General features: G+C 37.3%; 3 protein-coding genes across 4 annotated transcripts; 2 read left to right on the top strand and 1 right to left on the bottom strand.

The window, feature by feature from the left end:
• The first annotated feature begins 24,615 nt into the window (after window positions 1-24,615).
• On the top strand, window positions 24,616-25,956 carry LOC126721864 (aspartic proteinase CDR1-like). The gene has a single exon (XM_050424939.1). The coding sequence runs from the start codon at window positions 24,616-24,618 to the stop codon at window positions 25,954-25,956; it is 1,341 nt and encodes a 446-aa protein (XP_050280896.1).
• A 10,312-nt stretch (window positions 25,957-36,268) lies between these two features.
• Window positions 36,269-52,411, bottom strand: LOC126721729 (AUGMIN subunit 7). 2 transcript variants are annotated; one of them, XM_050424792.1, is made up of 10 exons: window positions 52,064-52,411; window positions 51,282-51,517; window positions 51,040-51,125; window positions 49,931-49,992; window positions 47,131-47,222; window positions 46,834-46,959; window positions 45,516-45,606; window positions 43,001-43,108; window positions 42,570-42,668; window positions 36,269-36,746 (listed from the first exon to the last, which is right to left on the bottom strand). In XM_050424792.1, exons 2-10 carry the CDS (start codon window positions 51,413-51,415, stop codon window positions 36,546-36,548), a joined length of 999 nt encoding a protein of 332 aa, XP_050280749.1. In that variant the 5' UTR covers window positions 51,416-51,517; window positions 52,064-52,411; the 3' UTR covers window positions 36,269-36,545. The 2 variants fall into 2 exon arrangements, with proteins under 2 accessions (XP_050280749.1, XP_050280750.1); XM_050424793.1 differs by lacking the exon at window positions 51,282-51,517.
• Window positions 52,412-69,315: 16,904 nt separating this feature from the next.
• On the top strand, window positions 69,316-70,878 carry LOC126721723 (xylulose 5-phosphate/phosphate translocator, chloroplastic). The gene has a single exon (XM_050424786.1). It carries the CDS (start codon window positions 69,446-69,448, stop codon window positions 70,742-70,744), a length of 1,299 nt encoding a protein of 432 aa, XP_050280743.1. The 5' UTR covers window positions 69,316-69,445; the 3' UTR covers window positions 70,745-70,878.
• Window positions 70,879-72,089: the final 1,211 nt, after the last annotated feature.

Genomic DNA, 72,089 nt, shown 5'->3' with positions numbered 1-72,089 from the left:
ATGTTGGGTTACTTTAAAGAAAAGAAAGAAAAAATGTCAAAAAAAATATTCTCATATCAAAATCATGGTTTTTTTAAATCTTAAACAAAAATAATTAAATTTAAAACAAAATGATAAACATCAATTAGTTATAGATAAACTTCTCAAATTCAAATCTTCTACAATTCCTAAGGTACTCTACTAATAGATTTCTTTAAATCCTAACGAAATTTTATCATAATCTCACACTAATTTGCCTTTTTCTTTTTCTTTTTTACTTTCAACAACAGAAATCTTTAAATTTAGGTTTCTTTTTTCAGCTTCTTTTCACATTCTATTTCATTTTAAATATATATATATATATATATATATATATTCACAGTTTGATTCATCCAGTAAGGATGAGGTTTTTTTTGTTTTGCTATTTATTTTCACGTATGTAAGGATGATTTTTTTTTTTTTAATTTCTATAGAATTATTGATGTAGGTTACCGTCGGATAAGGATAGAGGTCACACCAATTCTCCACATTGATCTTTTTAATTTCCCTAAAATTTAGCTTTTTTATTTTCTTTCAAAAACTGATATCCTAAAAATTAGATTTTTTTTTTTTTTTTGGTTATATTTCTTTTCACATTCATTTGTATTCTCTACATACGGATGAGTTTTGTTTTGGATAGAATTATTGATGTAGGTTACCGTGGGATAAGGATAGGTTTTTTTTTTTTAATTTTATTCAACTTACCGTGGGTTTTTTTTCTTTCTTTTTGATAATTATGGTTGTTTTGAACTCATGAGTTAGTGGGAGAGTGGTTTTTTTTTTTTTTTAAATACTTATCCTTATCCCAATCTTTTCAAATACTACACCATGTTCAAAAGATAAATTACAGTTATTTCTTATTTCTTAAACAACAAAATGCACATGAAATGCACATTTATCCTTTTTATTTGTTTGAAAAAATAAAATCATGTACTACTTTCAAATACAGTTATTGAAATCACGTTTTAAAAAACATCTCAAGTTCATCTCTTTTTTCAAAATTATCTTTCTTAGATTGGACTTTTATTTTGTTCCAAAATACCCTAAAAAAATAATCAGTAACTCCTCTTAGAATTAGTGTCAACAATGTCAAACACCACTCAACCTTCCCTTAAAAACATAAACTCAGTGAGAATATGCTTGATTTGAATTTAAGTTATCATAAATTTTTTTTTTTTTTTACAACATGTTATCATAATGTTGTATATGCTATAAAGTTCCTATTTGTAACAAAAAAAAGTAATACATTTTACAATGTGAAAATAGGTTAATGGCAAATGCAGCTAGAAAGCAATTAGAATGGGGAACAAAAGATATTGCTACACCAACTTTTTCACCATAGCTTGCGTAGTTTGGATATGATTTTCTTACTATGTTTCTAATGTAGTGAATTTGTATACAAATTATTTTGATGTAAATATTTCAAATTCCTTACATTGATCCATTAACTTCTTAATAATAGATTCCATAAACATTTGCACCCACTATTTTAAATTGATTATAATTACAAAATCATATTATACATTTTCACTCGATGTAAATTTTTTATTATTTATTTTGATAATCTAAAAATAAAAACTAATCACGCATTCTTTGTTATTGGAAAAACTAGCCTCTAAGCACACGTGTTGTGCACACTCAGAGACTCTTCTATTTTTTGGGATAAAGGTTAATCATTTGTAACTATTATAATTTGGATTACTACATTTTCCAATAAAAAAAAAAAAAAAAAAAAAAAAAAAAAAAAAAATAGGTGTGTGTTGAATATTATATGTTTGTGAATGATATTTTTTTCACATTCTTAGGTTTTTTTGTAGTTGAGAAATGTAGTAATCTCATATTATAATAAATGCAAATTATTAACTTTTACCCAAAAAATAGAAGAACCTCTAATCACGCGCATGCTCAGAGGCTAGTATGTATGAAAGATGTTTCACCATCAATTTTCCCTTTTGTTCAAGCTTATTTAACCACCGTTTCGGAATAAAATAATTTAGTGTCTTCCTTCTCCCAAAAAAAAAATACCATAATTACATATTAACAACTATCATTATTATTAAATCTATAATTGGAAAAAAAATAAAAAGACTGTTAATAATCATCATTAATATTAAGTTTCACATTTAAACAAAAAATTATTAATAACTACAATTGTAGGGACACGATTCTCAAACGGCCCAACAGTGGCGTTGAGCTCGCACGTGAAGGATCCCTCACAATAAGATTTGTAGAGAGTGGGCTTGAAAGGCTAGCGTTTGGTCACAGGGCGTTGGTCCAAACCGGACTTTAGGGAAACTCAGATAAGAAAAGGCCTCAGCCTGGATATCCAAACCCTACAGCTTTGTAACTTGTGGGATTGGACTCCTCGGATCATGTCCGAGGAGCACTAGTGTCTTTCTCCGGTTACCCGGCAGTGGGTTTTTCGTGGTGGTATACATATATTGTCCGGTCATTCTCATCCCTGGAGTTTTTCCCAGGAAGTGAGATGGGATCTCCTTTCCCCCCCCCCCCCCTTTTCTAATTAGTTTACCTTTCCTTTTTTACTAGCCTACGTTTGCTGTCCATCGTCCACGTGTAGGGTCAACTTTTCCAGGACTGATATTTGTCCCGTCAATCTAATCCCAGAATTGTTGGGGATGGTTAATAAAGCCTAAAAAATCAGGTTCTGTTAGGTGCAGAGTCTTATCAATGAAGGGTATTAAGGACAATTTCCCTGAGATATTTTCTGATCTTTAGAGTTTGCCCGTATGCCACTTTCATCAATGAGACTTTGGGTCTGCCGAGGACCAAGCTGTCCTCGGCTGTATCATCGGGCCATTTTGAGCTTCTTATCTTTGAGCTTGGGCCATGGCCTTCTTCGGCTTGGGCCTGTGGACTCCCCATAAGCAAGCGGGCCGGGCTCATAAATTATTGGGCCCCACAATAGCCCCTCAAAACCCTGCTGTCCAACATCTTGGTTGGAAAGGTGGGTTTTGGTAATACCGAGCCTTTATTATGGCTCATTTAATTCAGCCCTTGATCGACGTTGGCAACTCTTCACCTCCCCAGGGAATGCGCCGGTCTACAAGACGTTTCCCTCGATTTACGCGCGATGCATTTATGCCGTTTGGTTATCTGAAGCATGCTTTTAATATCTTCCTTTTACGAGACCTCCCAGATTCAACGGTTTTTGATAGCATGGGGAAATGAAACGGGTGTATTGATGTTTGCAGATCTCCTTGGAGATCTGCACGCATTAAGTAATATCCTCTTTATCCCCTATATAAAGAGAAGAAACAAGAGTTGTTTCTCCCACAGATGAATCCCTTCAATCCCCACAAAATTTGAAACCCTTAGATTCCTTCCGGAGTTTATTCTTGCTCTCCGGTTATATCTTAGCCTGCAATACACTCACCGTAGTATTAAGCAATGAAGGAACCATTCCCTTCCCAGAAACACTATGTTCTACCGAAGCTCAAAATGGCCCGGTCAGGGCAAAGATGGCGGAGACTCAAGATTCGTCCCGCCGTCCTTTTAGCCAAAATCCGAAGCAGGGATTCGTCACGTCACACTTTCGGCGTAACTAAGCCAAGGAAGCACATCATCATTACCACCCGCTCTTTCACGAGCATATCTAACATGGCGCCAGCATGTTAGGAGTCAGGACTGGGGCAGGGACTAAGTGCCCCTGCTTCTTCCTCTCTTCGTTCACTGGCGCCCCCCTTTGCCTCTCTCTCTTCTTCTCCTCCTTCCTACTCATGTCCTCCATCTTCTTCATTCATTTCCTCCATCTTCTGCTCATGTCCTCCATCTTCTTCTTCCTTTGCGCTCCTTGATGACAAGAGCTTGCTGAAGTGCTTCCATGTGTTCCAATTCTTCTTCCTTCTCCTTCATCTTTTTCTAAAGAAGGTTCTTCTCCTGATATGAGCAGTACTGAGGCAGAGATTGGAGAGACTTTGAAGGCGAGTTTAAAAGACACCTGACTGTTTACTGATCTGTATTGCGGATGCTGTTGTTGCTTTAGCAATTCATTTTTTGTATAGGCTTGTTTATGCCCTTCTTTGTACGTTGTAATAATTTTTCATATTAATAAAAGTTATCGTTATTCTACTTCGCATGCTCTGTTTATATGTTTTAATAAATTTGCAAACACTGCTCGGCACAATAGTATAGCATTCGAATCTATGACAACTAAGGCCAAAATACTTGCTAATAAAAAGATGTCACCATAACTTTAACAGAATTACTTGACATAGCAATGCCGACCAGGGAGGGACGACACTTACCTCAAAATTAGCCAAGATGAGGACTGAGTATTCGATACGGTGTAAGAAGTAATTATCCGAGGACATGTCATCCGCAAAACGAGCAGTTTCCTTAGGCTATTGAATAGGGAGTCATTTTGCCATCTTAACATACTGGCCTTAACATTTTACAGTATTTGAGCCGAGGACTTTCCCGTCCAAGTAGTTGGCGTTCCCATAGGCTTGAGTCCGAGAACCATGCAAGGCCCAGGTTCTGTCCAAAACTTTTTAGAGTACTTGGTTTCCCCATAGGCTTGAGTCCGAGGACCATGCAATGCCTTGGTTCTGTCCAAAACTTTTTAGAGTACTTGGTTTCCCCATAGGCTTGAGTCCGAGGACCATGCAATGCCTTGGTTCTGTCCAAAACCTTTTGAGTTCAATTTCTCCCTTTCTTCAGGTATATCACGAGGCGCCGAGCAAGAGGTTGCCCTCGGCAGCGGCTATTCCTCGGCGTGGGCCATAGTCCCTGGGCCCTTATGTAGAACGGGCCTGGGCCGCGAATTCACTAGGCCCACGAATTAAGAGATATTTATGCAGTCTTTGGCCACGCGGTACTTTCTGATGTCCCAGTGTTCGAGGTGCGCCTTTACGAGGCTCCTTTAATCTTGTGGTTGCAGTTGACGTTGAAAGTTGGGCCAGAGCCATTTTGTCTGTAGCGTTCCTTGGGACGCTGCGTGAGTTGACTGCCACCACCTTGTCTTTTCAGATAAATAGGAGGGAGAGAGAGTTGCTTTATATACACACAGCTCCTTCAGTTTCCTCCCAAATCACAACTCCTATATTCAGTGCTATCCTCCCTTAACATAACATGTTTGAGGCGAAGTTTGGGAAGAAAGAACTCTCTCCGCCACGGAAGCACCGTGTCCTCGTGAGACTCAAAATAGTAAGGTATGGGCACAGGAAGCATAAGTTCAAGAGAATACTTCATTTCGATCGAGGGGAGAGGGCGTCTCTCCCTCTTTTAGTCAAAATCCGAAGCAGGTTCTGTTCATGCCAGAGTTTTGGTGTGTCAGAAGAAAGATTCTCCGCCGTCAGCGCCTCTGCCTTGTGGCGAGCAAATATTTAGAGAAAGCCCCTCAACTTCCGGCTCCCTGCACCTTTCCTTCAGAGGTGTCAGGCTCAAGTTGGGTTTCTTTTGCTGCCTGAGTCATGGGTATGTAAAAGCATTGAGGAAGAACGAGGTCTTGGAGCAGTAGCCAACCTCTCCTCTGACCCACCTCATCGGCTTTCTCTTATTCTCTTGTATCTTTCTTTTTGATTAGGTGGTTAGCTTTAGTAGCCAACCTCTCGTCTGTACTACTCCTCGGCTTTATTTTATATATTTTTTCTTCTATCTTCCTACTCAATTATGTATTGAGCTCTGACATAAGCTGATTCCAGCTTTTCACTGTACGTTGTACTATTTCTTTGTTTTAGTAAAAATAGAAATTTATTTACATGTTTTGAGTACTGATCTTTTGGCAACACTACTTTGTGAATGGGTGTACTCTATGTGTGTGTTTCTTCAAGAATATTTAAAGCAAGATACCTTGAAACATAATCTAACTAACTCTAACTTACCAATACTACCAGGCATTATATCGATAATTCATAGTAAATCAAACTTAGGAAACTAACCGGGGTAACAGTTGAATATTCTGTGATAAGCACGTGAATACCGTCCAAGACTGATAATCTCTAAATAATCCACCCGAGCAGTCGACTGGGAAGTAGGGAACTCCGATTGTGCTTTTGTGCACTTGGTTTCCCCACAGGCTTGAGTCCGAGGACCATGCAAGGCCTTGGTTCTGTCCAAAACTTAGGGTTTTTCTTTTTCGTACTTGGTTTCCCCATAGGCTTGAATCCGAGGACCATACAAGGCCTTGGTTCTGTCCAAAACTTGTAAGAATTCTTTTTTTTTTTTTTTTTTTTTTACTTGGTTTCCCCATATGCTTGGGTCCGAGGACCATACAAGGCCTTGGTTCTGTCCAAAACTTGTAAGATTTCTTTTTTGTACTTGGTTTCCCCATAGGCTAGGATCCGAGGACCATACAAGGCCTTGGTTCTGTCCAAAACTTGTAAGATTTCTTTTTTTGTACTTGGTTTCCCCATAGGCTTGGGTCCGAGGACCATACAAGGCCTTGGTTCTGTCCAAAACTTGTAAGATTTCTTTTTTGTAATTGGTTTCCCCATAGGCTTGGGTCCAAGGACCATACAAGGCCTTGGTTCTGTCCAAAACTTGTAAGATTTCTTTTTAAGTAGTTTTTTCTCTATACTTATTTATTTTTCGAAGGTTAACCCCTAGGCCAGGGAGGGGAGAGTTGGCTTGAGGCCGGAAGCCCCTAGAGCTGCCCGCGCCGTTAGCAGTGCAAGGCGTAGCCCCTAGCAGAAGCTTATGTCAGAGTAACAACTGCACGTCGCCGGAGATGGGAAAAACTCGCGAATCTCTGCTCGCTAGAGAGTTGACTCATGCGCCACCCGTGCCAATGCGCAAACCTTCCCACAAACGGCGCCAATTGTAGGGACACGATTCTCAAACGGCCCAACAGTGGCGTTGAGCTCGCACGTGAAGGATCCCTCACAATAAGATTTGTAGAAAGTGGGCTTGAAAGGCTAGCGTTTGGTCACAGGGCGTTGGTCCAAACCGGACTTTAGGGAAACTCAGATAAGAAAAGGCCTCAGCCTGGATATCCAAACCCTACAGCTTTGTAACTTGAGGGATTGGACTCCTCGGATCATGTCCGAGGAGCACTAGTGTCTTTCTCCGGTTACCCGGCGGTGGGTTTTTCGTGGTGGTATACATATATTGTCCGGTCATTCTCATCCCTGGAGTTTTTCCCAGGAAGTGAGATGGGATCTCCTTTCCCCCCCCCCCCCCCTTTTCTAATTAGTTTACCTTTCCTTTTATACTAGCCTACGTTTGCTGTCCCTCGTCCACGTGTAGGGTCAACTTTTCCAGGACTGATATTTGTCCCGTCAATCTAATCCCAGAATTGTTGGGGATGGTTAATAAAGCCTAAAAAATCAGGTTCTGTTAGGTGCAGAGTCTTATCAATGAAGGGTATTAAGGACAATTTCCCTGAGATATTTTCTGATCTTTAGAGTTTGCCCGTATGCCACTTTCATCAATGAGACTTTGGGTCTGCCGAGGACCAAGCTGTCCTCGGCTATATCCTCGGGCCATTTTGAGCTTCTTATCTTTGAGCTTGGGCCATGGCCTTCTTCGGCTTGGGCCTGTGGACTCCCCATAAGCAAGCGGGTCGGGCCCATAAATTATTGGGCCCCACAACAATAATTATTAATTTTCATATTCATACAAAAAATAAAGGAGAGAAGAAATCATATTTTGTTTTTTAAGAAAATTGTGCATCACATAGGTTCCTAACTAGTTTAAACTAGTCACTAACCGATGTGATGCACAGGATAGTTAAATAAAAATTAAAAGTATTTATTTTGCTTGAAGGTCTATAACTTGACTTTAAAAAAAATATATATGTATAACTTGAAAATGAATGAAAATAAGTAATTTTTTGTTCAATATAATGGTTTAGAAAAATTCTTTTTCTTTCATATCATTGGTTCCATATAACGCATCCCGGCGTCAGCTATTCTTCGGTGAAAACTTCACAGAATAATCAACTGCAATTAAATCTACTATCCAAACCCAATCTAATCTATGTTATCTTGATAGTAGATCTACAAATTGTGTTCTCATATCCTCCATCATTTAGAAGATAACTGAAATAATGATTGTATCTAATGTATAAATTTTATTCTTTTACAATATAAAATTATTAAAATTATTAAAATAAAATCTAATGTTCTGGAAATTTTTTGAAATAGAATTTTAAATTTCTTAGAACTTAATTAATAGAGTTTCTATTTTACCTAAAAGTGAACTATCACAATTAATGAGAATTTAACCATTTTTTTGTAAAGAGAAGATAACCATAGGCCCAATTTTTATTTTATAGCATAGGACGTTACAGTCAGATCCATACCAAGTGTAATACGTTAGTCCATTATGATAGTTCCAAATAATATCCTAATACTTATCTATATGAATTTTCTTTTTAATGATGCTATAAAGGATGGAGTTTAATAGAAGTTATTTAAGATCCAACATATCCAATTTTTTCTTTAAAAAAATGTAATTTCAAAAATCTTTTAATCTAAATTTTTTTAATCATAAAATAGACTCTATCTAAACTCTAAAGGAAAGCATTCAGAATGATCACATCATTGATACCATATCACGATGGTTGCAAATAGCAATATTATTATTCACGATTAATAGATGAACAATGAAACTGTGAATTAACAATTTAACAATTCAAATACCAAGTTTAAACTACAGTAACACATATACAAAAAACTCCAAATATTGGAACATACTTCTTCTGTCATTTTCATTATTCAATCAAAACCAAATTTTCAAAGATAATACCAATTATATTAAACCCAACACATACATACACATGAACGTAAAGAATTCCAAAAATAAAAACAACAATCTCCAAAAGCCTCTACCTAATACAGTCACAAATTTTTTTTTTTTCCAAATTGTGCGTTCTTTTGTTCATTTTTTTTCTATTTAACCAAAATATCTCTTATATATGTTAACATTAAACCTAATAAGAAAACTTTACATACCTTTTGTTTTGAAGGTGCTCCAAGAACCAAAATCAATGCAAGAGACTGTACAGCAGAGTGGTGTTAGAAGAATAATCGCAAAAAAAAAAAAAAAAAAAAAAAAAAAAAAACTATTTAAAATATAATATAAGAATGAAAATCCGAGTTGAAATTGTAACAAATAATCCCTAAAAAAAAACTATTTATAATATAATATAGGATTATGAATTTCTAAACAAATTTGGTTAGAGTTATGGATTCCTAATCAAATTTGGTTATATAATTTTTTTTTTTAAAGGATGAATATGTTGGTAGAGTCCATTTGATATAAAATTTAAATCCTATTGAAATTAAAAATGATATATATTTGTTGAGTCTCATTTGATATAATTATAGAGATTAAATCTTATTAAAATTATAATTTCTAACCAACGCTAATATAAAAAAAAATGAAAAAAATAAGAGAAAGAAAACGGGATTGATAGATATAAGGAAATATTATAGATTTTTTTTTTTTTTTTTAAATGTCATCAATGTAGAAATTATAAAATTAATGGAGATATATTCTATTTTTTGGGATACATTTATATTAATGGAGTTATTATATAGTTTGTTAGGATTATCTAAAAATTCTCTGATTAGGTCTCCTTTAAGTATAGTGGTTGTATGACACCAAACAACAAAAAGTTTTTTTTTTTTTAAAGAAATTTAAAAAAATTTCTACAATTTGGTGCTATAAAATCAAAAGAATTATCAAAGGTCGGCCAAAAGTCAAAGGCTTCAATTTTATATATATATATATATATATATATACACACACACACATACACACACACTAGAGTACTATTTTAGGGGGTTCCCCTATTTGGAGTTCTCAATTTTAATGCCTAAAATACCCTCAAATTTACCAATTTGTAAAGCTAAAAAAATAGGGTTATACATGTAAAATTACTAATTTAAAAACTCCTAATTTTTAGCTAAATTTAAAAAACAGTTTCTTTTATCTCTAAAAATAAAAATACTATCCCACGTTTCTATCCAAAAAAACCTACCCCGGCCACCCTTTTTTTTTTCAAATTTGTGGATAACTACACATTTAAAAACTCAAGTAAAATACTAATGTTCAGATAAAAGTAAAACTACCACTCTCCAACAATCACAGGCTATTTAATTAAAAATTTGATGAATAAAAAAACCTGCTACAAGTTAATTTTTTATATTCACATCCTCCTCCCTCACCCACAAAAATAGGTCCCACAACTATTTGTTATGCCAAAAACTTCATAAAAGACAACTTTGATCTTTGATGCGTCTCCACTCTTCACATTCAACTTCCCACTGCAAATCCTAAAATGTAGCTTAACTCTTTAAATTTTAAAAATTAAAATACTCACTTCTATATAAATAAAAACTTCTCACTACCAAGCGGCTATCTCTATATATTAAAAGGATTCTTAGAATTAGTTATTGTCTTTTGTACTGTCAAAATTACCCCTCTTATAACAACAATACAAAATATTATGTAAGGACTGAAATTGTATTGTTCCCAAAACCGGATTGGGCTCAAACGCTAACGGCCCAAACAATAAATTTGTAGAGTATGGGTAGAAGAACTAGATTTATCCCAGAAGAAAAATGATTAGACTCAACAATTCAAGACAGTTTGACACAAATAAGATTATCAAACTTATCCTCGGAACAAACTAAGTTATTTGTTTCATATGGTTTTCTTCAAGACAGAAATTGTACAAGAGTTCCAAAATCCCCCTTCTCAGTGCATTCTTCCGGGTTATATATTGCAATCTTGGTGTCATCCTTATAGATTCAGGGGACTCCTTCCTGTCCCATCCAGCACCTCCTAGAACCATTAACCAGTAGCTGTAAGGCTGCTTGATCACTGTTCAGGCATCATTTCCACATTAATGCGGCCAGAGAGTTGGTTGAAAGGCATTTAATGAGGAGGTAGCAGCTTTTGAAGATATTTGTTTACCTTTCTTTTCTTATCCCTGGTCCAATGTCCCATCCTTAGTTATGGTGTAACTCTGAAGTAAGTCTGTGATGGTATGGCACTCAAATTTACCTTGGACACACGTTGCCGAGAAGACTTTTATCCTCGGGTGCTTATTGGACTCATCTCACATTGTCTCTACTCCTCTCTTAACTTTATTCTCCTTATAGCCTTATTTGAGCCTCCTTGGATGGTCTAACGTCCTTGGATTGGGCCATAGGCCTAGTTAATACTACTTTTAACAATACTTCCTAATTAACTGGCCCCCACAATAGCCCCTCAAAATCTTGCTTTTTGACTCCTCGGAAGAAAAGGATGATTTTGATGTCCTTATCCCATCTTGTTTTTGGCTTTACTCCGTATTCCTGACCTCCTACATGTCTTTTTGTATGCTCTGGATACGCTCCTGATGCTTCGACGTCCAGAGCGTGCCAGCATTAAATTTTGGCGACGCCTCTGTCCCCCACGTTCAATGGTAAGATGTAAATCGTACGGTGGATGGTTTTTCTTGTTTTACAAGCGGGAGTTTTCCTTCTTGTAACTTCTGCGCCACTATAAATAACTTTTCAAATCAGTTCTCTCTCTTACTTTCAGCAATCACACAATCCTAGAGATTATACACTGAACCTGTCACTTTCTTTCATTTCCCTGTGCATCTACAAATACTAGAATCTTGTCCGAGGACCCACTTTTAAACCTGTAAGTCTTCTTAAAACCTTTTTTAGCTTTCATCTTAAACTTGTTAATTTTTCTTCGAAACCCTTTAGGAAAATGGGTAAGTTCAAATGTCTGGTTGAATCCGAGAAGGGTATAAGAAGTTTCCGAGCTAAGTATAGGATCTCACCAACAGTAGGCATGAGGTACGCTGCCCAGGGGAAATGGGTTGGCACTAGGAGAACAAGAGAGGTGGTCATTCCCATGATCGCCTTCATAGAAGGTGGGATGACCATTCCCATGGGTGCTATTACTAGAAGCTACCTTAGGTTTTTTAGGTAATCTCCCATACAGTGTGCCCCAAACATGTTTAGGGTCCTGGGAAGTATAGAAGCCTTAAATGAGAGAATGAACTTGAACCTGACCCATCATGATGTAAACTGGGTGTACAGTCTACACAATTTGAAGGGACAGGGATATTACCTCAAATCGAGGTATCCCGTAGTAAGGCTAATCCAATGCCTTCCTACTTCAAACAAAAATTTAAAGGAGGACTTCCTTATTTTTTCTGGGGAATGGCACGATGACCTGCCCTGCCCAACGAAGGAGGGAGAACAAGGTGGGAGTATAGCCGGAGACTCACGAATTTTGGTTTACATTTTTTTTTTTTTTTTTTTTTTGTGTCTCAATATTCTTGTTTCTAATGAGACTTCCCTTTAATTCAATGATTTTGCAGATAGCGCTATACCAAACCCAAACTCAGCTTAATCAACAAAGAGAGCTTGGATAGGGTGTTGCAAGCGGAAATATACATGAACAAAGTTTACGGTCAACTCCGAGTAGCCCATTTGATCCTCGGATACACACCCCTCTCGTTCGCCTTCCAAGCTCCTAAATACGTAATCAGAGCTCGCGATCCTCGGCTCCGTCATATCAACGTTGCCTACTAGGGGTTCATCGTTCCAGAAGGTGTTCCACTCCCTAGAGACACTCCCCTCACCCAGCCACTTTTCGTTGCCACTCTTTCAGCAGGAGCATCCACATCCCAACCCGTCCTCAGAGAAGAAGAGGACAGAGGTGAGGAAGAAGAAGAAAGGAATCCGGAGGAAGTTGTAGATTTGACAGACTCTTCGGACGAGTTCGAGGTTTTCAATCAGACTATACACTCCAAGGTCGATCTCGACGAAATTGGTGTACAAACGAAACTCCAAAGAAGTCTAATGGAGCTAATAGAGAACCAGCCCGGGAAAGGTGCACCGGGGAGATCTGCACAGTCTCAGATTCCTCCTCTTCCCACCAAGTCTCCTCCTCTCGCACCTCACCAACCTCCTCAGCCGGTCAGAGCTGAAGCTGCTGATTTGAAAATGCAAAGGGAGTAGAAAGGGAAGGACGTGGTGGATACCGGAAAATCCCATCCGACCCGAGAAGAAGAGGCCCAACAAGCTGCGAAGCAGCAAAAGACCAGCCATGTCTCACAACGAAGCCAAGAGAGATCAGACACTCAGCTTCCTGAGCCACAAGCTTGGCTGCCAGCACCTATGCACGATGGGGAGCCCCTGAGGGATGACGCATCACTCAGGGATTTCAACGATGGTATTGGGTGCCACGTAGCCTCGGCTGTGGAGGAGGCTTTATTGCTTCCAAGGGATATGGCCGAACTGAAGAATGCGAGGAAAAATGAACTTTTCCTTAACAATAAAAGATATTTGGGAATGGTATAGTGTCAACTCTCTTCCTTTTTTTTTTTTTTACTTGCAATTATTATTTACTGATATGTGCTTTTTACTGACTATGGTGTTGATCCTTCCCTTTTAGGTTATCCAAAACACTTAGACTGAAAGAGATTTTCAATAATTGTTACCAGTAGTTAGAAGATGAAAGGAAAAAACGGACGTCCGCCGTATAAACTTTGACCATATCGGAGCACAATTTGGCCGAGGCGAGGAGAAAATTGACTGCCGAGGAGTAAGCTCGCCGTAGCGCTGATTTGGCCTTGGAAGGCGCACAAAGGCAAGCCGAGGATTAGAGGAAGCGCCTACGCAAGGCAAATGAAGAGTTGAATGCTGCCAAGGAGCAAATGGCAACCCTTAAAAAGCAGCTGGAGGAAGCCCAAAGGCTAAAGAATCAAGCTGAAAAATCCAAGGAGGAGGCCGAGAAGACAAAGGTTGAGGCCGAGCAGGCAATGAACGTGGCCGAACAGAAAGGTTACGACCTCGAGGTAGCTGAGACCGAGGAAACCCTTAGGGCGGAGGTCCCAATGGTGTGCCGCATTTACTGTGCCCAAACTTGAGGTGAAGCCCTTAACCGAGCTGGGGTTAAGGCTTCATCTGAGTTGAGGAAGGTAGAGAATGTGTTTTACCCTCCTGCAATCCGAGCCTCGGATCCTCCTTCCACTCAAGCCGAAGTGACTTCCATAACTACTGATCCAAATCCAGAAGTATTGCTTCAAGATCCTCCTCCTCCTAGCCAACAAGAACCAGCCAAAGAGACCAGTGCTTCCAAAGAAGCATCCTTGGATAAAGCTGCAGCCGTTCCGGAGGCAGAGGTAGCTTCTCAAGGCTTTCAGCAAGATTTGGCTTCTACAGTCGTGCCAGTTGAGGGAGCTTCTAAGAACAAAGAGGGAATAACTACCTCGGAGGCAGACAAACCGGCCAACCAAACTTCCAAGCTTCAAATTAAGCTGAAAAAATAGGCCTTATTTTGTAATTTAATTAGAACTTTTGTAAGGGATTTTGTTTCCATTTGTTTGTTGTTGTTGTTGTTGTTTTTTTTTTTTTTTAGACATATCTTAATGAAGTATGCATTTTTACTTTTTGGAATTTGTTTGAGTTGCTGTTTATCTCATTTTTGTGTTATTCGTTTTGTCATTTTAGTTTGAGTGGTTTCATCTTGATTGTCCTTTGTTTATACAAGAGAAAAAATATAACTTACACACATTAACAGTTGGCAGCTAAAATGGATGATAACCATTAAAACTATAACATCACATAAATATATTTCGGATATGTATATATCCATTCTAATAAATTGAAACTTAAGGAAGCGTTCAAAAGTTGGATAAAGTTAGGTCTAAAGTACTTCAATTATACATTAAGTGATGCTCACAGGCCTATTGGGATTTATATCTTCACTAGGTAATTAGGAACCCTATGATCCGAGGATTGTACTTGAGGGTTTATTATTTTGAAATGCCCAAGTTCATGTGGCACTAGCATTTTAATAACAAGAGGCTATATTAGTTTCCATTGAACCCATTTAATGCTTCAATAGATGTCATAGGGTATTAATTTCCACTAAGTTTGTGGTCCGAGGAACCTGACATAACTTAGTTTCTGTTTAATACTTCAATAGATGTCATAGGATATTAATTTCCACTAAGTTTGTGATCCGAGGAGCCTGACATAACTTAGTTTCTGTTTAATACTTCAATAGATGTCATAGGGTATTAATTTCCACTAAGTTTGTGGTCCGAGGAACCTGACATAACTTAGTTTCTGTTTAATACTTCAATAGATGTCATAGGATATTAATTTCCACTAAGTTTGTGATCCGAGGAGCCTGACATAACTTAGTTTCTGTTTAATACTTCAATAGATGTCATAGGGTCTTAATTTCCACTAAGTTTGTGGTCCGAGGAACCTGACATAACTTAGTTTTTGTTTAATACTTCAATAGATGTCATAAGGTATTAATTTCCACTAATTTGTGGTCCGAGGAACCTGACATAACTTAGTTTCTGTTTAATACTTCAATAGATGTCATAGGGTATTAATTTCCACTAAATTTGTGGTCCGAGGAGCCTGACATAACTTAGTTTTTGTTTAATACTTCAATAGATGTCATAGTGTATTAATTTCCACTAAGTTTGTGGTCTGAGGAACCCAACATAACTTAGTTTCTGTTTAATACTTCAATAGATGTCATAGGGTATTAATTTCCACTTAGTTTGTAGTCTGAGGAACCTGACATAACTTAGTTTCTGTTTAATACTTCAATAGATATGGAAACGCATGATGTATAATTGGTATAAATTAAAAGAAACCCAAACAAGATTACTTTTATTAATAATAATACCTCTTGAGATTGTTTACATTCCAAGGATGGGGTACAGCTTTTTCATCTAGGTCTTCCAGATAATAGGCTCCTATTCCGGCTACTGAAGTAATTCGATAAGGCCCTTCCTAATTAAGCCCCAATTTTCCCCAAGCTGGATTCTTGATGGTTCCCAGAACTTTCCTTAGCACCAAATCTCCTACAGCTAACAGTCTTAGCTTTACATTAGTATCATAGCCTTGCTTGAGTTTATTCTAGTAGTAAGCCAATTGGACCATTGCATTCTCCCTTTGCTCTTCGATCAAGTCCAAACTTTTTTCTAATAGCCCATCATTACCGTCCGAGGTAAATGTACTAGTCCTTAACGTTGGGGAAACCAGTTTCCAGAGGGATGACGGCCTCAGCTCTATATGTCATTGAGAAAGGAGTCTCTCCTGTTGACCATCGAGGCGTTGTTCGATACGTCCAAAGGACATGTGGCAATTCCTCCACCCATTTTCCTTTCGTATCATCCAGCCTCTTTTTAAGTCCATTGACTATAACTTTGTTGACAACCTCAGCTTGCCTATTCCCTTGAGGATAGGCCGGAGTGGAATACCTATTCTTTATCCCTAAATCAAAACAGTATTGTCTGAAGGCTTTACTATCAAATTGAAGGCCATTATTCGAGACAAGGGTGTGGGGAGTTCCGAATCACGTAACAATATTCTTCCAGATAAACCTTTTAACATCTACGTCTTTGATGTTAGCCAAAGGTTCAGCCTCGACCCACTTAGTGAAATAATCTGTGCCGACCAGCAAATACTTTTTGTTTCCTAAGGCTTTAGGAAAAGGACCTACAATATCTAACCCCCACTGAGCAAAAGGCCAAGGGCTGGAAAGAGGATTAAGAATTCCTCCAAGCTAGTGGATGTTTGGAGCGAATCTCTGACATTGGTCACATTTTCTAACATACTCCTGCGCTTCCTTCTGCATATTTGGCCACCAATATCCTTGAGTAATGGCCCTGTGAGATAGGGACCTTCCCCTCGTGTGACTTCCACAAATTCCTTCATGCAATTCCTCTAGAAGTGACTCTGACATCTCGGGGTGTATACAAAGCAGATACAGCCCAGAAAAAGAGCGTTTGTACAACTTTTTGTCCTCAGATAACCAAAATTGAGGAGCTTTCCTCCATATTTTCTCGGCTTCTATTTTCTCTTCAGGCAAGGTGTCACTTTCGAGGAATTTCAGTATGGGGTCCATCCAGCTCGGCGCTAGGTTGACTTGATGAACCTGAAGCACGTCCTTCCTTGCAGGGGTAGAGGTGCACAAATCCTCAACGATTATCACCCGAGGCAAATTCCATGCTAAAGAGGTGGCAAACGTTGCCAAGGAATCGACGTAGGTATTTTCACCTCGGGGAATATGTGACAAGTTAAAAGATTCAAATTTCGTTTGCACACGCCTAACTTGACTCAAATATTCCTGCATTCTTGCATCTCGAGCTTCCAGTTCCCCTTTCACCTGGCCGACTATCAATCTTGAATCAGAGAACACTTCCACTACCTTTCCGCCCATTTTCTGGACCATACTCATTCCCATCAACAAAGCTTCATACTCTGCTTCATTGTTCGTAGCTGAGAATCCCAGCCTCAAGGACTTCTCAATGATGATCTTTTCGGGAGATACCAGAACTAGCCCCACTCCTGCTCCCCGTTGATTTGCTGCACCGTCCACATATACTTTCCAGGATGAGATGTCCTGTGTGGAAATCAGGCTAACCAACTTTTTATCCATGTCATGTTGCTTCATTTCAGCTTCTTCTGGGAGCTCGGCGAACTCGGCTACTAAATCGGCGAGGACCTGGCCTTTCACGGAGGTGCAGGGCATGTATTTGATGTCGAAAGACCCTAGGATCGTGCCCCACTTAGCAATCCTCCCCGTATAATCTGCACTTCTAAGTATGGACTTGAGTGGTGGCTAAGTTAGGACTACTACGGTGTGTGCCTGAAAGTAATGTGGAAGTTTGCGTGTTGCATGGACTACTGCCAAGATGGCCTTTTCTAGCGATAAATATCGCATCTCAGCCTCATGAAGTGATTTACTTATGTAATAAACTGGTCTTTGAACGCCATCATCCTCTCGTATTAAGACAAAACTAACTGCGTGAGAGGCAACTGCCAGGTAAGCAAACAGGACTTCGTCCACCTTAGGGCTGGACATGATAGGCAGCCGAGGTAGGTACTCTTTCAGCTGCTGAAATGCTACAGCGCATTCCTCGGTCCACTCAAACCCTTTCCATTTATGCAGTAAACGAAAGAAGGGTCTGCACCTATCAGTTGACCGGGAGATAAATAAGTTCAAGGCGGCAGTCATTCCTGTCAGTTTCTGCACCTCTTTCAGATTCCAAGGTGCTTGTAAATCGTTAATGGCCTTGATCTGGTCTGTGTTAACCTTAATTCCCCTATGAGTCACCATGTACCCCAAGAACTTTCCGGAGCCTACACCAAAGGAACACTTTGAGGCATTCAGACGTAGCTTGTGCTTTCTCAGAATTCCAAAAATACTCGTAAGATCTTCCACATGCTCGGAGACCACTTTGCTCTTCACAACCATATCATCGATATAAACTTCAATGTTTCTGCCCAGTTGTAATTTGAACATTTTAGTCATCATCCGTTGATAGGTAGACCTTGCATTTTTCAAACCAAAGGGCATCACTTTATAATGATAGTTTCCAATGGGGGTGACAAAAGCTGTCTTCTCTTGATCGTCCAATACTAACGGTATTTGGTGATATCCTTGGAAGGCATCCAAAAAACTCATTCGAGGGTGACCAACTGTTGCATCCACCAACTGGTCAATCCTCAGCATAGGAAAAGGATCCTTGGGACAAGCCTTATTGAGATCCGTGAAGTCCATGCACCCACCACTTCCTAGTCTTCTTTTTCACCACCACTGTATTGGCTAACCATTGAGGGTAAAAAACTTCCCTAATAGCCCCGGCCTGTTTGAGCTTGGCCACCTCACTCCTGACAACTTCGGCGTGCTGTTTTGATGGTCGCCGAGGTGGCTGTCTCTTCGGAATAATGGAAGGATTCACATTGAGTTGATGACAAATAAAACTCGGATCTATACCCAGGGCTTCATATGGACTCCATGCAAACACGTTGAAATTTTCTCTGAGAAATTCCACCAATTGCTCCTTCTCTCGTGAAGGTAGTTTAGCCCCAACCTAGAAGAATTTCTCCGAATCATCAGCAACAATTACCCTCTCCAAATCTTCACATTTTGCCTCATTGGCCAGTCCATTTAAGGGTAATGCTGGGGCTTTTGATTTCTATAAACCCTTATCGACGGTAGCCGAGGTCCCCGCCTCTGGCCGATGTTGGATAGCCGCTACCAGGCATTGCCGGGCTGCAGCCTGACTTCCTACTATCTCCAAAACTTGGCTTCTGGATGGGTACTTTACCTTCTGGTGTAGAGTAGAGGAGACTGCCCTCAGGGTATGAAACCAAGGTCTGCCCATAATATTCGTGTATGGGGAAAATACGTCTACAACGATGAAGTCCACCTCCACCACATCCGTACTGGTTTGCACAGGTAACCTGATCTGACTTTTTGGGACGACCATTCTTCCCTCAAAACTCACCAGAGGTGAACTGTAGGCTGTCAAGTGCTCAGGCTTCAAACCTAGCCCTTTGTACAAGTCAGGGTACATTATATCAGCAGCACTGCCCTGGTCAACCATTACTCTTCTCACATCGTACCCACCAATTCTCAGTGTGGCCACCAGAGCATCATCATGTGGCTATATGGTTCCAACCTTGTCTTCATCTGAAAAGTCCAAAACCAACGGGATGTCCACCTTAGCTCTTTTAGACATTGAGCTATACTCCTCGGCTGGAGATCGGGAAACTAACATTACCCTGGAAGGACAAGATCCAGTTCTCCCCAGGGCAGCAAAAATAACGTTTATTGTGCCAAGAGGGAGTCTCGAAGAAGCATCTCCCCGCATCTCTGAGCCTGCATAGCCTACCCGACCATTGGAGTGGTGCAAAAGTTGCTTCAACTTCCCTTCTCGGACTAGTTGTTCCAGATGGTCCCATAAATTCCTGCAATCCTCAGTTGTGTGTCCATGATCTTGATGATAGTGGCAATAAAGATTTTGGTTGCATCTCGTAGTCGTAGGCTCTCCTGCCATCTTGTTAGGCCATTTAAAAAATGGTTCGTTCTTGATCTTCTCCAGTACCTGTTGTACTGGCTCCCGACACATAGCATTAACCGCCTGGGTGTTAGCAGAACCTGACTACCCAGGAAAGTCTTTCCGAGGACAATTGTTGTTGTACCGGCCCGACCTGAAATCCCTCCTCTCCTGAGGGATTACCTTAGCCTTTCCTTTTCCCTGCAGTTGGTCTTCTTCTACTCTTCTGTACTTGTCAATCCGATCCATCAATTGATGTACACTAGTGACAGGTTTACCAGTTAAAGATTTCCTCAAATCATGCTCGGCTGGAAGACCAGCCTTGAAATTACTGATAGCCACATCATCATGCTCCCCTTCTATCTCATTAAACATTTCTCAGTATCTATCTGAATAAGTTTTAAAAGTCTCACCCTCTTACATGGACATAGACAACAAGGACCCCAAAGGCCGAGGAATCCTGCTGCAGGTAATAAAGCAAGCGCCAAAAGCCCGGGTAATTTTCTTAAAGGAATCGATAGAATCAGCCCTTAAATCGTTGAACCATCCCATCGCCACAAGCCCAAGCTTGATAGAAAGACCTTACACATCAAAGCCTCATCTCTGGAATAGATAGTCATCCTTTGGCTGAAATGGCTAATGTGTTCTACCGAGTCTGTCCGACCATTATATAGGGTGAATGTAGGCTGATGAAATTGCCGAGGAAGATTCGCATCCTCTATATTCCTTGTGAAGGGTGATTTGGAAACTTGTCTTAACACTTTGTTCATGGCATTATTCCCCAAGCCTCTGCAAGGCGGACTTTTGTACCTACGTCAATGGTGATGCTCCTCTTTGTAAGAAAAAGTCTCGCTAGGCGAGGTTCTGGATCTCCGTCTATAACTAGCACCATCTGTCTCTTCGGAGGAAGGCTCGGAGCTGGGTGGGGAACGTCTTCGTCAAGCATGATGCAACTCTCTTTTCAATTCGTCAATTTCACGTTGCATGTCTCTATCATTCTTTGCATAGGAGACATGACTCTTCCCTCAAGACTGGCTTTTGCTGGTATGAGTTGTGCGTACACTTCCCTCACGGCCCTCTCTCCGTTCGAGGCCCCGGTGCGAATTGCCATGCTGGGAACCCCTTGATTCTGCTTGGTGTGGGTCAGCATCTATCTGGTGTGGCCCCACTACTGCCTGGTGTGGACCTGCTTCCTCCATCGTGAACGTTGTAACCGAATTTCTTTTGGCCTAGATCAACCTCTTCCCACAGACGGCGCCAATTGTAAGGACTAAAATTGTATTGATCCCAAAACCGGAATGGGCTCAAACGCTAACGGCCCAAACAATAAATTTGTAGAGCGTGGATAGAAGAACTAGATTTATCCCAGAAGAAAAACGATTAGACTCAACGATTCAAGACGGTTTGACACAAATAAGATTATCAAACTTATCCTCGGAACAAACTAAGTCATTTGTTTCATATGGTTTTCTTCAAGATAGAAATTGTACAAGAGTTCCAAAATCCCCCTTCTCAGTGCATTCTTCCGAGTTATATATTGCAATCTTGGTGTCATCCTTACCACACACGTGTAGATTAGATTCGGGGGACTCCTTCTTGTCCCATCCAGCACCTCCTAAAACCATCAACCAGTAGCTGTAAGGCTACTTGATCACTATTCAGGCATCATTTCCACATTAATGCGGCCAGAGAGTTGGTTGAAAGGTATTTAATGCGCAAGTAGCAGCTTTTGAAGATATTTGTTTAGCTTTCTTTTCTTATCCCTAGTCCAATGTCCCAACCTTAGTTGTGGTGTAACTCTGAAGTAAGTCTGTGATGGTATGGTACTCAGATTTACCTTGGACACACGTTGCCGAGAAGACTTTTATCCTCGGACGCTTATTGGACCCATCTCACATTGTCTCTACTCCTCTCTTAACTTTATTCTTTTCATAGCCTTATTTGGGCCTCGTCGGATAGTCTAACGTCCTCGGATTGGGCCATAGGCCCAGTTAATACTACTTTTAACAATACTTCCTAATTAACTAGCCCCCACATATTACATACTACACTTAAAAAATAAATAAATAAAATAAAAAATAAAAATCTAAGGACATATAAAGAAATTTGAATATTTATTTTAGTAGAAATCAATCATATCCAAAAAAAAAATCCAAAAAATTTCAAATACCACATTCAAACCCACGTTCAACTTTTCCCTAAAAAAAACCACTTTCAAATTTATCCCAAAAAAAACCTTGCTTTTAAATCTTTAACAAAACTTTCAGATAACTACTGCTAAAACAAACTGAAGTTAAAAAACAAATTCATAAAATTTTAAATACCACTACCACGTCCAAAATTTTATTTAAAAAAAAAAGGTACCACGCCCAAGCCCAACCCAAGTTCATATTCTTATAAAATACAATTTTTTTTTTTAAAAAAAATCTTTAACAAGAGTTTCAGATAACTACTACTAAAAAAACTGAAGTTAAAAATATGCAACACATGTATATGTTTTGAAATTCAAATTCTTAAAATTTAACTAGCCTCTGAGCATGCGCTCACACGCGTACTCAGAGGCTCTTCTATTTTATTTTATTTTTTTTTTGTAAATGTTAATAATTTGCATCTATTATAAATTAGGATTACTACATTTTTCAATCACAAAAATTCCTAGGGATGTGATGAGTGTTATGCGTGGAGAAAGGTTAATAATTTTAATACTTGGTACAAACGCATAACACTCATCACACCTCTAGGTATTTTTGTGATTGGAAAATTTAGTAATCCTAATTTATAATGGATGCAAATTATTAACTTTTATGGAAAAAAAAAAATTAAAAGAGCCTCTAAGCACGCGCTAAAGGCTTGTGTGCGTGTATGTGTATAGGGTTGGGTTCAAGTTACACCTAGTGTAACTTTAAGCAATGGTACACCACCCAATAACTTATTATTGAATTCATGTAATGAAAATCTAACCGTTGAATTACATATTCTATATGGTCTTAATATGCATGTCAATTTTCATGATGATCAAATGTAATTTACCATTCGATTTATAAACTCAACTTTTATGCATTATTTCAAACTACAAAAACTTAAATTTAAACATTTGATTGATGACATGGCTATTGATCTTCGATCACCTTAAAATTTTGTAAGCATAGAGAATATACGAAAATAATCTAATCTAACGGTGGATTTGTCAAAATTTGCATTCAATTAAAAAATATTAAGTGGTGTAATATTGCTTAAAGTTACACCAGATGTAACTTGAACCCAACTCATATATAAATATATATATATATATATTTTTTTTTTTTTTTTTCTCAACAAAAAAAAAAAAAAAAACGAGTTTAAATTAGAAAGAAAATAATTGTATGTAATGGTAATAGCCAACTTGTGTTAATGGACAAAAAGCCATGCATGAACGGCACCTGGCCTACCAACATCAGGCAGGCGTGAGATTAGATAATTTGTACACGTTTACAAAATGAATAACATACTTATCTTATTTATCATTAAAAAAAAAAAAAAAAAAAAAAAACTTTTAAAAGTACTTGGATTATCAACAAAAAAATAAAACTTTTAAAATTAACATACTTATCTTATTTATTTTTAAAACTTCTAAATATTTTCATCTTCTTTCTTTTTTTCTTTTCTTTATTTAAAAAAAAAATTATGATCTGATAGTTTCATCTACCCATATATTATTCCCGACGGTTACATGCAAATTGATTCTTGTACATCATCCGTTACAATAAGGTCATGTATCTTTGTCTTTATCCTATATGCATTCCTCAATTAAAATAAATAAATAATTTTACGTAAAATTTATCTTTAATTATATATTATTTTCATTCGCTATAATATAAGAACTTTTTTTTAATTATATATGACCACTTTTCAAAAACTCTCACATTTGCTATCCCAAAAAATAATAATTCATATCAAATTATCTATTATACTCTATATTTTATTAAAATCCTATTTCTTTATCAATTTTTTACTACTCTCTCAAATCATCTATCTCTGTCTTTATAAGTAAAGAAATATTAAAAAATAAATTTGCATATAAACCATAATCGTATATATATTTGCACACTGTAACTAGAATCTTAATTTGCACAATTTTTCATAAGCTAATATGAGTGTTTTTTGGGGTTGTTGGGCAAATTGTGGGTCTCATTCTATATTAGATGGATTGGTGTGAATAATTTTAAGAATCATGCTAATGAGTGTCCTTAGAATATTGGTTAACAATTCATTTTAGAAAAGTTTACCATTTCTATGGAAAATGAAAAAAGCTGTCAAATATTAATTGTTTTTTTTTTCTTTTTTCATAAAAACTTTCTTTAAATAGATTGTTAACCAATGCCCTGAGGGCATTTATTAGCATTTCCCTAATTTTAAATACACCTAGATTACATTAATGCGCTACTCCTTTCACATGAACCGTCAATAAATTTGTTTAATGGGATCTGTAATCAATTATACCGTGAGAAAAGAGAGTATTACTTTTGTTTTGAGTTCTCCAAGGATAATTACTCCATGTAGGATGATATTTATAAGAGAAATGCTAACGAGTGCCCTTAGGCCACTGATTAAGAATCCAGCTAAAGAAAGTTTTTATGGGAAAAGAAAAAAAAACAATTAATGTTTTGATAGTTTTTTCATTTCCCATAAAAGTGATATTAAAACTTTCCTTAAATAGATTCTTAACCAGTGCCCTAAGGAAACTCGTTAGCATGACCCTATTTATAAACATACACTTAGATCCTACACATTTTCATCTTCATCACCTTCTCAAAATGAAAATCATGACATCTCATCATCACTCACTTCTCTCTTTTGCTACATTGGCAACTACGTTCTCCGTTGTCTTTCTTTGTAGCTTCTCTCTCACTGAGGCTCTCAATGGGGGCTTTAGTGTGGATCTCATCCACCGTGACTCCCCAAATTCTCCCTTCTACAACCCTTCAGAAACTTCTTCGCAGCGCATAGCTAATGCCTTGCATCGTTCTGTTAACCGTGTCAATCATTTTAAGCCAAAGTCCTCGGTCTCTACCAATTCACTCCAAACAGATGTAATCTCAAATAGCGGTGAATTCCTTATAAAATACTCTGTTGGTAAACCACCAGTCCCAATGTTAAGCATTGTTGATACTGGTAGTGATTTGATTTGGATACAGTGCACACCTTGCACTAAGTGCTACAACCAAACAGCTCCACTTTTTAATCCTAAAAAGTCCGAAACCTACAAAAAAGTTTCTTGCTCTTCATCTCAATGTAAGTCTCTAGAAAGAACCAAGTGCTCAAATGATGGAAAAAATTGCCAATATTCAATGTCTTATGGCGATTCTTCATTCACAAATGGAGAACTTGCTATGGACACTCTCACTCTAGGATCAACTACAAGTCAGTCTGTGCCTTTTCCTAAGACCATCATAGGATGTGGACATGATAATCATGGATCCTTTGGTAAGGAAGGTTCTGGCGTTGTTGGCCTTGGAGGCGGCGCAGTTTCCCTTGTTTCCCAATTGCATTCTTCTATTGGTGGCAAGTTCTCCCACTGCTTGATACCATTAAATTCAAAAGACAAAAACTCAAGCAAATTGAATTTCGGTAGCAATGCCGTGGTTTCGGGTTCTGGAGTCGTATCTACTCCCATAGTCCACAACCCCCAAAACCCAGTCACCTACTACTTCTTAACACTCGAAGCAATGAGTGTTGGCAGCAAAAGATTGGAGTTAAGCGATTCTTCTACGTTCGAAGATTTAACGGGAAATATTATCATTGATTCAGGCACAACATTGACAATATTGCCAGAATATTTCTACTCCAAGTTTGAATTAGCAGTAGAAGAAGCAATTCATTTAAAGCGCAGTGAAGACCCGAGTCTAATTCTAAGTCTTTGCTACAAGACCTCAAAAGATGATATAGGTGCACCAAGAATCACAGCACATTTTACTGGTGCAGATGTAATGTTGAGTCCAAAAACCACCTTCATTAGACTAAGTGAGAGATTTTTGTGCTTGGCTTTTGGGGCTGGTGAAACACTTTCCATCTTCGGTAACTTGGCCCAGTCCAACTTGTTGGTAGGCTATGACCTAGTGAAGAAAACTGTATCTTTCAAGCCAACAGATTGCACCAAGCTCTAAGCTGGAAATTAAAATGATTGCATCTTTTTTCTTCTTCTTTTTTTCTTTTTTCACATAGGTAAAATGCTCGCCCACCCAACCCCCTTCCATAAGGGACCTAAATCACATCAATACCAAAAATCAATTTTTATCGTACATGATAAAAGCAAGTAATATGGAGTTGATCCAAAGGTTCAAATCTACCATGTTTATATATATATATAACCGAAACCTTTGATTTTTAGTTGACCTCTCCACAATTTTTCATATTAGCATTTTTCATTTATATTTTTTTAATTCGATTTAATTCTTTCAATTTTATGGCACCAAATTGCAAAAAATTTATTAAATTTCTTTTTTTTTTTAAATTAAATTTAGTTGTTTGGTGTCATACAACCACTATACTTAAAGGAAACCTAAATTATCACCTAAGAGAATTTTTAGATAAACCTAACAAACTATATAATAACTCCATTAATATAAATTTATCCCAAAAAATGAAATATATCTCTATTAATTTAATCATTTCTATGTTTATGACATTTTTTTAAAAAAAAAATTCTATCATATTTCCTTATATCTACTAATTACATTTTCTTTCTCTTCTTTTTTTCATTTTTTTTATATTAACATTGATTAGAAATTATAATTTCAATAGGATTTAAACTCTATAATTATATCAAATGAGACTCAACAAATATATATCATTTTTAATTACAATAGGATTTAAATTTTATATCAAATGTACTCTACCAACATATTCATCTTTTAAAAAATATATATATAACCAAATTTGATTAGGAATCCATAACCCTAAACAAATTTGATTAGGAATCCATAACCCTATATTATATTATAAATAGTTTTTTTTTAGGGATTATTTGTTACAATTTCAACTCGGCTTTTCATTCCTATATTATATTTCAAATTTTTTTTTTTTTTTTTTGGATTATTCTTCCAACACCACTCTGCTATACAGTCTCTTGCATTAATTTTGGTTCTTGGAGTGCCTTCAAAACAAAAGCTATGTAAAGTTTTCTTATCAGGTTTAATGTTAACATATATGAGAGATATTTTGGTCAATTAGAAAAAATTTAATGAAACATAAAAGGAAAAAGAACTACAAAATGCACAATCTGAAAAAATAAATAAATAAATAAATAGTGATTGTATTAGACAGAGGCTTTTGGAGATTATTGTTTTTATTTTTAGAATTTTTTATGCTCATATGTATGTATGCATTGGGTTTAATTGAATTGGAATTATCTTTGAAACTTTGGTTTTAATTGAATAATAAAAATGGCAGAAAAAGTATGTTCCAATATTTAGAGTCTTCTGTATATGTGTTGTAGTTTAAACTTGATATTTGAACTATTAAATTGTTAATTTACAGTTCATTGTTCATCTATTAATCATGAATAATAACATTGCTATTTGCAACCATCATGATATGGTATCAATAATGTGATCATTTCAAATGCTTTCCTTTAGAGTTTAGATAGAGTCTATTTTATGATTAAAAAAATTTACAATTAAAAGGCTTTTGAAATACATTTTATTTTTATATAATTATTGGATAGGTTCAATCTTAAATGACTTTTATTAAACTCCATCTTTTATGGCATCATTAAAAATAAAACTCATATAGATAGGTATTAGGATATTATTTGAAATTATCAAAATGGACTAACGTATTACACATAATATGGATCTAACTGTAACATCCTATGCTATAAAATAAAAATTGGGCCTATGGTTATCTTCTCTTTGAAAAAAATGGTTAAATTCTCATTAATTGTGATAGTTCACTTTTAGGTGAAATGGAAACTATATTAACTAAGTTTTAAGGAATTTAAAATTTTATTTCAAAAAATTTTTAGAACTTTAGATTTTATTTTAAAAAATTTTTATATTGTAAAATAATAAAATTTATACATTACATACAATCATTACTTCAGTTACCTTTTAAATGATGGAGGACATGAGAATGCAATTTGTAAATCTACTATCAAGATAACATAGATTAGATTGGTGGTGGATAGTAGATTTAATTGCAATTGAGTATTGTGTGAATTTATCACAATAGAATAGCCCACACCAGGATGTGTTATGTGTAACCAATAATAGGAAAGAAAAAAAAATTCTAAACCATTATATTGAACAAAAAATTCCTTATTTTTATTCATTGTTATACATTTTTTTTTAAGTCAAGTCATAGACCTTTAAATAAAACAAATACTTTTTGTTTTTATTTAACTATCCCGTGCATCGCACAGCTTAGCGACTAGTAATAACAATAAATAAATAAATATACATTTTTTCATAAATAAGCTATAACTTTAGAGTATGTTTGGTTGGAGGTGAAATAGGGTAGATGGAATAAATATATATATATATATATATATATATATATAAGAGAAAATGGAAGTAGGTCTTGTTTGGTAAGGAGTGAAGAAGATAAAAATTTTTGGATGGGGCCAGGCATTGCCCATTAAAAAAAAAAACTGTCTCTCCAAAATGGAGAGAAAACAAGCATGATTGTGCCTGTTGTTGGTGAATGATAAAATTGCCACTAACCAAATTTTTGTCCTTTTCTTCTTTTTGCTTCCCCCCCCCCCCCCCCCTTTTTTTTTTTGGTTAAAGGTCTTTTATTTCTTACACACGGTATGTTGGTTCTGGTTTGGATCTTTTTTTGTTTCTTTTTTTTTTTTTATCCTTTTGACATTTGCATATTTTATAACTTTAAAAAAAAAAAAATTGAAGTTTCCATACAAAATTTTTTTTAATTAAAAATGTGTTACTTTTTTATTATATATTTGGTAAGGACATAATGGTAAGTTTATACCAACTTCATTTTCTGTCCTCTCATTTTTCATCTCAACCAAACAAAAAAATTTCCATCTCTCCACTTTTCTACCCCTCCAACCAAAAAAAAATGAGAGAAAACTAAATCTTTTCTATCTTCCCACTTTTCTATCCTCCCACAATTTTCTATACTCCTACTCTTCCATCTCCCCAACCAAACGGACCCTTAGAAATGCAAGTTTATTTTTCCTAATAATTGTCTAACATGTGGCATTGCTTGTCCATATCATACCAACTTCATGTAGGAAGTCACTAAATGTGATTATTGTATGCTTTGAGAAATGAACATTTGTCATCATGGTCTGCACCTCTAGTTTTGGGATCCAACTTGTATAATATATAAATTCGATGTTTATATGTCTCAGTCAATCGGATATGTTGGCATTATAAATTTACTGAGAGTGATATATATATATAATGAATATGTTTGACTTATAGTTGATCTCATAATATTTTGCTACATATCTGGACTTAAAATTTTACACATCAATATTTTGATATATTCTTTTAATCGAGGTAAAATTATATTCTATATTTAAACCTTTAATTAGAATCTTGACGCATCATATTTTCTTTAATTAATTAAATAAATAGTTTCATATACAAATTAAATTTTAATAAATATATATTAATAATTACCATATATATATAGTTGAATTTAAAAATACAATCATAATAAATACCTATTAAAAATTTTCATAATTATCAAATTCATATTTAATATTTATACACAAACAAATTAAAATAAATGCGTATTAATAACTACCATAAATTTCATTTTTCATTTTTTTTTTTTTAAGTTTCAACTTATGGTGTTTATTTCTGTGATTTTTTCTCTTTATCAACAAACCAAGACACCAATCAATTTTTAGTATAGGCAACAATTGAACCACGGATCTCCTATTCAACCATCAAAAACTTTACCAGTTAAACTAACCAGAACCCACTTATATTTCATACCTATCTATTTATTATATTATATCTATTAAAAGTTGGATCCTACACTAAAGGATGCATTCTATGAAGACATATGTTCACTTTGCAAAGTGTACTAGTATAAATTATAAAAATATATAGCAATTTCCTACCTTTAATTGGTATTACATGGACAAACAATCATTTGTACATGTCATTATTTGCCATGTGTCATTAATAATTGATAAATAGAAATAAAAGTATGCACTTAATGTTCACTATTAATTTCATTAATATTTTGCCATATTTTCAGTGATTTGGGTTTAAATTAGGACAATTAAATATGGCACATAAATGTCATACATGTCCTTTTGAGTTACATATCAAGTAAGGGGAAAAAAACTCTCATTATTTTTTTACAAGATAAGCTTTCATATTTAAAAGTTGAATCCAAAAACGTACAAAATGATGACACGTGCCCCTTTACCAAAATATATAACATGACATATGTCATTTTTTAGAGTGATGTAAACTTACAAAGCCCAATGATAAATAACAATTCATACACTTCATAAATATTTGACAATAATAATGAGTCTCATTAAATACTCTTCAATAAATCTAATTAAATACTCTTCAATAAATCAATTGCTCCTTAAAGTTTGTAAAGTCTATTGCATTTAATTCAAGAGTAAATGGCCTCCTTAAATTACTCCTAAAAAAACTCTCATTTTTACCTTAACTGGTTTGTCATTTAATGCATAAAAATTACACTATTTCCAACAAAACAAAATTTTTTTTTTTTTAGAGATAATTACAACATGCTAAAAAAGTATTTACATGTTTAAAGGGGTTTTTTTTATTAAAACAAAAAACCAAAAAAAAAAAACAAAACTTCCAAAAATATTCCATTTTCATTACATTAATCGGCTGGCCACTTCATATAATTATATAGATATTTCTAATTTTACTTAAAAAATAAAACTCTCAAAAATATTTGCTTGTCATTATAGTACATGAGTTTTTTTTTTTTTTTTTTTTTTTTTTTTTTTTTTTGGAGAAAGTAGTACATGAGTGTTGAGATCCAAAATATCACAAGTGTTGAAATCTAAAAACTAAAAGGCTCTCAAAGATAGGGAATGCCTAATCCGCCAACCAGGGCCCTCATAAAATAAGTAAAAGGAAGCCTAAACCCATGAATGGGCAAGCTCTGGGCCTTGGAAAATGAAGGAAAAAGGAAAAAATGGAGCTTAGCCCAACCTTTGTGAGAAGAGCTCTCGAAGAGCCTAGAAAGGAACTAGACCAGAATACCTTGGAACTGCCAGAACAAAAGGGATCCTCGAGAAGTGCAAGAAATGATCAACTATGATTTGGACAGCTCAATGAAGCATGCTTGTAGACACAGGGAACATATATGGGCATGTCCCATCAGCCGCCTATGACTCAAAAAAAGAGCCAATGACTTAGGAATCAACACTTGATAAAAAGAAGTCTAGTACCTCAAGAAATGAAAAAAGGTGAACCATGAAGGAAGATGGATGGGGATCTTTTAGCATGACAAGAGGGAATCTACCCATTTAGAGATAAGGACATAAGGTAAAATAGCCAAGAGTAGGGGTCGGAAAAGGTCCATCTAGAAGCTTTGGGAAAATAAGCTTAAAAGTCAACCCTTAGGACCCCCTAGAAAAGGAACTTCAACTGGGGACTTTTGGGGGGGAAACCTCAAAAGAAGAAGTAGTGAGAAAATAAGGGAAGGACCAGCCATCAATGTTGTTGACACAACATTGATTCTGATACCCAGGATAGCAAATGGAGGGAATCAATGGCACACCAAAAACGCAAAGAAGGTACTATAAAAGAGGGATCAAGCCATCAACAAAAGGCATTTAGCAACACTTAATCAGAGTAAAAAGAGATTTTAAAAGACTCATTTGAACCTCAAAAAATAGAGGAAAGAGGGAAGTACTATGAGGGATCCTAAGATAAATGCTAGAGGATACACTTGGATTCAAGGGGATTCAAACCTCACAAATCTTGGAAATCTACAAAGAGCTATCCAAGTCTATGACTTTTGAACTTATTTGAACCTCATGGCATATCCTAGCAAGGAATAGGACCCAATGTACTAAAACTCAAAATAATGACATGTCACTTTATTTTCTAAGGATCTCTGACGTCCTTACATGTTTTTTCTTTATTTCCTTGTTGTTCTTTAGCTATTTATTTTACAATATGTATATGTTTGCATGTATGGACATGTACATGTTGTAGGGCCCACGCTTTGTGCACAACTTGATTCGTTATCAGCCCAATATAGCTGCAGTGAACCAAACTCAGTCTACCAAACAGCAAGTAAAATACCTAGGATCCTTGTTTCTACTTAGGCCTGGATACTATCAAAAATAAGAACCCAAAATGAGTAATTGAAAAAAAAAATGATATATATATATATATATATATATCGGGACTAAGAAGAATGGTTGGGACAACAAACATCCATCTCGTTCGTATTTTGGATACCCATATAACCATCAAAGACTGTTGAAGTGACTAATTTTAGTTATCTAAATAGTGTATCTAATAGTGATGATCCCCACTATGACCCTTACATATATGATACTAAATATAGTTAGAATAAACACATTATCCACTTGAGAAAAAAAAATATTTTAATTTTCTAAATATAGTTAAAAAAATATAAAATGGGAAATTTTTTGAATCCAAAAATTGCAATAGAAAATAAAAAGGGAGGTTTATGATGATTATAAAATCTTTTATACTATTACTAAGTAATCCAGTATCCTTATGCATGAAGATACTAGGTAATCCAGTATACTTATGTATGAAGATAATCAATTCAATTGTTGTGGTTGATCTCTATTATGGATTTCTAACCACATTTTCCATAAGGCATCGCACTTCCTTTGGCAGCATCCACTAATTCAAAACTTAACTTGAAATTCATATTTTGACCCAAGTGTTTTTGGGATGCCCACTTGGCTCGAGGGATATAGCTCAATTGGTAGAACTCTGCTCTTGGGTCATTGCGATCTTGGGTCGTTGCGATTATGGGTCGGATGTCTAATTGTCCAGGCAATAATGATAGTATCTTATACCTGAACCGATGGCTCACATTTTCTAAGTAAAAGTAGATGGATTAGAAAATTCTAGTAAATCATTGATTTATCTGATGTCTAATGTACATGTATAATTCATTTCTACTAGATAGAAAATTTATGACGTTCAAGAAAAAGGATCAAACGACTTCGAAAAAATTGATTATTGACTACTAAAGTAGGTTTCTTTGACAAAATTAAGACTTCTTAACAAAATTAAGAATTATTGGGTATATCAAATTAAAATGAGTGTAATTATGGTATGGTCCCCACATAAATTTAGACACATGCGCAGAATTGAATTCTAATTTCAAATTCTAATTAAACTTTTTCTAAACTTTGCTTATATATATATATATATATATATATATATAGATTTTGGGTAAATTACAAAGTAGATCCCGATTCATTTACACCATATCACAATTTGGTCAATAACCTTTCAATTGTGTCAATTTAGTCCCTAACATTTTCAATATCGTGTCACCTTAGTCCAAATTGTTTTTTAGATAGAAAACACTGACATATCAAACAAAACAGTAAAAAAAAAAAAAAAATTTCATACCACATCAATTGCTAATTGTACTGCCAATGCCATCAGATTTATAAAAATAGAAAAAATAAATAAAACACCCTCTTCAAAAGCTTTAGCCTCAGCTTCCAACGGTCCCAAAGGAACGTTCAACATTTTACTGAAGAGCACCAACCACCAATCCCATCTCATCCCTTACCACAACACCCACCCCACACACACGTTGAAAAGGAAAAATAGCCACATCCGCATTAATTTTGAACAAAGGAGCAGTGGGTGGATTCCAAGCACGAGAGCACACAGCAGAAGCAAGAGGGAGCTTCGCATTTACAGACCAGAACTCACTGATAAACTGCCCAACCTACTGCACTAGCAACAGACTCGACAGAAATTTCTTGCCATTTCGTTTCTAATTCCTTCTTGTCCATATAGCCCTAGCAATAGAGATAGCAAAAGATAAGGCATCATCACTACATTGTTGGCTGTCCGAAGAAACCAAAGCAATTCCATAAAGTTCTAAAACTGCATATTAAGCCGAGACTGAAAAATATCAGTTATCTCCCACACTTCCGCAGCGGATTTACAACTCCAGAACAGGTGACCCGATAATTCCCCTTCTACACCACAAAGCTCACACTTATCATCCACCAAGGTACCTCTCCTCAAATTAGATAGACAAGGTAGAATATTTTTGCAAGCTCTCCAAGCAAAGTGCTTCACCTTATTAGGAATTTGTAGACTCCAAATCTTCCCCCAGAAATTCTTAATCGCCCCATCATTGGAGCAGCTGCCTCTCTCCGATTGGTTACGCAGGTTCAAGGCCACCATATATGCACTTCGAACAGAGAACATTCCATTAGATGTTGCATTCCAGACAGACTTCACCACCTCAGCTTTCCACTCTCCACGTTCACTGTCAATCAACTCAGAAATCCGAGTATGATCCTCCAGCAAATTCTTGGGAGAAGAGACTTTGAAGGTCAATGGATTTGGAAGCCATTTATCATACCAAATCCGAATTTTCTGACCATTCCCCACCCTCCAACTCATACCACTCCTAACAATACATTGAGTTATTGTAGAAGCCACATTTTATCGTTTTCTATGAATTTTATATCTAAATATTCTACACTCTTTGAGCCTAGAAATGTATCTTTGTTGGAATATCTTTTTAAACCCTTTTGTAATGGTCAACTGCATGAAAGCTGGCATCTTTTTAACTACTTCACACGTCATAGCTAAACTAATCCAAGATCCTCTTCCTACACTAAGAAGTATCAAATCAAAAGATCCTAGATATATACCATAATGTTCAGATTCGAGTAAAGCTTGCAACTTTAAGCTATGATTGGTCATGAATCATGATAGAGATAAAGGGGTTGAGGAAATCAAGGCCAATGGACACGACTTCATCATGTACTTTATCTAATTTCATGTTGTCTCATGTTTGTTGTCTCAGAGCTTTTCCATTAAAGGTACTAAAAATGCTAAATGCTATTTTTTAGCATTTTTAGCACCTCAAATGATAAAAATACACTTTCATCAAACATGCTAAATCTTCCATCAAAGAGCTACAGTGAGCTGTTATCAATATAACAGCTCACTGTAGCTAGATTGTAAAAAAAATTAAAAAATAAAAAAATAAAAAATTGTTCTTTATTCACCAATAGCTCTATTTCTCATTTCTGTCTCTCTTTCCTATCTCACGTCTCTCTTCCCTCTTCTCTCTTCTCTCTCCCGTGGTTCATGGTCTGTGGTCTGGCGTTGTCTTTTCTTCCAAAACCCGATCTCTACTCTTCGCTGATCTCTGCTCATCGCCGATAAATAACAGCTCTTCATCTGCAACATCGCTAGCTCATCTTCGCCTCCATCTCTCAGGTTTGATCTCTCTACTCTCAATCACTCGATCTCTCTACTCTTTGGCCGCAACATTGCCAAGTCACCTGTGTCTCTAATTCACCTCCATCGCTAACATTACCCGCTCGCCCTCACTAGTTCAGATCTATGATTATCTCTCTCTCACGCCCTGGGTTCCCATTTACAAGTTGTGGATTTGTACAGGGGTTCTGATTTGGACATATTTTGGTGGGTTTGTGATTTGGTTTTGGATGGGTATGGTTGGTGGTGGATCGGTGGTGGTTGATGGTGGGTGGGTATGAGTTTTATGGTTTGGTTTTGGGTTTGGGTTTGTTTTTGTTTGTGATTTTGGTGGTTGAGGGTTGAGGTTGTGGGTGGTGGTGGCTGTGGCAATGAGTGTGGCAGTGGTGGCTGGTAGCAATGAGTGTAGGCAGTAACAAGAGGGTGGGTTTTGCAATGGGTTTGAGCGAAGACAAATACATAAAAAAAGAGAGAGGAAGAGATAGATTGAGAATTAAAAAGATTTAAAAAATAATAAATAAATAATATTTTAATAAAATAGTAAAAAATATAAAACTTTTGATGTTGAGTGTATTGTAAAGTGATATGTTAAAGTAAATAAAGTAAGATTTTGAGATGTCAAATGCTAAAATATTTGCATTCTTTGATGAGAATGCTCTCACAATGAAATCTTTTTTCTTTTTCATAATGTACAAATCCACAAAGAGGGGATGACAAGGTATATACAACTCGAATACAACCATTCCTTTTTCCTTTCTTTTTTTACCTTTTAATTTCTAGCCAACTCATGCACCGACGTTGATGGATGCAATCCTATCTTAATTTATCCATGTGTGCACGTTATAAAATATATATATATATGTCACGCCTTTTCCCTTGGACATTACCTGGACAACTAGCTTCATTTGACTTTAGGGTTCAGCTAAAATTGTCACCAGCTACTGGTCAGATATATAGATACCCCAAGCCCAACATCAACACTCCTTTTGTGGTTAGAGTACTCATTTCGATGAGGTGAACTTGGAACTAACACAAAAATCTAATGTACTCATCCTTTCATTACTTAGCAATCAAAAATAAATAAATCCTCCCATTATATATATGTATGACAATAGGTGATGGTGACACACCTATCAAATACTACATCAACATGCTTTAGATCTAAAATGAATTACTATAACACAGCCAACATCAACTCTCCATACATTCAAGTCATTCATACTAGAAAAACTAATACATTTTTCAAAATGTCTCCAAAGAATTGGAAGACACTGCATCTAATCAACACTACATGAGTAATAATTTCATCGTAAATTCACGTCTTCACCTTCCTCACGAGCAATGGAAGCCGAGAGAATTCCAAGGTCACAATTTAAGAATGTTAATGCAGACTCACACTCAGAGATTATTCTCGTTACAGAAGAGGGCTCACCAGCAATTGTTTCAGATGATCCAACAGCGAGAGCTGCATGGGAGTCTCTAAGATTCCTCAAGTTCCCTAGGAACTGTAACCAATGCAGAACAATATCCAAATTAGTGATTATGACAGTTGCTTCAGAAGCAAAAATATTTCTTCAAAGAAGTCCATGACAAAAAACTACCTAAGTACAAGATTGACATTGATGTAAACTGTTATGATTAAGCCTAAATTTGAAAAGAATTTAGATATAATGCAATTCTGTTTTTGATAAATAGTACTTTTACTCATAAAGACGAGATTTTATGTACATAAAACTCTTGTAAAGGATAGTACAGAAAAACACTCTTTGAAAAGCAATAATGCTTCATTGAATAATATACTTTATAGTAAAATAAATAGAGTATCTACAAGTGAATGGCTAACACTAACTCCTAAGCACCGAGACCACTCAAATAGAGATTTCATAAACAAAGATTTTAGCTCAATAATTACCACAATGAAGTAGCAAATGATCCACCGTCTCCCCACTACAACAACACATAATGCACCAATCAACAAAATCCCTTCCTCTACCCCTCAAATTATCACCTATAAGGATCTTATCCCATATAGCAATCCATACAAAGAAAGAAACACGCAGAGGAGCCTTCACCTTCCAAACACCTTTCCAAGGAAAGATAATGGGCAAGGGACTTCTTAACTTATTATAAAACGATTGGATATCGAAATCCCCATTCTTCGTCAACTTCCATTGCATACGATCTCCATTCTCAGTATGACGTAAATTATAATCCAAAGTATGGAAAAATTCATCCACACCACCCATCTCCCAGTCATTTGGTCTTCAAATGAAGTGAACATCCCAACTTCTCTGATCCTCTGTCCCCAACTGTTCAAGAGAGGAGGCCACTGATGCCTCTTTATTGGAAGCAATCCCATACACACCCGGATAGGTCAATTGAAGTGGAGAATCCCCACACCATTGATCTGTCCAAAGCTTCACTCTATCCCCCACCCCTACTTCAAACCATGTACCCCTCTATCTAGCTTGGAAGTCCATCCCCCCATTCTTCCCCAAACTTTAGAGCTACAACCCTTCTCCACATTAGTAAATTCTTATTCCACTGCTTTAGATCCGATTTTAGTGCTTTCAATTTGTTCACTAGGACAAAACTAGGCAAGCCATGAACATGATAGGAATTCCACCACATCTCACCTTGTGGGTAAACCCCTCAATTTTCACCAAATATTTTCAAATCTAAAAGGACTGCCCCTTTGCATAAACCAACACCATGATCAAAGGTTTATGGAATTGTCAGCTGGTAGATTGGCCATTTTTGGGATCTGTTGGGGCGTCAAGTGGTATACTGATGATGTAGGATAAACGAATTGTAGAGAGAGTTGACAAAGTTGTGGAAAACTTCTCCCTTTCATGCAAATTCTGAGTGTGTACTGGTTTTAAGCAGGCCTTTCACAGGGGTTTATGAGCCAAATATTGATTAAGCTTCTTGGATTGTGCATATATCATCAGAATATTAAAAAAAAAAAATCAAATTTTAGGGTGGGATCTAAAATTTCGATTTTTGTTTTTCGAGGTTAAACAAACTTTTTTTATAGGTAAGTTGCACACACCCATTGGGTCTTGAACCCACAAGCTCACCTTTCATTTCATTATTATGGAAGAATGAAGTGCCAGTTGAGCCTCATTAGCGAAAACTAACTTTTTATTCTTTAAGAATTTGGATTTTAGGTTATTTTCATTGGATCCGGGGGATTTAGGTTATCTTAAGTAAATGGTATTAAAATAAAAGATGACATTTACTTGTAGAATCCTGAGGATCACTTTGTTATTTTTAAACATGGCACCAGCACTGACTGCAGGTAAATAAGAGTGCAGTTGTAAGCATTTTGAAAAAATATGGGGCTTGTCACAGTTTGGCAGAAACCTGAGATCACTTTGTAATTTTTAGACACTGCACCTCCTAGCATTGACTAGTGACTACCCCTCTTCGTTAAAAATCTAGATTCTTCTCAATGAAATTAGAGAGTTTCACTTGAGCAGAAACTCAAAAGAAAGGGGAGACAGCACTGGTGCAAGGAAGAACCTATTCAAGTTATACAGATTCTAGTTTCGGTTTCAGGTAAGTGATGATTCCATGATTTTTCTTCCCTTGGCCAAGTCTTGTTCCTATTTCTTGAGGAGTTACTTCTCTGTTCCAGAAATATTTACCTTCCTCTCTTAGTTTGCTGCCTTAGTTCTCAATCTGTTAAGTATGTTCCTGGTGTTTCAGATTTGAACTTCATCCTTAATGCCAAAATCAAGTTGGTTGGTTACAGCTCTGTATGAATTATGGTTGCTGGTGATAACCTTTGATGAAACCCATAGTTCCATACTTGATCGTTTGATTCTTAATTTGTTTCTCAGATTTGATTTTCAAGTATATGAATTTATTTTACTCAAATCATGAGGTGTATGCTGAAATTATGTTTGAACTCTTCAATCCATTGCTAGAACTATTTTGCAGCATTATGTTCTGGCCTAATTCAGTTCCAACATGCTGGGTTATCTCCATAGAAAAGGCAGTTTCAATTTTACACATGTTAATACTTATTTCTAGTTGCTGTTCCACTGTGGGTTCTTGCTGTCCTATTCTAGTTTTGGTACTGTTATGCTACTTCCCAGCACTTACATGGTGACATTTTTTTTTTATAGGTAAAAAAAAGTTTTATTGAAAAATGATAAGCATGAAAAAACACAAGGTTCACGATGGTGAACAAGTAGAAAAAAGATGTAAAAATAAGCAAACAAACACTAAGCTATACTAAGAGACAAAAGAAAATCCATGATAGTAGAACAATCTGAGAGGCCCCAACACCGAGACCAATCAAAAAGGGTCCGTCTGCAGAACTCCAACAACTAATCCAAAGATTTCCCCATATCCTCAAAAGAACGCCGATTCCATTCAGTCCAAATATTACACATTAAACAACCTAGAACCAGGTTCCAAATATCAGAATTATGTTTCCCAAGCCAATGTTACCAACAGAAAAATAAGTTTGCAACGGAACCTGGCATGACCCAATCAATCCCAAACAGCCGAAGCATATACATCCACAGAAAATGAGCAACCGGACAAGAAATCAACAAGTGATCCACAGATTCCTCATTACAGCAACACATATAACAACAATTTGCCAAAATGCAGCCACGGAGCATAAGATTATCCAAAATAAGGATCTGACCATGAGCTCATGTCCACGTAAAGAATGCCACCCTTCTAAGAACTTTTACTTTCCAAATGCCCTTCCAAGGGAAAGTAGGAAGAGTTACATTTCAAATCTTATGAAAAAAAGACTGAACATCAAACTTCCCACTTCCATTAAGACACCAAAAAAGTCTGTCACTACCTTCACCCCTAGGAATTCGAGTTTGAATGAAGTGAACATATATGTGAAATAAACCAGATTTGAACTTCAGTCCATTGAATATATTGGCTAAGCTGATTTCCCTTATGTTTTGGACTCATAGTTGAATAAATTCACTTATCCTTCGTTATCTAGTCAAGAGCTAAATGTGGTACATCCTAAATCCCACAAACCTGGTCTTGGGCATCTTAAATATATTTCTTGTTATCAAATTTGTAGTCTACACATCTTGTGATATAATTATAAACTTTGGCCTCATCTAAATTGATGGTGAGTATTTCATTTGAAACCCTGGCAAATAGAATGTGTCTTGGACCAGGGACAGAGCTACCTTATGGCGCGCCCCCCCCCCCCCCCCCCCCACCAGTCCAAAATTTTAAATATATATGTGTGCGGGCACACGCAAGCACATGCATGCAGGTCTTGACTAATGAGTCTATACCATAACTCGGTCACCCAAACAAAAATTCCTGACTCCACCCCTGTTTTGGACCCACTTGATAAAGATATGTGGGAATTTGGCTATGTGAACTTTGGACCTCATCCAACATGGTGATGGGCATATATGAACTTTAGAACTTTCCCTAATTAGTGGTAAGGATATATGTACCATTTTCAAGCTGGATAATGAGAATTCTGAATAACCTCACCCTGTGAACTTATTGCGCATTCTTCCATATGCTAGAATATGTACTGCATATGTGAACTTTGTACCCATCAGGTATGACATTCTGAACTTTGAGGTGGCTCCTTGATATACTAAACTCTACTTGTTCTTGAGCCATCTAACCTCCATAATCATTAGAATTCTATTTGATTATGAGACTGAGGGCCACCATGACATTTGGTACCTTTCCAACATTATTCAATTCTATCATGAGCAAGGAACTTCGGATCATTTGAATTCTGATACTTTAATAAATTTGTTATTTGAACTGCTTTGAACTTCTTACGACTAAATCTTAGATAGTCATAATTGAGATATTAAGTTTTTTTTCACATATTTAATATATCTTTCATTACTTATCAAAAAATAATTTTTTGCTCTATATGATCATAGACTAAACTAAGTTTAGTTGCTTTGTGCGATTGATGTGATTTTGGGCTAGTCAGACCTAGAGATTTCACCGTATTGAGTCTCAGGTCGTGAAAGTTTCAGAGCTATATCACTATGCACTAATAAATGATCCACATTCTCGCCATTACATCTACACATGCAATACCAGTCCACCTGAGTTATGGCTTTATGCCTCCGTTTGTTGGATTGTTACAAGTCAAAATTACACACACAGATGTCCATACAAAAAAGGCCACCCTTCAAGGAGCTTTATTACTCCGCGGTATTCCAATGAAAACACACTCCAATAGAACCTTATTTAGAGCAAACATTAAATTGACTTGTTAGCCAATCTCCAGGTCAAACAATCAGGACCCTCTTCTCTTGGGACATTAGCATACAAAGTATCAAACAATTAATCCACATATTGTAATTCCCAATCATTGAGAGCTCGTATAAAGCATATATTCCACAATCTCCTCTTCAATCTAAGATGTAATTTCGTCATAAATCTTGTATCCAAGATAAAAGCATAATTGACACTTTGCCTCAATCAACAGCCTTGTAACCTTATGTTACCCCCCAATGTCGGGAGACCCTGAATGTGTGATAGATTCACAAACTGCTAGATCTGTATACTTATCTCTATGTATTTCACAAAAAGTTTTATAGAGAAAGACAGGGAAGGAGGGAGAGCAGATAGGTGAATGGGTTTTAGACGGAAAGAGCAGGGAATGCTTGCATGCATCACAAGGGATCCAAGCAGACCCCACCACACGAGAAGGTACACCCTGCATCAGGTATATGCTTCTCCTCTCTCACAGTTGGTGGGACCCACCAGCTGTGAGAGAGGGGAAACATATACCTGCAGCAGGGTATATTTTCCCCCACCTCACAGGATGCACTTGTGTGCACACACATGGAAAGGAAAAAGATTTTAAAAAAAAAAATGAAAAGGGGATCAGAAACTAAGAGGTGAAGTTGTTGATTGAGTGAATGCTTAGTAGTGCATACATCACATCAATAGGCAAACACAAAGTAATAATAGAAACAGTTATGGAAGAGATGAGAAACTAGGACATATTAACTTCATAGATACGTATAATAAGGGAAATGAAAAACTCAGGAAAGATGCGATCAGCAATTGCATTATCATATATCCAAATATGTTAATATCAAAATATACAAGTATCATACTATATAAAGTATACCATATTGGTAAAGTAAATTGCCATCAGCATTTTAGCTGGGGGCTCATTTAAGTCTTAGTCTAATGACTCTAATCTGAAAGGAACCTCAAAGAATCCACATAATGAGATAATTAAGCATATAAATGGTTTTTTGCATATAAATTTATCAAAACCGTATGAAAGGAAAAGCATATAATCAAAGATAAAACACATCAATAGATTAGCAGTTAGATACCTTCAAAAGCATCTTGTATGCCTCCAATAAGCGATTTGCAGCAGGGCCAAACCCATGGAGCTGTGGTACCTCCATCATGTGTGTCCAGGGACGAATTTCCTACCAAAAAACAAAGACATATGTATTCAATAACTGCATTACAGTATGTGAATGTACACATACTAGCATAACAAAATAGTTTGATGGGATGATTCCTAAGTATCAAGAATAAACGTCAACAATTTCCATGGGATTGCAGAAGTTCAATAGATTTTAATCTTAGAACCTTTTCAACTAAAATGAGGCTGCAACAAATGGTAAAAGCCAAACCATATATGTAAGTGTGCAATTTAGAAAAAAGAATCACAAGTATATAGCACAACTACTCTTTGCTGGTTGGTACAAATAAAATAGAAAAGCGAGATGTTAATGAGAGGAAAAGCATGCCAGACCTTGGTGTAAATCATATTGAATGATCTTGCAGTTTCTAGAAAAGATTCCAAATGTGCCCGCAATTGGGATTCCACCCCTGCATATTCCTCATCTGGGTTGTAAGCATGCTGAATGCACAAGGCAAAAAAATTATCAGAATCAGACAAAAGGAAGAAGCACAAACCATACATAAATACCAGACAAATCTCAGAGTACATAGAAAAAATAGCAAACAAAGTCAAAATTACACATTGTCAGAAACAGAGTGGATCAGAATGCATCAGAAAGATAAGAAGTTGGTAATAAATAATATATTGAATGCTCAAAGTCAAAGGGAGAAAGACCAAAGTAAAAACATCTTGACTCAATTTTATCTTATTCCCTCAGGCCAAGATCCAATCCTATGCTGTACTACAACCAAAGCCTACCCCTCTCAGACTTGTGCTACGACCCAAGGGAACGTAAACTTGTTATCAGTAAAGAATTATCTCAAGATTTCAAAAATAATTTATTAATTACAAGTAACAATTATCATCAAACTTATCAAAAAACAAGTAATACTCCCCAAATATTCTTTTCTTTTCTTTTTTTTAGCTAACAGAAATTACTAAATGCACAAAAGGGCACAGTTCTTCTACATGGAGAACATACAAGAGAAATGCCCTGAAATGAAAACAAAAAATGGCAAAACACAAACTAAATTCTGAGATGGTAAAATCCAACCCAAGGGGAGAAAGAGAAGCCACTTGCTGCCGTCATCAACTCAAACCTTAAAACATATGCTTCAATTGAATTACAAAAAGCTATAGAGGTTTTAATGCTACTTGAAGAGGAATTCTTTACACCTTTAGATTAATAAATGTCTAAATTTTGTGCCATAAACTATAAGAAAATGTGGAAGGAATGAATTAGGATTTCTTTCATCTAAACAAGAAAATTTTGGAAAACTCCATGGATGGTATGGGTTATGGCGGAGCATTAGTGAAGGATGGGAAACTTTCGCTAAGCATTTCTCTTTTCGCGGTGGGGGATGGTGCTCATATTTTGTTTTGGCATGATAAGTGGACTGGGGATGTTCCTTTCAAAATTCTTTATCCTAAGTTATTTTTGTGTTCAACTAATAAGGAGGCTTGTATTTCTGAGGTGTTAAGCCCTTCAATGGGTGATAATGACAGAGTGTAGAGTTTAAGATTTCAGAGGGAATTCAATGATTGGGAGTTGGCAGATTCCTACTCCTTTCTTCATTTCATCCAAACCCAAATTCCTAGGGGTGGAGGGTGTGACAGACTTTGTTGGGATCTTAATGGCAGTGGGAAGTTTGATATTCGGTCCTTTTATCATAAGATTCGAAATGCAAATCCTTCCACCTTCCCTTGGAAAGTTAAGGTTCCTAAAAGGATGGCTTTTTTATGCGGACTGCAGCCCAAGGTCAGATTCTAACTTTGGATAATCTTATGTTTTGTGGTCGCCCTTTGGCGAATCGTTGTTGTTTGTGCTGTAGCAACGCAGAATCTGTGGACCACCTGTTACTTTTCTGTCCGATAGCTCATCCTTTGTGGATGTATATGCTTCGGTTGTTTGGGATCGAATGGGTCATACCAGGTTCGGTTGTGGGCTTATTTTTTTGCTGGTATCATTGGCTTGGGAAGCATAGCTCTGATATTTGGATTTGGTTCCTAGTTGTTTAATGTGGACTATTTGGACTGAACGGAATCGGCGGTCTTTTGAGGATGAGGAGAAAACTGTGATTAAGTTATTAGAGTATTGCCAACGGACACTCTTTGATTGATCTAGATGTTGGGGTTATTCAGATTGTTCTACCCTTTTAGATTTTCTTTCATCTATTAGAATAGATTAGGGGCTGCTCCTGTCTTTTTTGTTCTTTTTTTCTCTTTTCCTTTGTTCACTACCGTGAACCCTTTGTGTTTTTCTTGCTACTCTTTTATTAATAATATTCTCTTCTTACTTATCAAAAAAAAAAGTATTTGCCAAAATAGGAATCTGAGGGACACAAGATATGCAATATCCTTACCCTAATATAAGGAGTTCCCATGCCAGAAACAGGTGGGAGAAGAAGAAAATCTAAACTAAATTTTTCCAAGCCATTCAAATTATTTGACTTGATAATCACTTTAACGTGATGAAAATTACTAAAAGCACAGAGGGTGGTATTTATTTAATAGTATTAAGTAATTGTTTTATAACCATCAGATATTAAGGAACAGATGTTTGACCCGACGTTAACTTTTTGTAATAGTGATATAAGACAATAACAAGAAATTGTTGGAGAACCATAAATCCGAAAGGCTAAAGCTAAGAAGTGCGCCAACAAAAGCAAAAATTCCTTGAATCAAAGGCCTTAAAAACAAACAGGTTCTTAACCATGTTTTATAATCATCAACTCCAAAATATTAACATAGAAATGATGATATCAATTTAGTGACTAGGTATAAATCTTCTTAGTAGAAAAAATTCACGAGAAGCTCCCCAAAAATAATTGTGAAAGGCAATTTAGGGCTAAGGAGAAGAGAAAACCTTTGATGCCAAATCATCAACCTTCTGTTGAAGATTCAACAGTATCTTAGATTGTTCTGAAAGCTTAGTCTCCAGCTCAGAAACATCTGGCCTGCAAATGAACTTCGATTATAGGAACAGAATGTTACTAAATCTGAAGGAAAAAGTCACTAAAAGAAATTCCCAAGAAAAGAGAGAGAGATAAATTCAAACCCTCCCCCCCACCCCCCAAAAAAAAAATAAAAAGCCTAAAATTAAATGATCTATGACATGTAAAAAACAAAATTCGCTTTACTTGAATAACTAAGCTTGCGTTTGGATTGCATTGGGGATGAAAAATTTTTGCATTTTGCTGAAAAAATGGTGGGTCCCACGGTACTGTTCATGCACTTTTTGGTATTATTCATAAGCCCAACTATACTATTTCAACTAACTTCTACCTTTATCTACAATACTTTCAACAATAAGTTTTCAATTTCAGCAAAATAAATGGTATCCAAACAAACCCTAAGATACAAGGAATTTTTATTTTCATTTTTTGCTAATATTGCACAATTTAAAGAAAATGGTGAAGCAGGCTTCATGTTGCCACGTAATAAAGAAAATTCTATATGTAAAATAAAAGAAACAGCAAAACTTTAAAAAAAATTTTAAAATAATTATCGAAAGAAAATAAAAAGGAAATAGCAGGAGAAGTTGCAGTAAAATTAGTAATAGCAGAGGCAATACATAGTAGTGGTGGTGATTCTCTAAGGGCATGCTTGTGATAATATTTCAGCAATTTCCAAAAGAATCTCTCTCCCCCCACCCAAACAAAAATCTATGTTCTTCTTAAACTTGCCAAGTCCTAAATGAACCCAAGAGAGCCCTAATTTACCATCAACATTTGTCATTGCCAACTCCATGTCTAGAATATTCCAAATTTCAAATGGTATATCTATAATAACACATGTAAGCCATCATCAATGCATTTTCTTATAAAATTCATGATATTTTTTAGTAGTGACCAGACACACAAGCCATCTGAAACTTAAAATAGACTTCCCCAAGTAGCAATGATACATAGTTGACATCATTCTTTGATAGTTAAGAACTTGAATTTGTTCCAAAATCATTCTTCATGTTTCTTTGTAACAGAAAGTATTACGTGCTGTATGTACAGAAGCAATATATAAGTAACCAAAAGGAAGTTCTGAAACTGAGAGAATCTGGGATTTTCTGGTTTATATAGGAAAGGAAAATTTTTAAAGTTCATTTATGATGCTATGGTTTTATACACTTCAATAAGTAGATCTTTAGGGGGGAAACGGAAACACAGATGGGATAAGAACATTCTTACAGTGGATATATTGATTGAATTTGAACATCTGCAGGGAACAACTTGCACTCTTCAGAGAATATTTGAGCTTGTTTTTCTGCAATAGAATCTATAAGTTGTATATCCTTTGCTATCTGCTCATCAATGCTGAAATAGAACGCAAACCAGATTTCAGGTTCAAAGAAATTTGAGAAATCAGATAGCAAATATTATGCATTTATTATACAAGTTACTGATAGTTTTATGAACCATGATTGATCTTCACCAAACATGAAAACTTAGTTGTCAACCAAACATTAAAGTCAGAATCATCACAACCTCCATTCTGGATTATCAGCATAGATGCTTGCCTCCACAAGATCTACAATAAGACGAAGCATTTCAGTGCGGTCCTCATAGCTTCCTCGTCCCTGAAAGAGGAAAATGTATTTAGCAAAAAAATTGAGGAAATTCACATGACAACAAGGTTTGGCACATTCAAATATAATCTACAGTTCATGATACTCCAATAAAACATATGATCCACACATTTGGTTCTTCTTATGTATTAAGAAGAAGATTAGAATCTCACCTAGATGCACTGTGCAGTCTGATCCAAATCTTTTGAATCATAATTTTTCTAATCCTTTTTCTCTAATATCATCTAGTCTATCTTCTACGGCAAACTTAATTTTCCATGAATATGCCAACATAAATATGTTCCACATTTATTGTTTCCATGAAGGCTTGGTCACTAGCCTTTTGGGGACAAAGTTTACTTATCGAAAGAAATGAAAAGAAAAAATAATAAAATTTGTTTCCAAGAAGGCTTGGCGTTAGAAGCTTATATCTTTTCACAGCTCCCCCGCATTTTTTGCAAAAAGAAATAGAAAATTTTGTTAAAAATTTAGGAAACGCCAGCATTATATGGATTTCAATTTGGTTTCTCCAAAATAAAATCCAATTTTGGCTGTCTAACTTCCATAGCATTGTTGACCTAGCCTTGTACAATCTTGAGCTATCTTCCACCCACTTTGCAGGCATTCCATTTTTGAAAAACTAAGAATATTGTAATCTGACATCCAAACTCCTTATTACTCAGATACACTACAAATATTCCCAACTTCAAATCACTACCAGTAAGACAAACATTCATTGGACAAGCATTAAAAGCATAACCACCCTAAATTACTATGAGAATAAAGCTTGTTCAGGTATTTCAACTTCAGCAAGGCTCACTGTCACCCCATGAGCTATTGCACTACCCATAGACCCTGCACGGACCCACAAAGTGATGGGACATAGCAAGGTAGTCAAAGGACAAAAGGTGACTTACAGTACCAAGGCCTTCTACCAGAGACATGAGGCACCAAAAAGGCACTAGCCTTATTGAAGTGAGGACCAAATCCAAAATCAATGTTGCAAACAAACATAGGAAACAAGTCTGTTTTCCAGAAAACGTTCTTTGGAAAACGACTCATTTTCTAGAAAACGTTATCTATCGAAACAAACAAAGCATAAGTATCATGGGTTTATATAGTTTTGCGTCCAAGTTGGTCTTTTATATATTACTTTATTAGGTTTTTAGTTTACTAGTCAAACTTGGGAATCCTAATACTACTAGTACAAGAATGATATATATATATATATATATATTATAAATAGGCGGTGTTGATTAATAAATAAAGTATAGCACAGAGGCATGTTGGACTTCATGAGTTCTTTTCTCCCTCACTCTTCTCTCTATACTTCTTTTCTATCTTGTGCTAATGAGCACCATAGATTTGTCTTTTTTCCCTTCTTCCTTATAATCCCAAATCAAGCTCCTCTTTCAAATGAAAACCCTAAATCCACCACAACCAGTGATGTAGGAAAAACTCTGTTTTTTTTCCTTCCTCCTAATAATCCCAAATCAAGCTCCTCCTCTTTCAAATGAAAACCCTAAATCCACCACAACTAGAAATAGACAAATTCTGCAATTTTTCCTACATCACTGGTTCTAAAGAACTCTCCCAGATCACAAACTAGAACAGTATTCAATACCTCTCCTAATATGAGAAGGTTGATTCAGTTCATTTTAAAACAAGGCAAGTCTAGCTATTTCTTCCCTGTTTTTGGCTGAGGGGTTGCTTTGGCAAACAACATTGTGTGATTTAGCTCTTTGCTTCAAATCACAGGAAAAAAATTGGTTTGTCTGAGTAAATGCATGTTTTAGTGCTGGTGAGTTGCTCTTGTGTAAACTGGTTCTAGAGGACTCTCCTTGATTACAAACTAAGAAAAAACAATTAACCACCAGAGGAAGAAAGTGGATACTAAAATCTCCCCCACACCACCCCCGAAAAAAAGATGCACACTAGAAGAAAGATACAAAATCTTCCTTAGAATCCAGGTTTTGCAAGAGTTAACAAGCCATAAAACAATTTTTTTTAAGTGTTTCAAAACATAAAACAGGTTACAATCAACTTTGTTGTAAAACTGAAAAGTTTCAAATAACACAAATTCTTCAAGGAGCTCATCACCTGACACAGAAGAAACCTATCACAATTCCTACCTAATGCAATCCCTAAAAGAATTATTGTCAAGACAACCATCCACAAGACCAACAAACCATCATAACTAGGCCAATTCATGATTTTATTAGAAAGATTAACTACCTATCAAAAAGACAAAAAAGGGCAGCAAGATTAACTAGCCAAGAGACTCTTTCTTATATAAATATCTGATAAGAAACTAAGTTTTTGTGTTTGACTAGCTTTTATTTTGGAAGTTTATTTGTTTAAAGGTGAAGAAGAAAATAGCTTTAAGCAAACAAGCTAGCTTATTTCCTTAAAGCCATTATCTATCTCAACATTAAGAAAATAAGCTCCCAAAAGAAAAGCTAGCCAAACTGAATTTTGTCATTCAAAGGCAACCAACAATGACTATCCCTTCTGAAAAAATATTTTTTGATAAGTCCCTTCTGAACAAATATTAATAATACCATATTGTATGAAGAAAAACAAATTCACTCTATACCGTTTAAGTAAAAAAGAGAAGAAAAATTGCCACCTACAAAATGCATTTCCCTATTGCATTATGCAATGCAACCACAATAATTAACCAAAATACTAATACACATAGAAGGAACTGAACAACTAACTTGGATGGCTTCTGTATCTATGGTAGTCGTAATGCCTAGAAACTTTGCGATCTCTGCCAAATCTGCAAAAACAGAAAGTCACCATTTATAATTATAAAAATAGGTAAAATACGCTGAAGCAGTCAACATAAGGCAAAGTGGGGCCACTTTCCAAATACCACTGCTCCTATGCCTACCAAAAGGACTTCTTCAAATGGAATACACCTCAACCACTTTTTGAGGCATAACTCATTGAACACCAAAAATCGCAAAAACAAAGGGCCATCCCATAACTCACTGGCAATTAAGCAGAGAACTAACAAGTAATTAACCATCTCACCACCACACTTACACATGCCAGTCCACTAGGATGACCTTTTACGCAAGTTATCCAAAAAAAAAATCTCAAGGTGGCTATCCAAATAAAGAAAGCAACTTCCCTAGGCAATTTACATACCCAAATAATTTTACCAAGAAATTGCATGTAATTATAACCACCTAATGCCTCATAATAGAAAAAAGGTTGTACTCAATCCACAAAACTCCCACTTTTGTGGAGTCTACAAAAGGTGATTGGTAGGTGGCCTAACCCTAAAAAAAAATCGGAGGGTGGGCGGGAGTGCTGATCCCTAGTAATGCCTCATGATAGAACCAAAAATCAAATCTTTCTCTATGTTTCAGCATTTAATGCAAACTATGTCATATATGAATATTAGCAGCTCCAAAAAAAAACATTTTCCTTTGATGACCATGTAAAACTTCCCCTCCCAAGAAAGCTACAGCACTGATCTTCCAAAAGCATATATAAATCAAATATGGGTCTGTAGTAAAATTCAGTTCCTCAACTAGCAAAAGTTTTTTGTAACTAACTAAAACAAACACAAACTCTCAACATTTTCCTTTCAGATAAAACAGAACAACAATCCTACCTACACACCCAATTTCACAACCTGCTAAAATAGTCAATTTTAAATAACGAAAAAATAAATGGTGGGTCCGTGTGAAAAGTGTCAGACATGTAAAAAGTGTCCACCACTCACTCACAGTCAAGCATGTTATGTGGCGAAATTGGGCGTGTGCCTAGATTTATTCAAAACCCGAATCATAATGAATGAGAAAAGAGGGGTTACATTGGATGCGAGAAGTCTCTTCATCACGATCCATGGCGTCCCCTTGTGTACTTTGTTGAGAGAAAGGTGATTTATCGCCCAATAGCCTGCAATTCATCAAGAATACAAAAAACCCATTTTCATTTTGTAAAAGACAGAAAGAATGGATTCAGAATTTGATGATTTTGCAGCAAATCGATTCAGCAAAAAAAGATAGATAAAGATCTAAAAGAAAAGAAGAGAGAGAGAGAGATGGAGGAGACCGGAAGAAGAGCCACTCGAGAAGAGCGTAGCGTTCCATGCCGGCGAAGAGGAGAGACTGAGCAGGAGCATTGGCTCTTGGGTAATTCAGCATCGCCAGCTTTCTCTGTATGTCTTCCATTTGCCTTGCTGCCATTTTCCCCAACACACACACTCTCTTCCTTTTCTCTCTCAGTTTATTTGTATATTTTTTGAATTTTGAGGATAGTGTGTGTGACTTCACTTCAAATAAAATTTGCTACAACAAAATTGAAAATCAACTCACGTCTTGTTTTCATTGGCAAACCTTTGTTAAACGCCCCAATTAACAATTTTTTTTAAGTAATTTTAATGAAAGAGTTTAAAAGTAGTTTAGTAATTGGGTAAATTCCACAATCCACCCCTGAGGTTTGTGATAATATCCAACTAAGTCCAAAACATTTTAAAACCTATCAATTTCATCCAAAAAGACAAATTTTTTCCCTGAACTTTAAAAAATAAAAATAAACGCCGTTACTTTTTTTATTTCCTCTCCCCCCTCTCTTCTCTGAGTTCTCCGTCTCAGAACTCTATCTGTAATGGAAACTTAGCCACGGTGAAGCCCATGACTTGGTCACCGGCATCAACAGCACCAACAATAAAAGTCTCTTTCAAAACCAATAGAAACCCCCCCCCCCAAAAAAAAAAAAAAAAACCAGCAAAAATCCAAGCCAAACAACACACATAAATCCCTTTGAAAATTCCCAATGAAATCTCCTAAAAATCTCAACAGAAAATTCGAAAAGTGTCTGAAACAAAAGGTGACCTGTGGAAATAAGAAGGTCGACAGTTTTGTCGTCGGGATTTTTGCCGGTGACGGTGAAGTACCGGCGTTGTACGATCTCCCGATACTCCGACGAGATCTGTTGCCGGAGATTATTGAAACTCTCAATCGAATCCTTCAGCTTCTTCCTCAGCCCGTTCACCACGGAGGTCCTGGTCCGATCCACAGCGCCTCGAGCTTGACCTTGATCAGCTTGTCTTCTTGAGAGCGAGGGACACGTCGGCGTCCATGCAGGATCGGAGGTCCTTCACGGCCTTGGCGTTATGGAAAGAGAGGGTTCTGAGAAAGAGAAACTCAGAGAAGAAAGGGGGAGAGGAAATAAAAAAGTAACGGCGTTTAGGTTTTTTTTTAAGTTCAGGGACAAAACTGTCTTTTTAGGATGAAATTGGTAGGTTTTAAAATGTTATGGACTTAGTTGGTATTATTACAAATCTCAGGGTTGGTTTGTGGAATTTACCCCTAGTAATTTCATTGAAAAAATAATAATAATAAAATTACCCTTTTCTGTTTCCTCTCCCTTCTGGTTGTTATTTTAGCCACTAAGAGCATCCCTAGCCGGCCTTGCATATACATTTGGCATACAGCCCAAAAAATCCTAACAACGGGAAGGCCAAATGGGAAAAGGCCAAAAAAATTTTGACATATAGTTACGGTACTATCTCAAATGTAAGATGGTACTGTAGCAACATTATATAATTATAAATTATTATTATATTATCTCTGCCTCTCTTTCTACAATACCATCTTCTCTCTCTTCCTTTTCTCTCTTTCTTTCTGCTCTCTCTTCTTCTTGCTCTTTGATTCTTCTCATTACCTTCACTCTACGCTAAACTCTCATCAACCCAATGGAAACGCAACGCAAGCAATCATCATCCTCTTCGTCTCTCTGATTGGCATGGTGGCGCGGTTGAGTTGGAGATTGGCGAGATCGGCGGTGGTGGGTCTCTGCGTTTTTCCTTCTCCAGCAACTCTCTCTCTCTCTCTTTCATTTTTCCTTCTCTGCGTGGGTCAACAAAATCAACTTCTTTCAAGCTTCCCAGCGACGAATCCGCTTCCTTCGAGCTTCGGCGGTGGCAGGTCTGGTTTTTTACCATGGGTTGTTGTGTTTTTTTTTTTTTTTTTTGTGATGTTGATGGTCGGAGAAGGTGGTGGTGGTGGTGTTGATGGTCGGAGAGGGTAGTAGGTGCAGCGGCATGGCTACGTGGGTCTGGTCTTTTCTCTGTTTTTTTTTTTTTTTTTTTTTTGGGTGTTGACGGTAGATTATGGGTTGCCAGTGGTGGTGGTGGTGTCAATGTGTGTAGTGCAACGATGGTGGTGATTGTGGTTCTTGAACAAAAAAAAAAAAAAAAGAGAGAAAGAATAAATAATGTGTTGTATTGTATGATGGTGATTGTGGGATATATTATTTTATTCTGTAGAAATATTATTTTAATGAGTAGAATAGGGAAATAAAAGTTGGGATGTTGGGAGTATTGTAAAATTGTATTGTATAATTGATAAAGTGGCTTTTTGGGATGGTAAAATAGGATGAGATCAGAATTCCGACTGTGGATGCTCTAACAAACAAAAATCCACCCACATCCGGAGCAGGTTTCTATTTATTTATACCTTGGTTCTCCTACATGAGAACCAACTATTCACAAGGATGTACAAAAAATTATTATTTTAATGAGGAAAGAGAGAAAAAAAGATAGAGAAGTAAAAAAGATAGAAGAGAAGAGAGAGAAACTACTTTTTTATATTATTTGTTGGTATAGTTTATATTATTTTAATGAGTTGAATATAAAAGTAGATACTGTGATGTTGGATGAGTTGTAAAATGGGATAGTAAAATAGATAAAATAAGTTTTGTGCATGCAAAATAAACATTTTTTTTTTTGCATCCCCAGATGGTAATGCTCTTTGGGGGAAATTACAGATGACCCAATAATTAAAGGGGGGAAAAAAGGTGAAGAATGACACAATAGATAAATGGGAAGCAAGTGCTCTTTTCCAAATTTAAAAATAGTCCCCAAATCTGCTTTTTCTCCCCATTAAAAAACAGTCCCCATGTGGAAAACAAATAGTCAACTATCACATCATTTAAAATTTTAAGTGTAAATTGTAAATTACTTCCTTAAAGTTTGGAAGTGTTTTGATTTTACATCCTAAAATTTCAGAATTTGTATTTCACCCCCTAAATTTATATTTTGAAACAAAAATGATGCGGCATCATTTTTTTGATTGAATTAAACATGCATGGAAAACTTATATGGCTCTTAACGGAAAATATAAATGGAGAGGTTGCTAATTCAAACAGAATATATCTTTAGAGGATGAAATCTAAATTCTGAAACTTCATGATACAAAATCCTTAGCACTCCCAAACTTTAAGGGTATAATTTTCAATTTATCCAAAATTTAAATAACCTAATAATATGTAATTATGTATACTATTATATTAAACAAAAAAACAAAACAAAACAAATAAATTTTAACACTGAAATGGCAAAATGAAGAAGATTAGGTTTCCCCTATTGGTTCTTAGGTGTTGTAATTGTGGACTACTAGTTGTGTTTTTATTTTTAGTGAGATTATATTCATTTTAAGTAAAAAATAATTTTTTTACCTTATGTTGATGCCCACTTTTGACAAAAGACCCAATAGGAAGAAGAAGCCCAACAATATAAAGAAAATGGGAAGAGAAAATAGTAAAGCAAACCTAGCAAGTCGAAATGGCAAGAATAATGGTCAGCAGGCCCACAAGAATACTAAGAGGTAAAGATGAAGTAAATGAGCCAATAAAGCCCAAGAAATGAAATAGTAAACCCATGGAAACAATAAAAAATAAAGAGGAGGTAAATGGGCCGAGGAAGTCCAATGAATTAGTAAACTCATTGGGTTGGCTTAAAAGCCAATAAGCCCAAAAAGTAATAAGAGGTAAAGATGTGATAATTGGGTCGAGGAAGTTCAAAGAATTTAGCAAAAGCCTATGGGAGTAAAAGATGTTAAAAAAAAAAAGCAAATGGGTCGAGGAAGCACGAGGAATGAAGGGGGTTGGCACAGTAGCAATGTTGGCCAATAAAGCTCAAAAGAGGTAAGGATATGGGAAATAGGCTGGCACAGTAGGAATGTTGGCCAATAAAGCCCAAAATAGGTAAGGATGTGGAAAGTAAGCTAGCACAACAAGAATGTTGGCCAGTAAAACCCAAAACAGGTAAAAATGTGGAAAGTAGACTGGCAAGAGCATCAACCCGAAAGCCCACGGGTAATAAGGAAATAAAAGAAAGGTAATGATATAACAGGAACAATGCAGTGGCATGGCAAGATCCCTAGCCAAAAGGCCCAAGGACATAGGAAAGAAGTGGGCTAGGCAGGAGGGAGAAGGCCTTCACCCGAGCAATACCCAATCCAAAGAAGAGATGGAAGGCAAAAAACATGAACCCAAAGGCCCATATGTCTTTCACGCCGCAAGAGTTAAACACCTACTAGAACGTACAGCATAATCAAACAAACACAGAGGCAATAGGAACGGCATGAAGGCCAGAAAAGTAATAGATTCAAACGGAAGTGGAGTATACACACAAGGCCCACGCACCACCTACTCGTATCCAGCCAATACATGGGAAGGGTATGAGAGGGTGTGGTCTGGCAGTGAAGAGAAAGAGGGAGTCTATTTTGGGGTTCTTGCTCAAACTTCTCTAGGAAGAAATGTCCTGCTAGAATGGCATCTCACCCAAAAGAATTAAGTATGAGCTAGAATCACTAGATGCATGCAATAGAGGTAGGTGAGAGAGAGGTTTAACCCTTATCCAGATGAGATTAGTGAGAACAAAGAGAGGTAAGAGACAAAACAAGCCATTTTTGTTTGGGAATGAGACATGGCACAGCCAATACAATGTAATGGTAGTGGTTGGGCAACCGATAGGCTAATGAGCAGTCTTAGAAGGACGCCCACAATGAGCCAAAAGTGATTGAGAGGTAAAATGATAAATCCTGTCATGGCAAACAGTAAAAAAGGAAATAGTTGTGAACAGTGAAAGAGGAGAACAACCATGGCAAGAAATAGAGACAGAACAAGGAAGAAAAAGAAAGAAAAGAAAAATACAGAAATCAGAGAAAAGCATTAGTGATAGGAATAGGGGCATGCATTAATAGGCTATCCATTTTTCTCCCTCTTGACCAACCCACTCTTTAAGAAGTTAAAAATTAGAGTTTAAGCAATTAGGTCCTTTTTCCAAAATCTGTAATCTCTATGGCAAAAGCCTTCTCTGAGGTTACCCACATTGGAAATCAACTGCCTTTATTGGACTTGTGTTTGCTGAAAAGCTAAACTCATTTCTTTGGCAGACGAGTTTTACTTTTTGGTTGATGAATGATTAACTCATTATCTTAATACTGAATTATTTGCTGTAATCTTATTATTCGTGATTGTATTATTCTGTCACGACCTTGTTATATTCCTTTGTTGTGTAATTTAGGCGTCAGTGTTATTTGTAAAATGTTTTAGTTATCTTGCTGTATTGTGTTTCCTACTGTAATATCTATGACAGTTATTCCTGCCATGAGCACACTGTACATTTAAGACTCCTGCCAAGGCGTGTCTATACTAGGATGGCCCAACTTGTGTACAAGCTGGCTTATGGTGTGTTTCACTTAGGCCAATCCCAACTCTCCTACCTCAGAATCACGGGCCATGGTATAGCAAGAGAGATCAAAGCCCAACAACACAAAAGGCCCACCACACCTTATCTATTTGTTGTAAACTCAAGTTTTGGACTTGATATGTAGGGAAAAAGTGTATACCGTAAAATTCTCCTTACTATAATGGATTGATTATATTTACATTACCTAACTACACAATCCAATGCTATCTGACCCAAAACTATCTGATTTGTGTGGTTGTCTAGTCAACTGCAGGTTGCTAGTGAAAACAACCGACAAAATCAATTCAGATGGTGAGTTAGGGGGTTTGAAAACAGATGGACCCAACCCATCAAAAAACAAGTTCCAAGTTGGGCTTTTTCAACCTTTTTAAGCTATAGTTCCTTACTTATTAGTCGTTTGTCAGATCTTGGGTCTTCACTAATCCTTAGGTTGCGAGCCTTAGGTCTTTAGATTTGTCGTTATACCATCCTTGTGGTTACATCACAGTGTTGCCACTCGCCAACTCATCTCCATCACTGTAAATTGAATGTTGTGTGTGTGTGTGTGTGTGTATATCTCATAAGTTTGATTTGTATTCTCACCTCTTTCTCTATCATGCTCATAGATCTGAGATTTGTGGTCTTGTTTGTGCTATTTGGATTATGTTTGTGTATTGTTTTGGTTTGTGTTATTTGGGTTTGATCTCTCTGTCTCTAGATTTGTTCTTCTTCTTCATACCCGAAAACACCAAACGAATCCAACCATTGTCCACTTGAGCTCAATCCAACTCGACCCATGGTTATTGGCGGTTAACAGCAAGTCTCTCCTTCTACCACCCAACATAAGCGAGTCAATTTTGGGTTGAGTCCAAAATTGACCCAAACCAACCCATGAGCAACCCTAATTTATGTCATGGTTTTCCCTTTATAGTTTACACTATTAATATTTCATTTTCAAATAAATGTTAGGTATTGTTTATTTGTTATTCTCTTGATACTTGATTCATTATTTTTAGTTTTTATTGTCACTATTGATTGAGTTTATTAAGTTTAATTTATACTAGCTTGTCCCATCAAAGTGTTATCAAAGTTAGAAACTATGATTAAATACACAACATTAGATTATTCAATGTGAAAGTTGTCTTTTACTATTATTGGAGCTTTTTTTATATGTGGTCACATGTCGGTCAATGAAGGACTAGTCTTACTAAACCTAGGTTCAAAGAAGACCGATGACTACCAATGCTTCTCTTCAGTTTATAAGAGAACTCATGACCAAAATCTAAAAAGCAAAACGTAAGAAATAAGTGAACTTTAATTCTCTCATCAAAATTAAAAGTGTCTAGATATGAGAGGAAAACAAAATAACGAGTGTCCAATGGTATAATTATTATTTTTCTATAGGAAAGATACAATATAATAATATTTTGTTAGAATTATGGTTAAATAATTAAATTTACCATTACCTAAAAACTTTAATTTCTTGGGATAATAGGTGAGTGGGTGCCTTTTTTTTTTTTAGCTCCTATGCCCAAGGATTCTAGGCAATACTTGTGGTTTGGTGGACTGGGCTTGGTTCACCGCAGCTAATGGGCTGTTTACGAACCAAGTGGTGCACAGGGCAAGGATCCTACAACACGTATATACTAGCAAGTAAGAATATATATATATTGAACAACAAGGAGCAAAAGGAAAAAATGATGTAACAAGGAAAAAAAGAAAAAAAAAAAGAACACAAAGACTGTTAGGGATCCTCAAGTCAATATGAAATATTTGATTTATTTTCTTAATTATGGATTACAATGTGCTCACTAAGATGTGTTACAAGGTCCAAATAAGCTCAAAAATCACAGATTTGGATGGCTATTCAAACCTCCAAGACTTGCAAAGTTTGAATCTCTTTGAATCCAAGTATGTTCTATAGTGGCTGTGTTGGGATACCGGGGAGTATCTCTCTCTTTTTTCTACTTTCTCTAAGTTTTGACAGGGTTTTCTCAGTGATTCTGTGATGGTTTATTACTGCCTGATTGCTCCTTTAACGCTAGTTGCCTTCCCCTTTTATAATGTCATGGTAAGGTTTCGGAGTACCACTAACTTCTCTCTTTTACTCCCCTAGGCACCAGAGCTCGTGCTGTGCCAATCACTCAGAGGGCTAATCCTTTCCTTATTCCTCATAGTTTTCTCCTTTTGGTGCTGTCTCGTTAAAAGTCCCTTGCTGACTTTCCATACCCAGGTGCCCTTAGGTAGCTGACCTCAGCTTTTGGTTCTTTACCTTTTTCAACTTTTAACTGTCCCTTTTCTTGTCATTTTTCCCAAGTAGTCGGAATCCTTTCCTGCTGGGTTGAATGTTTTTTCAGCCACTTCCCTTTATAGTTCTTCGTTCTGCATTCCCTGAAGTACCGCCCCCTTTTGTTCACGAATGGTTACTTCCTACCTCCTGACTCCTTACTATATCACTGGGTGCTTGAGAAGGATATGTTTGTCCTTCATTCCTTGTGCTTTTTGGTACCTCTTCCGAGTTGTCTCCATTTTACCTCAACTGTGCTGTGCGTCCCAGGGATCCTGAACCTTTGGCAGCCCTTGGGCATCCTGGCCTAGCTCTTTCTGTTGGACCCTCCTCGATTCCCTGATCTTGGCAAGCTAAGCCTTTTCCTTCCGTGGATTTTTGGGCTTCAAAAATTTTAGGCTTACCATCCTTTTTCTTTGTGGTGAATTCATCCCTTTTATGATTACTTGTCATGAGGTTGGCCCATTGTGTTATTTCCTTGGGCCTGGGTGTCATGATTTTTTTGACCTCAACAATAGGTAATTTAATATGGTATCAAATTTCTCTCTCCTACATCAAATTCTCTCTCCCACCTCCACCAACCTCAAATTTGTGTGTGTGTGTGTGTGTTTAAGTTCTCTTCTTTATCTTATTTTGCGAACTCCAGTTGACTAACCCCCTTCCTCTCAAATTTCTTCAAAGGCAATTTAACCCACATTTTTTCTCTCCTCCATGTCTAACCCCCATGTCTATCGATATAACGTTTCATTCGTTTGTTTTTTTTTTTTTTTTTTTTTTCTTTTTTTTCAACTTTCTTTTACTAATTGTATTTTATGGACAATCTATTAAGCATCAGACATACAACTTGCCTTTTACTTGATCTCTTTATGGTAAAATTGTGCATTTTATTGAGCAACAAATCTTCAATATTATTGCTTCTAATTGTCCTCCTATACTTTGGACTTATGATGATCATTTTAAAATTTTCCTAAGGCACATCCATTATGGCTCTAAATTAGTGTGTGCATAAAATTTAAGCGAAACTCGATGAGGTTCAAGTAAATTTTAAGCAAAGCATCAACTATTCAAGTGGATCAAATTTCAAAAAGGCCACGTCAATAAATGTGACATGGAACTCAACCTTTAAGAGTTAAGTTTCACCTACCATCGCGCACCCTTAGTGTAGTGATCACTCCACAAGTATAAGTGCTTATGGGATGTGGGGGGCAAGGGTCGGGGTTTTAAGTTTTCAGAAGAGAGTTTCATACACATATACACTTAGATTATGTTAGAGTAAAAATTCTACTTTGTATTAAAAAAAAAAAAAAGAGTTAAGTTTCACTTAAAACTCAACTCTCCCTAAGATCTTGTTTGGGAGGAGGGAATGGAATGGAATGGAAATGAATGAAAAGAATCATTTTAGAATATTCTTCCATTCTCTTGTTTGGGAGTTTTAATGGAGAGAATAGAAATCTCATTCCTTTGTTTGGGAGTTTAAGTGTGAGGGAATGGAATGAGTAGGAGGGAACACTCATTCCTCTCTATTCCTTTAAAACCTCAAATTTTTATTCCCCTCAAAATTGGGTGGAATGAGAGGGAATGAAATTAGATTTAATAATTTTTTTACTAAAACTCCAAAAATACCCCTATATATTCAATTCTTTATTTTAAAATAGGGGTCTAATAGTAATATTGTCATAAAATGATTTTATTTCATTCCCTCTATGTTGCTCCCAAGCAAGATTACTTATATTTCATTCATTTTCATTCATTTCCGTTCCTTTATTTTAAAACATCCAATCAGGGTTACTTAATTTCATTCCATTCCATTCTTTTCCATTCATTTCCCTTACTTAAATGCATTCAATTCAATTCCATTTCCTTATGAACTCCCAAACGGAGTTCAAACAAGATTATATTTTTTATATAAGTTTCAAAGAGAATAGTTTGGCAAAACAAATTGCCAAGAAAAATTTTTGGGGGAGGGGGGTGGAGCCAGAGAGAGAGAAAGAGTACATCTATTTATTTTATATAGATTTTTTGTTTTATATAGATATACATATTTGCTTACTTATTTGTTTTTTTAGGATACTTTATTTGTTTAAAACATTGGACTTTTGGCATGTCTTAAAAGAAGAGGGAGGTTAACTTTTATAAAATATACATTGTAAGAAAAAAATGTGATTAATATTTGCTACTTTGGAAGAAAGTGTACAATTTTTATAACTACAATATTTTAACAATAATGCAATGGAAAAATAGTTTGGGTAAACTCCATTCACATATTATGAGAATTGAGCTAATGAAAACTAAGTTTAAATTTTTTTCAAAACTTACAAATTTGTTCTTTAAAGCTAACTTAGACCTAAAAACGGTTAGGTCAATTAGTAATTTTTCTCAACTATTTTAGGGATTAAGTTGACTTTATAGACCAAATTAGTCAATTTTAAAAAGGGTCATGGTAATAAGTGCCCTTAAGGCAATAGTTAACAATTCATTTTAGGAAAGTTTTTGACACCACTTTTAAGAGAAATAAAAAAAAGCTGTCAAAAAATTAATTGTTTTTTTCTTGAGTAATGCTATGTCCACAAATTATTTTACAATATTTTTACAAAATATTGATGTGACAAACTTTTTATTAGTTTTCATTTAAACTTACTATTAATATTGTGGGGTCCAATAATTTACGGGTCCGGCCCACACGCTTATGGGAAGCCCACCGGTCTTAAACTGAAGGAGGCCGGGGCCCGAGCTCGAAACTAGGAAGCATAAAAATAGCCCGAAGGCATAGCCGAGGACGGCTTCGTCCTCGGCAGGCCCAAAATCTCAGGGATAGGAATGAAACATGAGTAAGCTAGAAAGATCAGAAAATATCCTGGGGAAGTTGTCTTTAATACCCTTCCCTGACATGACACTGCCCCTAACAGAGCCGGGATTTTAGACTTTATGGATCATCTACAGTAATTTTGGGATTAGATTGATGGGACAAATATCTGTCCTGGAAAGATCGACCCTACACGTGGACGAGGGACAACAAACGTAGGCTAGTATAAAAGGAAAGGTAAACTAATAAAGAAGGGGGTCTCCCATCCAGCTTCTAAAAAAGACTTGATGAAAGAGAATGCCTGGAGAATATACGCCGGACAACACCTAAGAATCTACCGACGGGTAACCGAGGACAACACCATCGCTCCTCGGACATGATCCGAGGAGACAAACCTTCCTAGGTACAAGATTGATGGGCCCGAATATCCAGCCCAAAGCTTTTTCTCATATCGGCTCACCTAAAGTCCGGCTCGAAACGTCCCCCTGTGATCCAACGCTGGCCTTTCAAGCCCACTCTCTACAAATACTATTGTGAGGGATCTTCCGCGTGCAAGCCCAACATCGTCGCTGGGCCGTTGAAGATTTTGTGTCCCTACAATTGGCGCCGTCTGTGGGAAAGGCTTGCGCGTTGGCGTAGGAGGTGTTTGAGTCAACTCTCTAGCCAGCTGAGGTTTATGGAATTCCCTCCATCTCCGGCGACATGCCGTCGTTGCTCCGACTCGAATTTTTGCTAGGGGCTACGCCCTGTAGTGTCAACAGCGCGGACAGCTCTAGCGGCTTCCGGCTTCAGGCCAAATCCCCCCCCGCCATGGTCTAGGGGCTGATCTCCAACAAGTAATGGACAGAACCAAGGCCTTGCATGGTCCTCGGACCCAAGCCTATGGGGAAACCAAGTACAAAAAAGAAATCTTACAAGTAATGGACAGAACCAAGGCCTTGCATGGTCCTCGGACCCAAGCCTATGGGGAAACCAAGTACAAAAAAGAAATCTTACAAGTAATGGACAGAACCAAGGCCTTGCATGGTCCTCGGACCCAAGCCTATGGGGAAACCAAGTACAAAAAAGAAATCTTACAAGTAATGGACAGAACCAAGGCCTTGCATGGTCCTCGGACCCAAGCCTATGGGAAAACCAAGTACAAAAAAGAAATCTTACAAGTAATGGACAGAACCAAGGCCTTGCATGGTCCTCGGACCCAAGCCTATGGGGAAACCAAGTACAAAAAAGAAATCTTACAAGTAATGGACAGAACCAAGGCCTTGCATGGTCCTCGGACCCAAGCCTATGGGGAAACCAAGTACAAAAAAGAAATCTTACAAGTAATGGACAGAACCAAGGCCTTGCATGGTCCTCGGACCCAAGCCTATGGGAAAACCAAGTACAAAAAAGAAATCTTACAAGTAATGGACAGAACCAAGGCCTTGCATGGTCCTCGGACCCAAGCCTATGGGGAAACCAAGTACAAAAAAGAAATCTTACAAGTAATGGACAGAACCAAGGCCTTGCATGGTCCTTGGACCCAAGCCTATGGGGAAACCAAGTACAAAAAAGAAATCTTACAAGTAATGGACAGAACCAAGGCCTTGCATGGTTCTCGGACCCAAGCCTATGGGGAAACCAAGTACAAAAAAGAAATCTTACAAGTAATGGACAGAACCAAGGCCTTGCATGGTCCTCGGACCCAAGCCTATGGGAAAACCAAGTACAAAAAAGAAATCTTACAAGTAATGGACAGAACCAAGGCCTTGCATGGTCCTCGGACCCAAGCCTATGGGGAAACCAAGTACAAAAAAGAAATCTTACAAGTAATGGACAGAACCAAGGCCTTGCATGGTCCTCGGACCTAAGCCTATGGGGAAACCAAGTACAAAAAAGAAATCTTACAAGTAATGGACAGAACCAAGGCCTTGCATGGTCCTCGGACCCAAGCCTCTGGGGAAACCAACTACTTAAACAGAAGCATACGAGTTTTGGACAGAACCAAGGCCTTGCATGGTCCTCGGACCCAAGCCTCTGGGGAAACCAACTACTTAAACAGAAGCATACGAGTTTTGGACAGAACCAAGGCCTTGCATGGTCCTCGGACCCAAGCCTCTAGGGAAACCAACTACTTAAACAGAAGCATACGAGTTTTGGATAGAACCAAGGCCTTGCATGGTCCTCGGACCCAAGCCTATGGGGAAACCAAGTACAAAAAAGAAATCTTACAAGTAATGGACAGAACCAAGGCCTTGCATGGTCCTCGGACCCAAGCCTATGGGGAAACCAAGTACAAAAAAGAAATCTTACAAGTAATGGACAGAACCAAGGCCTTGCATGGTCCTCGGACCCAAGCCTATGGGGAAACCAAGTACAAAAAAGAAATCTTACAAGTAATGGACAGAACCAAGGCCTTGCATGGTCCTCGGACCCAAGCCTATGGGGAAACCAAGTACAAAAAAGAAATCTTACAAGTAATGGACAGAACCAAGGCCTTGCATGGTCCTCGGACCCAAGCCTATGGGGAAACCAAGTACAAAAAAGAAATCTTACAAGTAATGGATAGAACCAAGGCCTTGCATGGTCCTCGGACCCAAGCCTCTGGGGAAACCAACTACTTAAACAGAAGCATACAAGTTTTGGACAGAACCAAGGCCTTGCATGGTCCTCGGACCCAAGCCTCTAGGGAAACCAACTACTTAAACAGAAGCATACGAGTTTTGGACAGAACCAAGGCCTTGCATGGTCCTCGGACCCAAGCCTCTGGGGAAACCAACTACTTAAACAGAAGCATACAAGTTTTGGACAGAACCAAGGCCTTGCATGGTCCTCGGACCCAAGCCTCTGGGGAAACCAACTACTTAAACAGAAGCATACGAGTTTTGGACAGAACCAAGGCCTTGCATGGTCCTCGGACCCAAGCCTCTAGGGAAACCAACTACTTAAACAGAAGCATACAAGTTTTGGACAGAACCAAGGCCTTGCATGGTCCTCGGACCCAAGCCTCTGGGGAAACCAACTACTTAAACAGAAGCATACAAGTTTTGGACAGAACCAAGGCCTTGCATGGTCCTCGGACCCAAGCCTCTGGGGAAACCAACTACTTAAACAGAAGCATACGAGTTTTGGACAGAACCAAGGCCTTGCATGATCCTCGGACCCAAGCCTCTGGGGAAACCAACTACTTAGAAAGAAGCATACAAGTTTTGGACAGAACCAAGGCATTGCATGGTCCTCGGACTCAAGCCTATGGGGAAACCAAGTACGCAAAAGCGCCATCGGAGTCCCCTAACTCCCAGTCGATCGCTCGCATGGAATATTTATAAATCATCAGCCTTGGACGATATTCACGCGCTTGTCACAGAATACCCAACTAATATCCCGGTTAGTTTCTTAAGTTTGATTTATTACAAGTTATCGATATAATGCCTGATAGTACTGACAGACGAGGGTTGATCAGATTATGCTTCAAAGTAGCTTTATCACAAATATTTTCAAAGCAACACATACATAGAGCACATTCGTTCACAAAGTGGTGTTGCCCATTAGACCAACGCTTAAAACATGTAAATCAATTTTCATTTTTATTGCGATGAAGAAATAGTACAGTGTACAAACGAAAAGCTGGAATCAGCCTACGTCAAAGCTTACTACATAATCGGGAAAAAGAAAAATACAAGAAAGCTGGAGAAAGCCGAGGAGGTATGTCGGAGGAAAGGTTGGCTACAGCTCCGAGACCTTATTCTTCCCCCGCACCCTTACCTGCCCATAACTCAGGCAGCTCAAAAGACCCAACTTGAACCTGACACCGTTGAAGAAAAGGTGTAGGGAGTTGGAGGTGGTGGGGCTTTCTCTAAATATACGCCTACCGCAAAGCAGAGGTGCTGATGGAGGAAAACCCTTCTTCTGCCGCACCAAAACTCTGGCATGGACAGAACCTGCTTCGGATTTTGACTAAAAGAGGGAAAGATTCCTTTCCCCCTCGGTGGAGATGGAGTACCCTCCTGAACTTGTGCTTCCTGTGCCCATACCTTACTGTTATAAGCCTCATGAAGACACGGCGCCCCTGCGGCGGAGGAAGTTCTTTCTTCCCGACCCTCACTTTCGACATGTTATGCCAAGAAAGGAGAGCTCCAGGTATGGGAAGCGTGGTATGGGAGAAAACTAAAAGGCTGGGTATATATATAAAGCAACCCTCTCTCCCTCCTATTTATTTGAAAAAACAAGATAGTGACAGTCAACTCACGCGGCGTCCCAAGGAGCGCTGCAGACAAAGTGGTCTTGGCTCAACTTCCAACGTCAACTGCAGCCAAAAGACTGAAGGAGCCTCGTAAAGGCGCGCCTCGATCTTTGGGGCGTCAGAGAAGTACTGCATGGCCAGAGGTTGCAGAAATATCTCTTGATCCGCGGGTTCATTGAATTCGCGACCCAGGCCCGTTTTGCATAAAGGCCCAGGGACACCCTGTTCGGCACCTCGGGAAATGCTTAATGAAAGGGAAAACCAAGTACTGATGCAGACGTTGGTCTCGGACAGAACCTAAGGCTTGCATGATCCTCGGACTCAAGCTAAAAGGGAAAACCAAGTACTGATGCAGACGTCGGTCTTGGACAGAACCTAAGGCTTGCATGGTCCTCGGACTCAAGCTAAAAGGGAAAACCAAGTACTGATGCAGACGTTGGTCTCGGACAGAACCTAAGGCTTGCATGGTCCTCGGACTCAAGCTAAAAGGGAAAACCAAGTACTGATGCAGACGTCGGTCTTGGACAGAACCTAAGGCTTGCATGGTCCTCGGACTCAAGCTAAAAGGGAAAACCAAGTACTGATGCAGACATGGGTCTCGGACAGAACCTAAGGCTTGCATGGTCCTCGGACTCAAGCTGAAAGGGAAAACCAAGTACTAATGCAGGCATTGGTCCCGGACAGAACCTAAGCCTTGCATGGTCCTCGGATTCAAGCCTAAAGGGAAAAAGTCAAGTACATAAGATAAAACGCATAAGTCTCGAACAAAACCCAGGTTTTGCAAAGTCCTCGGACTCAGGCTGCTTTGGAAATCAACTGCCCGAATGAAGAAATTTCTCGGCTTAAATACTGGAAAGGGTTAAGTCTCGCGTATCATGAAAATGGCAGAACAACCTAATGATCGTCAACCTAAAGAGGCCATTCATCCGGCGGGTAACACGTCCTCGGACAGATACTTCTTACATCTTATTGAAGCAGCTAATACCCATCACGGCTAATTTTAAGATAAGTCTCATTCCTCACTGGTCGGATTGCTATGTTGAATAATAATTTTGTTAAAGTCATCGTGGCATCTTTTTATCAACGATTACTTTGACCTTATTTATTATCGATTGAAATGCTATACTATTATGCCGAGCAGCGCTTTCACATTTGTTAAAATATATAAACAAGACATACGAGATAGAATAACAATAACTTTTATTAATATGAAAAATTGTTACAACGTATAAGGGAGGGCTTAAACGAGCCTATACAAAAAATGAACTGCTAAAACAGTAACAACATCCGTAACATAAGTAAACCATCAGGTGTCTTCTGAATTCGCCTTCAAAGTCTTTCTGAAATCTATGCCTCAGTACTGCTCATATCAGGAGAAGATCCTTATACAAAAATAATGAAGGACAAGGAAGAAGAATTGGAACACATGGAAGCACTTCAGCAAGCTCTTGTTGCTGAAGAATGCAAGGGAAAAAGAAGATGGAGGACATGAGCGGGAAGGAGGAGAAGAAGAGGGAAGCAATGAAAAGAAAATAAAAGGAGCAAAAGAGGGAGAAGGGGAGCCATATTAGGTATGCTCATGAGAGAGCGGATGGAGATGACAAGGGAAGTTCTCGACTCAGTCACACCAGAAATGGGGTGTGACGAATCCCTGCTTCGGATTTTGGCTAAAAGAATGGGGAGGCAAATCTTAAGCCTCCGCCATCCTTGCCCTGACCGAGCCATCTCAAGTTTTGTCAGGACATGGCATTTCTGGGAAAGGAAACGTTTGTTCATGGTGGATTACTATGAGAGAAGTATTATTGAGTAGGGAGGAACCGGATGGAGGAAATGGATTCTGAGAAGAACGTGAGGGATTCAGATATGAGAGAATCATCCTCTGTCTTCTCTCTTTATATAGGGAATGAAGAAGAGGGAATGTGACACATTCAGATCCTCAGGGAAATCCAGAGTATAACGCGCCGTTTCGTTCTCCCACGCCATCAGTAACCGTTGCATCTGGGAAGCCTCGTAAATGGGAAGACATTAAAGACACGCTGCAAATAACCACGCGGCATAACGGCAACGTGCGCAAATCCAGGAAAAACGGCTCGTAGACCGTTGCGTTCCTTAGGGAGAGAAAGAGTCACCAGTGTTGATTAAGATCCGAAGAAAGTGAGCGGCAATAAGGGCTTGACATCATCAAAATCCACCTGTCCTACCATGATGTTGGACAGCAGGATTTTGAGGGGCTAATGTGGGGTCCAATAATTTACGGGTCCGGCCCACACGCTTATGGGAAGCCCACCGGTCTTAAACTGAAGGAGGCCGGGGCCCGAGCTCGAAACTAGGAAGCATAAAAATAGCCCGAAGGCATAGCCGAGGACGGCTTCGTCCTCGGCAGGCCCAAAATCTCAGGGATAGGAATGGAACATGAGTAAGCTAGAAAGATCAGAAAATATCCTGGGGAAGTTGTCTTTAATACCCTTCCCTGACATGACACTGCCCCTAACAGAGCCGGGATCTTAGGCTTTATGGATCATCTACAGTAATTTTGGGATTAGATTGATGGGACAAATATCTGTCCTGGAAAGATCGACCCTACACGCGGACGAGGGACAACAAACGTAGGCTAGTATAAAAGGAAAGGTAAACTAATAAAGAAGGGGGTCTCCCATCCAGCTTCTAAAAAAGACTTGATGAAAGAGAATGCCTGGAGAATATACGCCGGACAACACCTAAGAATCTACCGACGGGTAACCGAGGACAACACCATCGCTCCTCGGACATGATCCGAGGAGACAAACCCTCCTAGGTACAAGATTGATGGGCCCGAATATCCAGCCCAAAGCTTTTTCTCATATCGGCTCACCTAAAGTCCGGCTCGAAACGTCCCCCTGTGATCCAACGCTGGCCTTTCAAGCCCACTCTCTACAAATACTATTGTGAGGGATCTTCCGCGTGCAAGCCCAACATCGTCGTTGGGCCGTTGAAGATTTTGTGTCCCTACAAATATATATATATATTTTTTTTACTAATAATTACTCATCACATTAACAGTTTGTAAAAATTTTTATAAAACAGTTTATATCTCTAGTATTATTCTTTTTTCTCTTCCTATAAAAATTTTCTCTAAATAAATTGTTAATATTCTCTTAAGGGTAGCCGCTAGCATTAAATCTTAGATTTAATTGCCATTAGCGGCCGGAATTCACCCAAATAATTTTTTCCTTGCTGGTACCACACACGAACGAGTCTATTTGAAAACGGCACTTCAAAACAAAAAGTGGGGGAAAAAATATCCGGAGCAATATCCAAACGATACCTTAATTGAAATTCTAAAGCGTCCTTAACCACTGAAAAATTTCGTCCTCAATCTTCAGATTCTTGCTTTTACTTGCAGAATCTCTGTCTCTCTCTTTCTCTCTCTCAACCAAAGCTACAACAAATGGTTACTTCGAATCTCATTAATAACCCATCCTCCACCTCCACTGTCACTTTCTCCAAATCCAACCATCAATACTCCATAAATGCTTCTTCACTTCTCAACAACAGAGCTCTACACCACCTATCTGCTCTTCCCACCAAAGTCTCCACCTTTTCCAAATTCCATGGCTACCCACTTGGCCTTTCTTCAACTCACACCTCACAGGTCCATGATTCAAGCTCCAAGTTCAGCCATTTGAGCACAGTTTATGCGTTCACACCTGGGTTCTCACCAAAACCCATATCCCGTATCTCCAGAGCAGCAACAGATCCAGAAGCCAATCCTGAAGCTGAAAGTTCTGTTCCAGAACCCAACACCAAGTCCAAGTCCAAGTCCAATACCCTCCAGCTTGCAATTGTGTTTGGTTTTTGGTACTTCCAGAACATTGTCTTCAACATATACAACAAAAAAGTACTAAATCTCTTCCCATTCCCATGGCTCCTTGCTTCTTTTCAGCTCTTTGTTGGGTCTATTTGGATGTTCATTCTCTGGTCTTTAAAGCTCCAACCTTGCCCAAAGATTTCAAAGCCATTCATCATTGCATTACTTGGACCTGCATTGTTCCACACCATAGGCCACATCTCAGCCTGTGTTTCATTCTCAAAGGTTGCTGTTTCTTTCACTCATGTCATCAAATCCTCGGAGCCTGTCTTCTCTGTTGTGTTCTCTTCCTTCCTTGGGGATACATACCCTTTACAGGTCTGGCTTTCAATTCTTCCTATTGTCCTTGGTTGCTCATTAGCTGCTGTTACTGAAGTGTCTTTCAATTTCCAAGGCTTGTGGGGTGCTTTGATTAGCAATGTTGGCTTTGTATTGAGGAACATTTACTCAAAACGCAGTTTGCAAAGTTTCAAGGAGGTTAATGGGTTGAATTTGTATGGTTGGATAAGTATTATTTCATTGCTGTATCTATTTCCTGTGGCAATCTTTGTTGAAGGGTCTCAATGGATTCAAGGGTATCACAAAGCTATTCAAGCTGTAGGCAAACCATCCACATTGTATATTTGGGTGTTGCTATCTGGGGTGTTTTACCATCTCTATAACCAATCGTCTTACCAAGCACTTGATGAGATTAGCCCTTTGACATTCTCTGTTGGAAATACAATGAAGAGGGTGGTGGTGATTATATCTACTATTTTGGTGTTTAGGAATCCGGTTAGACCTCTTAATGCACTTGGATCAGCCATTGCGATTTTGGGGACGTTTTTATATTCTCAGGCATCAGCTTCAAAGAAAAACGGGAGTGAAAAGAAGGATTAAAAGGAATTCAGATGGTCTGCTCAAAGTTTCTGATTCTTTTTTGTCTTGACAACATTTGAGCTACTCTTCTAGTTTCTGTTGTCCAAGTTTCCAAGAACTATGAAATTTTAATAATGTCTCTAGTTTCTCTTCCATACTTCCTGTCTATGTTTCTATCATTATGGATATGTTACTTGAGTTGATCTTAGAATTGCTAAGTTGCCAATGGTCATTGACAGGAGAGAATTGAAAAATAGAGTGAGAGATGTGCCTCATTCTTTAATGGACCCAATTATAAGAGAGGCCTTCTTGTTTCTTAATGGCTAGTTAATCATGATTTGAGAACTCAATTGACACTTGGTAGTTAGAGCGAGAGATTTGGATGCATTTTTTTGTAAATAAAATCATAATAGGAATCTATATGAAATTTTAGTACCTTAAAGTTGAATTATTGCTTCTCCTTTCAGCTCAAGGCCTTATTCGTCTGTTTCAGCTTTAATTTGACATCCTGGTGAGCAAAAATTTTCTCATGCTCTATATCACATTGTTTTTAACTTTCTGAGACCGTTGGTATTCTTAGGATTGGAAGATCTAATTATTTTTTCTTGTAGTTTTACTTTTATGTTGTTTAGTATTTTATCTTATTGGTTTCCCAATGCAAATTTGATTCCTTGTATTTCCAATACTGAGTGAGCATACCTATTTCTCCCACAATAGTTTCGTTTGGATACCGTGGCATAACTTTTAACTATTTGTAGGAGGGTATTGCATCAATTGATTGTAGCATATAATTACATTTCAATAGTCTCTTTTCTATCTGTGTTTCACTCAGTTTGTTTCATTTTTGTTTCACTGTAAAATTTGGTCAAATCTGAAAATATTTTATGTTGCTCATAAAATCCTTTCGTAAAATATTGTAAAATGTTTTACCTTTACGTGACTCTTCCCCGTCTAGTCGTTGGGTCACTAGTCTGATTGGCTAGACAACTTGTCCAACAACCTGTGCTGGCGGTTCAGTAGCAGATGCCAATGCTGAAGGTCTGACACAGAACCTCCGACACCGGCAGCTTAGTCACCAGTTTTGATGTTTTGTGTTCAAAAAATTTTACACGAAACGAACGCATCGAAAATTGCAAATAAAGGTAGCAGAGGTCACTAGACCTTATTACTGTACCTCCTGTTGCTGATAATTTTCCTCATAGCAACTTTCATGCTTGCCTCTAAATGAGGACACAAATTAAGTACTATTTTTCTATTTTACTCTTTAGGCTGTATTTCAATGGTGATACCAGGAATTTCTTTTAGGGGGAGTCATTAAGATAATAAAATTTAATTAAAAAAAGAACTTGAATATATAGAATTATCA

The sequence above is a fragment of the Quercus robur genome, chromosome 4 (assembly GCF_932294415.1).
Source record: "Quercus robur chromosome 4, dhQueRobu3.1, whole genome shotgun sequence".
NCBI lineage: Eukaryota > Viridiplantae > Streptophyta > Magnoliopsida > Fagales > Fagaceae > Quercus > Quercus robur.
Note: the sequence above shows the minus strand (reverse complement) of the source record. Positions and strands in the feature narration are given on the sequence as shown.

What these genes read in the sequence shown, in the direction of transcription:
- LOC126721864 (XM_050424939.1), top strand. Translation starts at nt 24,616, where the DNA reads ATGACATCTCATCATCACTCACTTCTCTCTTTTGCTACATTGGCAACT.
- LOC126721729 (XM_050424792.1), bottom strand. Translation starts at nt 51,415, where the DNA reads ATGGCAGCAAGGCAAATGGAAGACATACAGAGAAAGCTGGCGATGCTG. An exon ending in TTGATGATTTGGCATCAAAG is followed by an intron (nt 43,109 to 45,515) that starts GTTTTCTCTTCT and finishes TTGTGCATTCAG; the next exon opens with CATGCTTACAACCCAGATGA. An exon ending in CATACAAGATGCTTTTGAAG is followed by an intron (nt 36,747 to 42,569) that starts GTATCTAACTGC and finishes CATTGGTTACAG; the next exon opens with TTCCTAGGGAACTTGAGGAA.
- LOC126721723 (XM_050424786.1), top strand. Translation starts at nt 69,446, where the DNA reads ATGGTTACTTCGAATCTCATTAATAACCCATCCTCCACCTCCACTGTC.